At 39.0% G+C, this 68834-nt stretch overlaps 1 protein-coding gene across 4 annotated transcripts; it reads left to right on the top strand.

Annotated features, from left to right (window-relative positions):
* The first annotated feature begins 8411 nt into the window (after nucleotides 1–8411).
* LOC147624399 (elicitor-responsive protein 3-like) lies at nucleotides 8412–18060 on the top strand. Of its 4 annotated transcripts, none has more exons than XM_086819386.1 (8): nucleotides 8412–8443; nucleotides 8562–8657; nucleotides 14799–14903; nucleotides 15041–15167; nucleotides 16814–16885; nucleotides 17009–17051; nucleotides 17150–17483; nucleotides 17579–18060. In XM_086819386.1, the coding sequence occupies exons 2-8, from the start codon at nucleotides 8624–8626 to the stop codon at nucleotides 17596–17598; spliced, it is 735 nt and encodes a 244-aa protein (XP_086675512.1). In that variant the 5' UTR covers nucleotides 8412–8443; nucleotides 8562–8623; the 3' UTR covers nucleotides 17599–18060. The 4 variants fall into 4 exon arrangements, 3 of the variants coding, with proteins under 3 accessions (XP_086675512.1, XP_086675513.1, XP_086675510.1); XR_015269096.1 differs by lacking the exon at nucleotides 8412–8443 and having other exon boundaries at nucleotides 8450–8657; nucleotides 17579–17652; nucleotides 17749–18060; XM_086819387.1 differs by lacking the exon at nucleotides 8412–8443 and having other exon boundaries at nucleotides 8450–8657; nucleotides 17153–17483.
* Nucleotides 18061–68834: the final 50774 nt, after the last annotated feature.

Raw genomic sequence — 68834 nt, 5'->3', positions numbered from 1 at the left:
GAAATAAGTTCTAGTATGTCATCAAGTGAGGATAAAACAAGTTTTGATTTGTCACTCAGTGCATCTCGCAAACCAATCAAGAAACTAGAACCTTCCCAACCACCCCAACTTGAAAATTATGATCACATGCAATATGTGGAATGCAAAAAGCAAGCTTAGGAGAGCATGCTTAGCATTGTTGAGTGTCATACAAGATCATTAGTTGTGATTGAACCTCATAGTGTCAAACCTAAAAAAACAACAAGAATTTAAAAACTGGAGGAGTATCAATTCCCCTTTCAAGAAGAAGACACTCTCTCTACCGAACTAAACTCATCAAGCCAAGAAGAGTCATCAAATGAAGATTGCAAGATTACTGGAGTTGAAAAAGCTCGTAAGTAATTTGATGAATCTCTTACAGAATTTAAGTATTCTCTCAAATCCTCATGGGAAGAAGTGCTCTTCTCTCATGAGCTACAGGAAGGAGACGTAGTACTTATGTACGAGGTTGACTCTTACAAGAGGAAAAAACTAAAATATCAAGGGTTAGGGCCATTCAGAGTTGCAGAGCTCACCTCCTACGGTGCAACTTACATTGAGATCATTGATAGAATTAAGATGCAGGGCTACATAAGTGGTAGCAAACTTAAGAAATCCTATAGGCCCTTAACCCAAGACATGTTGGAATAGGCACACAAAAAGAATTAAGAAAAGGTGAAACAAGAAAAGGTCGAGATGAAGAAGCTAGAATTGAAGTCAACATGACCAAAGTTAAATTGGAAGCATGAATGGTTTTCGACCATGCGCACCACCTTTTCAAGGCAAGTAATAAAGCAGGTATGGATGCCCAAAAGCAACCCAAGTCAAACACTTAAGCTTACTAAATCAAACCACAAGGTCGAGACTAGGTGGAAATGGAGATAGAAGTTGGTAAACCATTGAAAATGTGACTGGGAAGCCATAAGAACCTTCCCAACTCGATGTCACCAAGAGATGCAAAGCATACAAGGGTAAAACAAGTGAATTACCCAATTCCCTATCCCAAAGGCAAAGCTATTGTAGCAAACCCACAAGACCACATGTTTGAGCATGACATATTCACACAAGAACCTACTACTATAGATTCTATGGGGATTGGTTGATTCAATGGATGGAGAAAGAGTTGTTGTGTTCCACAGACGAGTTGTAAATGCTACACACTAACACACCCCTTACACATCAAGAGATTCATCTTGATATGCTTGGGCCTATCCTATGGAGCATCAAGCTAGCAAATCATAAGGATCTTGCACAATAAACCCTAGAGGACTAACTCACACTAACACTCTAACGAGTACCAACACTCTCTCCGACAAGCTCAAATTCACCACTGTGATTTTACAGAATCATGACCGTGACTCTGTAGAATCACGTCATATCACTTCTTCCCATAATCATCCTAGAAGTATAAAATTAGTCCCAAAGTACTTCATGACCTAGTCTAAACCCTCTAATGGCCAGATCCTCACTGTCTTGTCACCACATGATTCTAGTAGAATCACAGCCCATGATTCTCCCACCTATAGAATCACGCCCCAAAAAAAGTTCTAAAACTCTTTTCTAATCTCTGGAAGTGTCTTGGAAATGAAAGAATCACATGCCTTTTAGATCTTTCCCTTGATGTGATTATATAGGAATCACAGTCATGATCACGGCCATGGATGATGGATCACACTGACCATTGTTGTGATCATGACACAAATCCTAAGACCAATTACTTAGTGCCATGTGTCACATGTATTAATCCTCCAACCGTGTTGTGATCCCTCCTAGCAATAAATAGACGATTTCTTTTCATCATTGCATTGTTTTTAAAATCTTTTTTCAGAATAACATAAGATTTGATATAGTAGTAAACCTTTCCAACATTTAGAATATTTGAGATTGGTAGATTGACTTAGGGTGCTCAGAATGGCATAAGGGTTGATATGATAAACCTTTTTAGCATATTTTTAAATGAGCTTGTGTTGGCCTGTCAAATTTTTTTTTTGGGAGCATTCATAGAAAATCTAAGGCTCACATGTAAATCTTTGTCCGAAGACCACTTGGACACATCATGTCAGCATATATGGTGAAGCATGATGGAAAATATTAGGCACCAAAGGGCCCCTTTTGTAAATCTGGACACTCTGTAGCCCGAGGCTTTGGATATAGGTTTTGAGCTCGGTGCAAGATTTTCAAATAGTCATCTTGAGTTTTGTAGCTCGGTTCAAGATGTTTAAGTAGTCAAAAGTCATATAGAAAAATAAAATTTTATTCTTGCCTAATTTGGGACAATTTTGGCCACCACCACAAAAAACGTTATTACATTTCAGGATAAATTTACAATAATTTTTAGTTAAAAAGTTCCAATTTGCAACCTTTGTTTAGGAGGGTACTTTGGCATGTTGAAACTGGTGAGTGTGCCATTGTTTTGTGTGGGCATAATATTTGGTATGCTCAAAGTATATACTATTAACAACATGCATGCATGGCTTTATTTGAAGGTGAACCCCCAAATTTCCAAGCATTTAAAATAAAAATATAGCTTGGATAATTTTGTTAAGAAATGCGGCGATAGCCTAACTTGCCACAGCCATCCACTACTCCAAATGGGGTGATTGAAGAGTAAAAACTTATCTACAAAAAATAAACTTTTCAATGATGCTAAAAATGTGAAATTATGGTCACTCAAATAAAAGTTATTACTCTTTAGGCAAAAGAATCAATGCATTATTGATAGAAGGCAAGTGTTGCTCGTGGAAACATCAAAAATAAAGTATCCATTCACTCTTGACACCTTCCTCATTTTTGTACTTTTATTCTTATTGAGGGAACTCGAACTCCTAAAAAGTAGCCTTGATTAGCTAATCAATTACCTATAAATCATCAAGCGACAACCCAGTTTCCAAGACTTCCTTTCCTTTATGGAGTGTCAGATCTTCATTTCACTTACAACTTGAAAAGGTGTCCTCTATCATTGCACTGCACTTTCCTTTTGTAACCCATTTTGAACACATTGCTTTGGTGATTGTTATGGCTCACCCAAATTTGAAACACATCCAACAAGAGATTACCTGGTGAACTGCAATTGTCGTGAGGATATTTCCAATGGCCAAGCTCGTAACCCTTGAGGTCTCAAAGCTCTACAACTCCTTGAGAAGCAATTCCACCGCACCTCCCACCGCCGCGAGCGTTGTCACACCGCCGCATTGCACTATGTGTACTCATCCCTCCTCTCACCTCACTTCACTCACACACACTCACTAGCATGGATTAGAGAGAGATTAGCACGAGCAACACTCTATTGCACAATGGGAGAGTTCTTTGTAGTATGAGAGATATTCACTTATATACATGGCCAGAAAGGCACATAAGAGGCATAATGCTATTACAATGACTACTCTCATAATATATCCATTAAGTACATCACTTGGGACTTTACCCTAACTTATACCACATGCTCTTGAAGCAAAAATCGCCATAAGTATTCTGTCGGACCATTACGGGCACCCGTCCAAGTTGTAGATTTGGACACCATTGCTTCATATCTTGAATGTATGACCTTGTGGTGTATCTACCTTGACTCCTTTATGCAAGATAATGGCAGTAGCTCTTGTTAACCCTAGGAATGGGTTAACCTTCCCCCCTTCCTAATGCCGATCGCGTCTTGTCGTGATCGTGTTGAAGACGTTTGTGTGGGGAGAATTGACAAGCTTGTTGGTGGCCTTTGATGTTGGGTGACATTCAATGGTCCTTGTTCCTCCATAAGGAATAACAAAGGCTAGTTAGTAAATGAAAAGGTTAGATATTAGCGGGAATTCCTAACGGGGTAGGGGTGGTGGGGGTTTTTGGCGAGTAATTGCATTTTTTATATTTTTGTGAGCATTTTTATTTATTATGGCAGGGTATATTTTTTCACTCACTTTGTTTTTGGCAATCATAAGTAGACTTACATGTTATTTGTGTTAATGCGGAATTGAAGAGATGTTAATTGTTTAAGTAGCATAACTAAAGCATCTTAGAACTTTAATGTTTTGTCCACTGGCACCTTTTGCAAGACCATTGTCTTTAGGGATGATTTTAGGTTGTCTTAATGACACCCAAGTGTCTATTGTCATGATGTTATGACTAGCTCGAGGGCTGATTAATGCACGTTTGTGCTTAACATCATTTTCCATAGGGAAATCTAACCATACCATGATAAAATCTTCAAGTGGAACCATGGATGTTCCCGTACCGATTCAGTTCAATTTCATTTTCCCATTCCCTTTCATCCTCTTCTTGGCTCACAACTTTTTCAAGAGTGTCCAATGTGTACAATGGTACACTGGGTCCTTTGACAACTTTAACTAAGGTCTGTTTGGAAACTTACAAATCCTTATAGCCATGTTCTATGTAGCTCTTGAGATTTTGGTATAACTTATGTTTAGTCTTTAAAGGTGCAATTTAGTCTTTAAAGGTGCAAGGACTGAAGCGATGCTAACTTCAACATGAGAGAAGAGCACTCCTCCAAATGAGGATTTGAGAGACTACTTTAATTTCATAAGAGATTTATCGAATTCCTCACGTGCTTTTTCAACTGCATCATTTATGCAATCTTCCACTGATGACTCTTCCTGGCTTGATGAGTTTATTTATGTAGAGAGTATGTCATCCTCTTGAAAGGGGAAGCGATACTTCTCCGATTTTTATATTCTAGTTACTTTTTTAGGTTTGATATTATGAGGTTCAATCACAACCAATGATCATGTATGACACTCAACAATGCTTAGCATGCTCTCCTGAGCTTGCTTTTTGCATTCCACATATGTCATGTGATCATAGTTTTCAATTTGGGGTGGTTGGGCGGGTTCTAGATTCTTGATTATATTGGGAGGTGCACTGAGTGACAACTCAGAACTTGTTTCGTCCTCAGTAAGTGACGTACTAGAACTTGTTTCATCTTTTGACTTTCCTTGCATCATTAGGTTTTTATTATGTTTGTCCATACGAAAAGAACGCACTTTCTTTCGGGCTTTTGAATCCTGTGTCGCACATGTGGGTTTTGTGGTTTCAAGGTTAGCCTTTGAGGTGGATACTTCTGCATCATGTGTAGCTTTTGGCTCTTTTGGGGTTAGGTCCTCCATAGGCTCCTTTCCCTTGTCCTTTATTTCAACCTTGGTTTCTAGAGTTTGTTGGCCCTTGTTTTTCTTAGGTTTAGAAGGTTTTGCTTCTTCTTTTGGTCTCTGTTTTGAAACATGCTCTTCTAACCATTTCCAAGTGTGTTCTTTTACACTCTTTTTGATTGTTTCTCGTGCCTTGGCTTGTAAGGGTGTAAGCACATTCAAGGATATCATGGAAAATTTCTCATCTTTCATACTCAAGATGTTAAGAGTTGTATTCTGTGAGACATGTTGCATTGAAGCAACTCGCCTGGGCAATCTTGGAATATGTGATCGATGCCACATCATTCACATATGGGTTGCAAAGTGTCAGTTACTGTGGGCACCGCTTCTTGAGCAATTTCAACCCTTTGAACTTTGTTTGGTTGGGGCATGGGAGATTGAGGTTTTGAGGTAATTGTAGGTGAATTAGGACATTGGGGTGGATCATGACCAAAGGCTTTGCAATATATGCAGTACAGAAAGATATGCCTATTGTACGCACATTGTGGTAGTGCGAGGCAAGGAACCAAATCCCAGAGGGATTGATGTGACATGGGATGTAAAACCCGATGACATGCTTATTGTTGGCATAGCAAATGGTATTGGGAGTTGCATTTGGGGCATGGATCTTAATGGCTCGAAGATTTCAGCCATTAGGTTTAGTCTGGGTGTGAGTCCACGTAATCACTCTATCGTTACCATATCTTAACGTTGCCAGTTGCTCCTTAATGAGCAAGCACACGTGTGGTGTTTTTTTTTTTTTTGCTTTTTAGGTTTTCTTATAGTAGCCAGTTATAGCCTCAAAAGGTGTGGCGCACTTCTCTCAAGGTTAAACTATAGCCTCAAAAAGTGTGGCGCACTTCTCTCAAGGTTAAACAAGTGTCCGTTTGCCTTGATTTGCTTAGGTGCTAAGCACAGGTGAATGACCTCTTAGAGATATTTTTTTCAAAAAAAGTGCGTGCCACTGGTGTCCCAGATGGAAGCTGAGGTCTCAAAAGCGCATGTGAACGCCCTCCTAGGATGAACTTTTCGGAAAAAACTGCATGCCAGTAGCATCCTAGATCAAACAGGTCTTAAAACCTATTTTCCATCACTGTCTCAAGATGATTTTTTTTTCGGAAAGATATTTCCTATTTCGCAATCCATTTTTGAATATGTTTAAAAAGGAATTTGAAAAAACTCTGTATGAGAGAGTTGTAGTATTTTTGGAGTACTACAACTTTGTTTCTCTAAAATTTTTGTGATTTTATCGTTTATACACTCAAAAAGTAGCCTGCATATGGTACATAATCTTTTTCACTCTATTTTAAATGCTTTAAGGTCCATTTTTTGCCTCGATTTTTGGGTCGAATTTTGAGGCTGCTGATCGGAGGCCAAAATGATGGATTTTGCTCTTGGACGCTCAAGACCAATTTCGAAGGGCTCAATGCCGGCTTTTTGATGACTCCCCCTTACACCCTTCATAAATGACTCCCCCTTCATAAATGACTCCCAAAATTTTTATGACACTCCCTTATACCCTTCATAAATGACTCCCAAAATGAACAAATTGACAACAACTGATTGGTATCTTTTCATTCAATGCTCATTAGCCCCTAATGAGTTATTTAAAAATATGATTAGGAATTAATAAAAGATTAACTCTTTCACTAATCTTTTTTTCATTTTGGACTAATTAAGGGCTCTAATTAACCACTAATCACTAATTAATTCACACCATTGAGCACATCATTAGATAGAGCATGAAATTGTTAAGCAGCTAATGTGTAAATTAATCCATAATTAGAGATTAATTAAACTCTTAATTTTAGTCTCTTCTCTTTATACAAAATTAAGCAAAAGAGAGAGAAATTTCACTAATTGATAATGAAATTGATGCAATTAGGTGTTTTGATGCATCTAGATGCTCTCAGAACACTCAAAAACACTAATTTCAACCTCTTATATGATTAATTTTGATCCCGAAAAACACATATATATACACACGCACACACATATACATACGAACGTACGTATATGTGTGTGTGTATGTATGTATGAATGCATATGTATGTGTGTGTGTGTGTGCATAATATATCTATCTTTATTTATATTATCTATTATGCACAAGTTTTTGGCAGCGAACATGTGACATTTGGAAGAGGGCCAAGTGTTGGGGTAGGGAAAAGAGAGAAGTGACGGGGGAGAGGAGGAGCTGTGTGGGGGCAAAGGAGGGGGAGAGAGAGAGAGGAAGAAAAAGAGAGAGAAGAGTGGAGGCCACATATTAGAGAAGGGGAGAGAGAGAGGAGTGTAGGAGTATGTTGAGAGAAGAAAATTTAAAAAATAATATAATACAAAACTATAAAGATGCATAATATGTAAGTATAAAACATATAGAATACAAATATATATAATAACAATATGTAAACATATAATAAGCAAGGATATTAAATAAATGTATATGTTAAATCTATACTAATATATTATAATATAATATTATATATATAATACATAAATTTAAATACAAAATTTAAACACACACACACACACACATATAGTAAATATATCATAATAATTATATATAAATCAATATACATATGGTAAATGTATATAGTATTATATTAATACTATTATATAAACACATTCACACACATATGTACAACCACACATACATGTAGAGGGTGTGTGTGTGTGTGTATGAGAGAGAGAGAGAGAGAGTTTCTATGTGTGTGAGAGAGTGTGTATGCGAGAGACGGGTGTGAGAAGAGAGAGAATGGATGTGTAAGTGTATGTGTGTGAGAGAGGGTTGTGTCTATGTACATGAATGAGACATAAAGAGAATACATGTGAGAGAGAGACACACATATATACGTCTATATGAGAGAGTCACACGTAGACACATAACACAAGCATACAGAAACACACATAAAAACACACCACACATAAAAACACACTCACTCACATACGCTTGCACATATATACATATGCATAGATGCATACACTTACGTGCTCTTACGTACTTATACACATATGTATACAAGAATTTTTTAAAAAAAAAACTGCAACAAAGTGAGTCACCTACTTGTCTTTACAATGTAAAACTCTGCTTTCTTACACATTATAAAAATGAGATAGCCAAAGAGTGACAAAAGAGTGACAAAGTGGATGGATAGTGTTGGGTGAATGATTGTCGAAAGGAGAGAGTAATTACTGGTGGAAAGTCATAATTGTGTAGAGCCATCAAGGTACAATTAAAGTACGGAACTGGTGGAGAGAGTACTTACTGGTGGAAAGTCATATAATTGTGCAGAGCCATTAAGGTACAATTGTCTCTTTTCGCGGAAGCCACGCTCCCCTTGTTGACCCACGTTCAGATAGCGCGTCCGGGAGAGTGTGCAATTGCCTTGTGGAAGAAATTAAATAGTCGTTTTCTGGCAGCATCATCGCATCAAAGCTCGGTTGCATTCTCTGCACGCCGAATCCCCTTGGTTTCCATCGCCATGTCGGTTCAAGATCACCTTCTCGAAATCACAGGTACGCCAAATCTATGGCCATTTCTCTCTGTCTTTTCTGCGTCTATCATTTTTAACCTAGCCTGCTCTTCCTTCTTCATGGCTTTTCTGTTTCTCAAGAAGGAGGATCTTCGAGTGCATCATTGTGTGTTGTAAGAGCGAGCCAGCGAGCGAGAGAGAGAGAGAGAGAGAGAGAGAGAGAGAGAGAGAGATACGATGATGATATTAACGTCTATAGAGGCCCAATATGGCCTATGGGACCAGATACAAAGGAGGGAGGGGGAAAAGGTCTTTGAAATCTCTGCTTTGGAGTCTGTGGATTATCCTCTAAATCTTCGGGATGTCTGCTTTTGTTCCCCCGCCCCCCCCTCCAGTGCTCTCCTATGCATGGAGCCTGCTACATTTTGCCCAAATCTATGTTGTCTGGGCCGCTTTGCCTCAACCTAATCCATCCTTTCTTCCCTAGAAAAGACATTTAAAAACAATGGAACTCGGTTGGCTTTCCTTATCATTAATGGAGTCTCTCCGTTTTTCACTAGAAAGCTCAGCAAAACATTGAAGCTTTTGGTACTACCAAGAGTTGTTAATGTTATCCTTGCATTCTAAGGAATCAAAGACCTTTAGTTGAAGATACACCTTTCCTATGTTAGATGCCCAGGGGCAAACAAGCCTTTGTTGATTTGTCGTGCCATATTACATGGAAAGTGCGCTTATTGTTTACGGAAAGATAGGTGCTGCATAGAGTGCAGAATTTTTGAATTGCTCGTCTTATATACCCTTTTGGCATGCGTGCTCACTTGGGGGCTGATATGATTATTTAACGTACTTGATTGGACTTTCAATGAATTTTTAGTTCTGTCTCCATGTTGGAAACTTAATCTTTGGCATTTCATGCTGAAGGATGCTTTGGATTTCTTCCACAAGCTGATCTCTACCCAAGTTGCTTAGTATCAAAATATTGCATTGTTTTTTGTACCATTTTGCAAGGAGCATGGTGGCTTTGAACATCCGATCACATGCATCACCTATGTGAGTGCCGCATGCACATGCTTCCTGCTTGCAGCCACCTCAAGAGCAAGATTCGAGGAAGAGTACTCAGTAGAGGCAGATTGGAGGAGTTTTGGGACAATAATGTTCCACAGGGTGGACAGAAAGGTGCCGAGGTTCATTGAATGCGGGCAGCTTTTAGATACATTGCATAGTTGGCCAAACAACCAACCCTACCAACTGACGAACCCCTTGCCTCTATAAAAGGACAGGACATAGACTATTTCAGGCAATTTCTCCAGTGTTGGCAAGAGCCCCTAGATAGAGGCAGCCCGAGGCAACTCTAGGCAAGAAGACAAACATTTGAAGAGTAGGGCCAAGCTGTGGATTCATGAAGACATCTTTTGGTGTGCATCATAGATAGGCAGGCATGATGAGGATCTTCTATGTTAAGATCCAAGAACCATTGTACATGTTCATGTTTTGTACTATTGTATGTACAATAAATTAGGGATACATCTGGTCTCTCTCCTGTGTGTCTGCTAAATCCTTTTGGATTAGTGTTAATCTAGTTTGCTTAGCATTAATTGTATGTTTAAGTCTTCCTCTTCCAGCACTCATGTGACATTAGTATCAGAGCGTGACGAGTGTCTAGATCTAGTTGAATCACACCAATGACCAATGTCCGTCTATACTCATGCGACATTGGTATTAGAGCGTCTAGGTTTCTCCTAGGCAAATTAGGGGTTGTAGGAGGTGCTAGCAAGCAATTAGGGTTTGCATTTTCACCTTTCCAATTTTTGCATATGTGTTAGTCACCATTTGCATGTGTGTTAAGTCCTTCAATGAGATTCATGCATTAGGGTTTGCGCTTTCAGCCAAGATTGCTTTTAGGGTTCGGTTTAGCTATTGCAAGAGACGTTTTGCGCTATAGCTATGTGCGCTATGGTTTTTGCATCTAGGTCTTGATAGATTAGAATGAGTCTTGTTGTAGCAATAGTTTTGCATATAATTAGGTCAAGCCTACGTAGGCAATTGCCAATGGGTTGTAGCCCAGCTACTAGCTACTGGGTCCTGAGTTCGAGCCCTCATTGGCGCTCCCCCACCGCGGCACGCAGTAAGCACCGCACTGAGTGGTCTTCTATACCGCCTTTGGGTGGGCACATATTTTTCTACTTTTGAAGGATCTACTATTGGGAAAAAAAGAGCCTTGGTTTGCAATCAGCCCAAGCCATGGCAGATGTCCTCAAGAAACCGAGCCCGATCTTGTTCAATTTGGCATCCTTGTTAAAGGTAACCTATGTGGAGTGGATGCATCTAGCTATGAAGGATGGAGTGTGGTTTGGTGATTCAAGGTGGACGTATTGGGAGAGGGAGAATTGGAGAGCTGAGCATTTGAAGCCCCTGAAGCCAAGTTGGGCCACACTTGGCAGCATGTCAGAGAGAGATCTAGGCATGAGGTGCCAAGTTGACATGTGGAAAGCCCTTGGACAAAGGCTCAAAGGTGAAGAGTTCACGAAGGGTTAAAACTCAACAAAAGGGAGTTTCCGAGGATGCTAGAGAGCTTCCGATCTTGAAGACTGTTCCTGCAAGTAAGGAGTATAGACCGGTGGAGGATCCCGAAGACGAGGCGTTGAGTCGCCTAGGGTTGGGGAGAAGCCCATGACAGAGTGTTGATCCAAGTGACGGAGATCTTCCAAGGGAGGAGCAGCTCTTGGGTGACGCTCACAGATGGGGAGATTCCAGTAGAGTTTTCATTGCTTGAGTTGCCAATGTCTGAAGCACACAGGGAGCAGGTAGATCTCCCTGAATCTCTGCGAATCCCAAGTGGAGGAGGATGGGGTCAGAGAGTTTGCGAGGAGGTGGGTCTCAGTGAATCTCAAGGGGAGGAGGATGAGGCCAGCCTATCAGTTCCCGAGGAGCTTCATATGAGTCTCTCTGAGTTTTATGAGTATTGGCTACATGTGATGTAGAAGATCCGGTAACTGAGCCAAAGAGCGTGGAGATCGAGTCGGTGGATATGGAGCAGAGCCTTTAGATGGACCAGAATAGAAGTAGAGCAAAAGTGCATAATGTGACCCAGTGCTCCAAGTTTTGCAAGAGGAGATGTCAGGTGCTTCACCCATGTGAGTGCCTTATATGCTTTCTACTTGTAGCCACCTCAAGGGCAAGATTCGAGGAAGAGTAAGGGCAGATTGGAGCGCTTTTAGGATAGTGACACACGTGTTCCACAGGGCAGAGAGAAAGGCGCCGAGGTTCATCAAATACGGATAGTTTTTAAATACATTGTATCTACTCATGCATAGTTAGCATAGTTGGCATATTTGGCCAACCAGCCGACCCTACCAACCCACGAGTCCCTTGTCACTGCAAAAGGTTAGGGCAGAGATAATTTTGGGCAGCTCTCATGAGTTGGCAAGAACCTTGGATAGAGGAGGCTTGAGGCAACCCTAGGCAAGAATGCAAGCATGTCCACAGAGAGCACATCCAAGCTGTTGAGTCAGCAAGACATCTTTTGGTATACATTGGTATAAGATGGCTATAAGAGGTTGTTCAGACACATAAACACACTAAGCCATCTAAGGGTTGTTTCACACACACATGAGGCTCCGAATACCCAATAGAGATGTGAAAGTCAAGAAGGGAGTTTGTTGAGAGTTCTCGAAGTGTGAGATCCAATGGGCATTTACACACTAACAAATAGGTAATTGTTTCAAGGGTAACAGGGCTGTTCTTTGAAGGAATGTGCAGCTTATTACTTTTGATACTAAGTGTTCTAGTGAAACTCGCGGCGGTGAGTGCCCGGGGAACTAGGGCCTTTGACACACTTGTTGATACCATCAATGCATATTAAAACATTTAAACATGGTCACAGCCTTAACATATATCCATCATCACTTTGCATAAAACATAAAGCTGGACAAAACATCCACAAATGCTGAAAATGGAGCTTGCACGTGTGACACCGCATAGAGGCCGGAATGGGCCGACCCCCCCCTTGGAGTATTTTATTACCCAAGGAGAATAATATCATGTACAAGCTTTGAGGGCCTTACTCTCCCCACGGGAGATGCCGGATTATCCCTATACAAATGCCATAACACAACCCAACACAAGGCTACCAAGCCAGAAAATAGGCTGTAGAAATGCCGAGCCAACAATATAATCCATACACCTCCGTGTGGGTACTGATTCTTCCCCAAAAACCACGGGTCTTTATGCAATAGAGCTGGTAAAGCAAGTACAACTCTCCATTCAGCCGGCACAGCAGGTACAAAGGCTGGTACAGCCGGTACAGTGGCTGGTACAGCCGGTACAGCAAGTATAGAAGCTGGTACAGCCGGTACAATGGGTGGTACAGTAAGTACAGAAGCTGGTACAGCCAGTACAAGGGCTGGTACAGTAGGTACAGTGGTTGGTACAGCCGGTACAATGGGTGGTACAGCAAGTACAGAAGCTTCAGTATTCGTTCGCGATGGAAGCCTCCAAAACAGTCCCCAACAGTCGGTATTCTTCATGGGCAGCCTTCAAGAGAGAGAGAAAGAGAGTAGCCATCATTAGGGCAGCCTGTAGCGGTGGTAGAGGCTAGTGTGCAGCAAGAGAGCCTCCATTAATGAAGAGAGAGGGCTCCAATTTATAGATTTGGGCCTCCCATGAGCTAAAATGGCAAGAGAAGGCTACAATGACAAGTGGAGAGCCACACAATAGCTGAAGTGACAAGTGTGAGGCCGCTTGTCTCACTTTGATCCATTTGTCTCACTTTGGTCCACTTTCTTGCCACATGTCCCAATCTAAGAGATGGGTCCTTCCATAAACTTTATCTCTAAAAATATCCCAACTGGTAGACATTCTGTCATAGGCACTTTGCCAACTCTTGGTATCTGCTCAATTCCAGATGTAATGACGCGAACAGAATTTCCATCGGAGTGGGCCAAAAATAGCAACTCTCCTAAATTTTAGGAGTGTGGTCCTTTGTATTCTAGGATAATCCCCCATTCCCAAAGCTTGTACTTTCCAAATATTTAAACATCCTAGAGTCCACCAAACTCCTTTCATACTGGGAAATGTCCAGGCTGGTGACATCTAGCCAGAGCACACTAGGGCTTTTTCCTGCAAGTATTGTCTAAACTTTCTTTGTGTAAGCATGCATTGAGATTCCTTAAACCAAATTTCAAGTCCTTGGAGGGCTTTATAAGTCTAAAGCAAGTTAAGGTTCCAAAAGGATGAACACAACAGTGAGAACTATACTGCATCTTTTCTTCAAGTAAGGGAGCAATCTGCTTATAAAGTGAAAACTATGCTGTGTCTCTTCTTCAGGTATGTAAGATTCTAAAGTGAAGCACAAAAAGCAAATCAAGGTGGGTTGTAGTTTTGTGGTAATTTTGTTACATAAGATGCTTGCTTTTTTATCAGAGATATTTTTTCAAGGCTAGAAAGCCCTAGAATGTTTGGATACAATCACTTGTAAAGTTTGGAAACTACAGTTGACATGAGAAGCTGTTACTATGTCACATACATTAGGCAGCAGGCCTCACATGCATGTGACATGATTGTTGAGCCATTTTACAGGAAAGATGAGGAGAATGATAACCCCTTATTGTAGAAAGGGGCGGGCCATGTGTGTACAGTCAGACAGGAATGCATTAGGATAGTGCAGAGAGGTGTGTGTGTTAGTGCTAGCCTTCATCATGGCTGAGTCTTCCCTTCGCTTCAAAAGAAGTGATAAGAAACTTAATATGGTGGTTTATTTATGGAGATTTTTCTATTAAAGTGGACCTATCATTATGAATGAATGAGGATATTATAGCACAGTCTATGCTATGCACGATGGAGTTCATGATTTGAAGCTTTGTGAGTAGATTCTCAAGGAGTTGAGATCACACTTTGTTTTTTTTTTTGAAAGTTTGGGAAAAAACTTGAGCTTTTCATTGGTATATGGCATATGCATTAGGATTACACAGGTGTGTATGCCTGTGATGGGAAAAATTAATGTGTGATACTTCTGCCACACTGCTTCTACTAGCGGCATGTATTTAATGACTTGCAGCATGGCATGTCATTTGTTTGCTATTTCTGGTTTTTGGTGAATTGCCTTATTGATATGTGCTGGCCTTTGAAAACACGATCTTGAATTTTCCTGTGTTGCGTTGCAAGTAACAAAGATCGATTTGGGCAGTTCTTGGATGTAGGAATCTGAAGGATACTGAGTGGATATCGAGGCAAGACCCTTATGTCATTCTTGAATATGCTGGCAATAAATATCGGACTAAGACAGATACAGGTACAAAGACTATGGTGGATTGACGATCTATATGTTACTGTTGGCAACAAAGCTGAAAGATCAAATCAGGTGTTAATCCAACCCCTTTTCAGTAGCTAAGACCATTGTCTGTTTGTGTTTTGAAATGTGCAATACAGATGGTGGACGGAACCCTACTTTTAATGAGAAATATATGCTTCCACTGATTGAAGGTCTCCGAGAAGTCAATGTTACTGTCTGGAACAGCAACACATTAAAGGCACATGATTTTATTGGCTCTGGAAAGTATGTCATAGCCCTTCTTTTAAAAATTGACTAGAGAAATTTTGGATGCTGTGCATGTGTACAAGTTTTTGAATATTGTTTTGATTGAGGTGTCACGATCTTTATTCAGGCTTAGCTCCATATTAATCTAGTTTAGAAACTGATGTGCACGTGTGCATAAATGTATTTGGACCAGTATGGATGTCTTACCAAAATGCCACAAAACTTAGAAAGGTTTCGTCATACTCCAGAGTAACATGCCCAAGTTTGTTTCTCCTGTGCTCATTGATACTTGCTGATGAGAATAGGGCTTATCAGACAGATAGGAATGACCCTCTGCCCTCTTCCCCCCTCTCTCCGGGCTCTTGGTTTTCCAGAGGCCATCATCACATTCATTTGAACTTTTCGGCACTGCCCAAATGCTGGTGGAATTGTTTCGGTATTGATCAAGGTCATGCATGAAATTGGTTTAGACAGCAATAAGAATCCTGAAAACTGAGAGATTCACCTTACAAGAAATACAGTTACTTGATCCCATTTGCTACCCAGGCCGCACCCTTGCAAAGTATTTGAGCAGCTTGAATGATCAGCATCCAGGTTCGGATATAAGATGGGTTATATTTAGACCAGATGGCTCATGATGGCTCATGACAGTTTTGTGAAGTTTTGGTGCACTGTCAAATAGGTGGCTTATATGTAAGGACTTGTGTTCTTATGCTGGGTAATGCATTGGGGCCAAGACAGCATAGTCACAGGAAACGACCGTTTCAGTCCCTAGAAACGTGTTTCTCTGTTTCAGGACCCCATCTGTTTCCATGGCCGTTTCTTGTTGCCCAAGTGATATCGTCACAGGAAATGGCCGTTTCCACCCCTAATAACTTGTTTCTCCGTTTCCATTCCTCATGTTTCTGTTGCTGTTTCTCGTTTCTGGTGACTATGCAAGACAGTTCCAGAAGGGGTTGGGAAGCCTCTTGAAATGAGGGTGGATTGACTGTTTCTGTGAATCCACTATTAAATGCTATCTTGTACTTCTGAGGAAAAGAGAGGGCAGTTAGTTTTTGCTTTGGCATGACTCAAGCTGGTAAGTGTGCCACAACTATCACCATTCAAAATTCCCTTCTAGGTGAGCAATCAGGTAACTAGAGTCTCTTAGTCTTCCATGGGCACAAACAAAGGAGGCATGATGGTTTCATACGGTGTATGTTAGATTACCCATGTGTTTATGCATTGATACCAGATAATAGCTGCATGCTTGGTTGCGGATTAGGTTCTTTCAATAGATGTGATTTGCCACCACAAGCGCATACTTATGCCCTCTATATACACTGTCTTAGGGTCTGGTTATCAAATAGTTGTATCATTCAAGGTCCGCCATTTTGTAGTTTTATGCTGAAAATTTACATACTCGGTTTTCTGAATCAGAATACTCCTACAGAAAATGTTGTCAGATTGCCTAAACGTTTCTGCATCGAGACCAACATAGTAGCTGTATGCTTGATTGTGGATTGCTTTTTTTCAATAGATGTGATTTGACGCTGCAAGCACATACACATGCCCTCTTTATACTTTGTTTTAGGGTCTGGTTGTTATCAAGTATTTGCATGGTTCAAGGTTCTCCATTTTGTAGTTCTAGGCTGAAAATTTACATACTTGGTTTCCTGAATCAGAATACTCCTCCAGAAAGTGTTGTCAGATGGTTATCATGACAATTCATGGCCTTTAACAAGTAGAAGTGGCAAGTAAGTGCTTAAGACCCAGTTCCTGCCTAAAGCTGACACTGGCTAGCTGGTTAAATCACATAACCTGGCATTTTATACTTGGAGCTAATGCTGTCTGGTTTAACTTGAATTTTTACATCACAGGAGAGCTGGCGAAGTCATAATCATCATGCATTATACGAGTCCAGTTGAGTCCCAAATCTCACTTTCAAGCTGAGAAATGACTGCTTCTGTTGGTATTGCATTTTATGTTCTCACCTGGTTTCTAATGTGTCTTTTGTCCAGAAGGAAAAGCAGAAGGTGGTGCCTTCTACCTCAGCATATCATGAACCTGTATATGCACCTTCCCCGATGTATCCGCCTTCACAACCATCAGGACATGCATGCTATCCCCCTGTTCATACACCCTACCCTCCAGCAGGACACACTCCATATGGTCCCTATGGTGCAGGTGGATATCCACCAGTTTCCTCATATGCAGCTCAGCCTCTACATGGAACTTACCCTCCGCAAGGTTATCCTCCGCAAGCATATCCTCTGCATGTGTATCCTCCTCAAGGGTATCCTTCACAGCAAGGTTATGGTGGCCCTCCCCCAGGAGCTTATCCACCTTACCAAGGTACTGAGCAGTCCTGCGTGAACATAGCTGTGTTCTGTTTTGTGGCTGATAATTTTTTGCGTTCCATTGTTGCTGAGCTCTTTGTATGTTTGCAGGTAGCAACTGGCCAAGATAGAAGTCGTGGCAATCTTCTTTCTTCGATAGACTCATTATCTAAATTCCAACACTGTAATTACAGTGCCGTGCACTAAGAAGTTTCCCTTAAAAAGTCTATCTTGTCAAGAGAGGGCTTCATGTTGCAGGTCTTTCTTATTCAGTAGGACTGCGTACACCATTTACCTAATGTGTCCAAACTTCAGAAGTTCACGCTTTGTTGTTAAAACCAAGCAGTCAAAGCAAATGGAAATTGCATATTGTTTTCTCAATCCATGCCTTAGATCCTGGTAACATGGTATCACAAGTAGCATGTAGTTTGTCTGGACAACTTTGACGAACAGGGGGTCAATGGGTTGAGGTGACCATTGTCCCTAAATCACAAAAGCCTGGACTATATTAATAGGTGAAAAGAGAGACAAAAAGGTGTATGGTTTTCTTTTGGTAGGATGTTGATAATAACATTGATTGCTTTATGTTATGATCAAGGACCCTTGACATGAAAGTGCTTTGTATGTGTGCTATTTAATAGTGGTTGAGCTGATTCATATAGTTTTTCATGTTATGGAGCACATGCCTTTGTGGCCATTTCCTCCTTCCACCACTTAGGCCAATGTCTCTACAGAGGACACCCTGGTGTACGGATGTTCTTCGCTAAGCTAGCTTCATTATGGTGTCTCCATTGGGTAAAAGAATTCTACATGTCCATGTCTTGCAGTGCCAATGGACAAGAACATGGCTTGCAGCTTTTTGGTTCAGAAACACAAGAATTTGCTTTGTAAAGGGTTACTCCGTGGCCTTATTTTGAGTTTATTGCAATTTAAATATGCACCCAAAATCTTTTTTTTTTTGGGGGGGTGTAGTAATTGTATCTTGGCTTCTACACAATGAAAATGCTCACCAAAATGGGAACTCTTGTTCCTTGCACAAGGGGAATAAGGGAAGGAGTGCAAGAGTCTTTATTGTTGGTTTGTGTCTTTTTCCATTCATGTCTCTCTTGTGGAGAAGCTAGGGTCCTCAACCTAACCTCCATTGGTATCGCTCATGAAGCTATGCAAATGGGAGGGAGAGGGAGAAGAGGACAAGCAAGCAATCTACACTCTAAGCACACACATGTTATCCACAAGTATGTAAGCATCAATAAGAAGAGGCAAGCAACATGTAAGCAACTAATCCAAGAGCTCAAGAAGACTTAAGCTCAATAGTGATTAATGGGATTATCCCTTTTCTCATTATTGAAAATGTCTTGTATACATGGTCTCATGTTTACAAGTGTGTGGCTGCCCATGGGGTCCAAAAGCTAGGTAAGCTAATATCTACGCTATGTGTACAAGTTCCATCTTAGTCGGCATTACATAAGGATCACCTATATCCCATACATGGTGTGGTTACGAACAATGGAATAATTTGCTCAACCAGTTTTCATTGTCATTCTTATTCTCACTAGATTTGAAGACATGCTATTTAGTTAATACATACATACTCGCCTTCATATTTCTTCCTTGCATGCTATTACCATCTCTATTAGCCTCCACTCAATTTCTTTCTATGTAACTCATTTTTTGGCTATTTTTTATACTATCACTCATTTTAAAGTCCTTTTTGATTTCTTTTCACCTAATATACTCACTCACAAATCTCTTCTCTACATACTACTATTATCTTTATGTTTTCACCTTTGCACCATGTCTTTATGTCTTCACTCTATTAGTTGTCTTTATGTTTGTACTCTCTTCTTGCCATTTCATGAATATTTCCTATTTTACTTTGTCTTGTCTTTATGTTTTTACTCTATGTTTTGCCATTCACCAATGTTTGTTATTTTACTCTATTATCACTTGTTTTTGAAGGCGTTTTTTAAAAAGTTTCTTTCCTAACATGCTTATAAAATTATTATCTACCTTTGGTACTATGATACCTCTCCGTGTCTTGATTCTTTCTCAAATATATAGAAAGAGTTTCCTATTTTTTCAATTTTCTTTTTCATCACATGTCTTCTATTTCACTGCTGTTTTTGTTTTTTGAATTTGCAAACATTTTAAAGGGTTTTTTTTGGAGTTGCTTATGCCCAATGCTCTTCTCTACCTGTGCTACTACTATTTCTCCATGTTTCCTCTCTATTACTTCCTAGATTTGAAAAAAAGAGTTATAAAGAAAGAAATAGAGTTAAGATTAAGAAAAGAGAGAGAGTAATAGTATGCAAGGCATAAATGTGGAAGGGAGTATGTAAGGATTAACTAAAAAACATGTCTTCAAATCTAGGAAAAAAGAAGGTAAGAGGAGATGGAAGAAGCCGGAAGATGGAGAAAAGAAAGTAGAAGGGCACGACTACAAAGAAAGAAGTTGCCGATATGCAAGCGCAATCCAACCCAAATCTCCAACAATGGTTACATGGACTCTTTAATATCTCTTTTCTATTTCTTTTACTTCTCCTCTCCCCTTTGCTTTCACTACTTGGCCAGACCTTGCCCTCGACATTAGGCTTGTCGAGGCCGTACCAAAGCCACATCCAGACCCACTCCGAAATCCCTTGACAGGAGCAGAGGGGTCAAGAGGTCAACCCCCCCTCACCTCGGCTAGACGGGACAGGTGCCCTGCTAGGCAGACCTGGTGACCTACCACCGGCCTCCCTAGTGATAGGCCCAACACTAGGACTCTAGCCATTGTTGCTAGCAGCCAACATGATGACCTCGTCGGTGGCACTAGCCCCTCTTCTTGTGGAGCAATAGGGTTTGAGTTCGATGGGGCTCTCACCCTCTCTAGTCATGCCCCTTTCCAGGGCACTTGGGCTCCGTCCACCATAAAGGATGCCTCTCCAGACTACAATTCGCACGGAGAGGCCACACAATTCTCAAGCTAGGCTCTTTTCAGTTCCCTTGTCGCTATTTTTGAGAAATCCTTGTTAGTTCACCATAGACTAGGTGTACGACCATGTTGGCAACTGAGTGGAATGGGCTTCCTGGTCGAAGTGTCCAAGTTGGGCTAGCCTACATTACAAAAAGTCCATGGTGGATTTGGATGGATTTTTACTGAGGAGTATTTGTCTAAGCGCTCGTGTTGGACTCGGGTAAATGTGTCGAGGAGTGTTTTCTCCCAATTGTTGTTTCCATATGCCCCCCCTTTTACCTGAAATGCCCTTTTGCATGTGGCATGTTTTCAATGAGAAACCTTCTCCTTTGTCTTAAGCATGTGACATGTTTCTGATGGAAAAATCTCCTCCTTTGTTTTCTTGTAGTGTCACGCATTTGCCTCCTTTGATGCGGTGTGGCACTAGCGTTAATACACCAGATTCTATCAAAACTCTACAGGCATGCTTGGGCAAGAACAATATTGAGATGGGTGATCTCTCGAAAAGTCTTAATGTTGCACCCACCCTTTTTCGGGACCATCCGCCCCTTTCACCCTTTTTGGGCGGGGACACTACTCCCCCCCGCCCAACCCTTCCCTCTCTTCGCAAATCATACCTGGGTTTGTGTTAGATATTTCGGAGTTAGTATGGAGTCTAGTCTAGTGTCTTTTATGGTGTGAACACCCCTTATTTAGGTCTAGGTCAATAGATAAGGCCTTGGTGCCTAGAAAAGCATGTTCTTGAGTCCTTCATTCTCACAATATGAGTACCATTCAAGTTGTGCAATCTCTCTCTTACACTTGAGCTCTCTCTTTTTCTCTCTCTCTCTGTCTTTTACACGCTACACTATGATGATGATACCTCCATAGTTTCATGTGTGATCTTATGGATGCCAACATGGTATTAGAGCTAAGGTAGTTCTCTTTTCAATAGCGGATTTCAGCCTTATATCATGTTGTGTTTTCTGCTGTTGGTCTTCCCTTGCATGCGTTCATGCTGTGACCGCTCATGATATGCGTTCTTTCCATATGCTAGCCAGTCACCTGTGATCAAGCATGTGCAGCCCAAGCTACGTTTTGCTGGTCATACATAATCTGCACATTGCTATCTATGTACGATCACCGTCATGTCTTCAATCGCCTAGAATCAGCGCCAACAGCAGCTTGCGTTTCTTTTGTTTCAACAAGGTGCAGCAAAAGGGAAAAGCAACACAGCTTCAACATTTTTTTTTTAATGCTTGTTCACAAGACGGCCACCTTGACTGGTCTGCTCGCTTGCCAACCCACACGGTCAGTAAAACAGCGCTCTCTGTGCCCTCCCACGCCTCCCATTGTGCTGCCTGTTGGCCTTCCTCGGAGTCTTTTGGAGGCTGCGTTTTCCTCCACAGGCAGCTTTGGCCGCGTTTCAGCAGCTCGTTTCCTGGCGTGCCCCCGGCTACCTCTTCTACAGCAGCCACCGATCATCAAGTCAAATATGCTACATCAATGGATGCCTGTGATTTTCACTCTGCAGCTCACAAGTTGAGCTCTCCCAGGTTCTCTGCCTTGCCTAAAACGACGGCCCAAGTCACTTTGGCTTGGAAACGATGTCTAAGTCACTTTGGCTTGGAAACGATGCCTAAAAAGGATCTTCATTAACATCCAGGGTTTTTTTACTAGACTTTTAGTTCCCATTATGTTTCATTATGTTTGAGTCAAGGGTTCTCTTCCCTGGTAGTCTCCCAAAATATGAGTTATTTATCTTTTGGATCCTTTTGGGTTAGGTAATGACTTATTTCTATAAAAGGCTCCTCTCCATCATACCTTTTTTTTTCCCTACTTTAGGCAAGGGGGGATTGTTTTGGTATGCTGATGTAGGTTATTTTTGTCACCTAAGGCCGAACTTGACCTCTTAGTTTTTCGCCAAGACCATGCTTGTTAAGCCTCTCAGCCACGCTTGTTTAGCCTTTGAGTCTTTTGTGGCATGCTCTGAGCCACGTTTACTGGCCTCTGAGTCTAAAGTGGGGGACACATCTTGTGTCTTTGCTTGAGTAGATGTACGAGACTATTAAAGGTAATGCATGAAATGTTGAGATGTCAAGCTTAACATGAGCTGACATTCAGGAGGTGTCTGCATGACCGTTCGACATTTACATCACTGGCGGGCCCGGTAGTTAGCACTAACATATCTTTGCCAGAGATTCTACAGTTAGACTACACGGACTAGCCCACACCTACCCACTCTACTTAGCATATTCCCATTATGGACCATTTGTATAATGTGTGTTGGTCACTTTATCTTCTTGGTAGACCTCTTTTGTTGTGTGAAGAAGAAGAAGAATTTTCAGCTTCTCATCTTGTGTGTTCTCTTCTAGGGTTTGTGTGAGTGTGTGTATGCGTGTGCTTGCAAGAGCTCAAGGTCTCTTCTCCCTTGCATCTTTTCATGGTATCAAAGCTTAGTTCATACTAAGGGCTGAGCGACCAGCAAGAGAAGCACATGAAGCCGTATGAGGGTAAGAGCTTCATCTACCCTTCCCCCTTTATGTTGGCTACTACATCCTTGTTTAGAGCTCTCCGGGAGACACCGGCAAACGAACTCCAATTGAGGAGCCTTCTTCGCGGGAGCAGAGCTACAGAGCAATTAATATTGTCCCTTGGTGTCCATTGGATAAAATTTTTCGATATACTGTCTCTTAGTGTCTATTGGATAAAATTTTTCGATATACTATCCCTTGGTGTCATTGGACAAAATTTTTTGAGCCGAAATTGCATTTCGAGCGCGTCTGGACCTCCGTTTTTCAATTCGCAGGCGTTCATGGGTACTGCGGATAAGTTTTGATTCTTTGCAGAACTCTGTTTTTGAAACTGCAAGAAGGGCCATTGGTTGTGAAGACACTATGTGTACTGCAAAGAGGTCTTAAAGTTGCCATTGGGTGTATGTATGCAAATTGAGGTCACTGGTTATGACAGTTTGGGTGTAGTATAGTACCTTTGCAGAGAATACAACAGTTTTTGTGCAGGTCAAACAAGAGTCCTATTTTTGGTAAATTTGTGTTGCAGATAAGATGTCAAATGATGGAATAAACCAGATTGTTACAAAGAACAACTTCCATGCTTGGAGGTTTAGATTGATAAATTTTCTGATGGAAAAAGGTTACTGGGACTACATTGAAGGTGAACATGAGGAGACACCAGAGATATTGGAGATTAATTCAACTGCTGTGTAGATGTAAAAGAATTCAAGGATTGGAATTAAGGAGCAAGGAAAGTCATGTATATTGACTTTCTTTCAGCATACATGACACTGTGATTGGGCATATACAGGATGCCAAGTCACCAAAGGAGGCATGGGACACCTTGGTGAAGCTGTATGAAACTAACAGCAAGGCACGGAAGATTCAGTTGAAGAATGAGCTTTATATTGTGGAGAAGAAAAATATGTCTATGAATGATTATGCCTTGAAGATCAAGGGCATTTTGGAATCCCTTGCATCAATTGGTGTTTTTGTTGGATGATGATGATAAGGTGGAAGTGTGTCTACTCTTTCTCAGGTCATTATACAAGGCATTCAAGGCGTCTATTCAGACTTGGGAGAACATTCCCAAATTCATAGATTTGGTGTTAATGTTGATCATTGAAGAGAAGAATTTAGGTGAAGATCAATAGTCTTCACAAAACAAAAATAGTTCAGAGCAGTAGGCCTTCTACACAAGTGCAGGTAGAGGACGAGATAAAGGTCGTGAACGTGGCCAAGGTGGTGGCCGACGAACAAGTAATCAGAATTATGGTCAGTAGCAGTAACAGTCCCAGGATTCGCAACAACAACACACAGGTTGAAGAGGCCAGTTTAGAGGTAGGGGGAGTCAATGAGGTCGTGGTAATTGGCAAAGACAACACAATGATACACAAGGCTATTTTTACTATGGTAAGCCTGGACATGTGCAGGCATATTGCTATAAGAAACAGAGTGACATGCGAAATGGAAAAATGTAGCAAAATAACTATGCATCCTCTAGTAGAAATAATGAGGATAATGAGAGGTTGTTTGTTATGCAACATGTAGTTAATGCTGTGTCTAGAAATGATGTAGGAGCATGTAAGGATGACATATGGTATGTTGATTCAGGTGCTTTGAACCACATGACAAGTCATGGTGAGTGGTTCAAGGAAATGAAAAGTCTTAAAAGACCAGGTTTTGTTGAAACAGGGAATGACACTGTTCATCCGATTGCCCATGTTAGAGATGTGCCATTGTCTATGCAGGATGGTAAGGTGAAGTACCTTGCAGATGTACTTCATGTTCCGAACATTACAAAGAATTTATTTTTAGTTGGCCAAATGATTGAGTAGGGTTTGCGGGTCCGTTTTAACCCTGATGGCTATTATGTAGAAGACTTCAAAGATAAGTGCAGGTTGGTTGCAAAAGGCAACAAAGTGGGTAGAATGTTTACATTGAATGTAAATATACCTAAAGTGAGTGCTGCAATGTTTGCAAATGGTTCAGGAGTTGTTGCAGATACATACATTTGGCATAAGAGAATTGGACATGTAAATGTGCAAAGAATGTGCAGACTAAAGAATTGTGACAGGGCTGCCTAATTTTAAGCTTGAAGGTATGTAGAAAGTATGTGAAGCATGTCAATTTGGAAAGTAAACAAAGCACGTATTTCCACATGACAGAAGTGTGAGTAGGAATGTACTAGATATTGTACATTCAGATGTATGGGTTCCTATGAAGACTATGTCCATGGGTGGCTGCAGGTACTTCGTAACATTCATTGATGATCACACAAGCAAAGTATGGGTGTATTTCATGAAGGAGAAGAGTGAAGTGTTCACTCATTTTCAGAATTTCAGAGTGATGGTGGCTGAAAAACAGATAGGAAAGCATGTGAAGTGCCTAAGGTCAGATGGAGGAGGAGAATACTTCTCCAATGAGTTTCTCTGAATCCTTGCAAAAGAATGGCATTAAGAGACAATTTACATGCAGATACACTCCACAACAAAATGGAATTGCTGAGCGAAAAAACATGCACATTGTAGAGATAGCACGAGCATTGATGGCAGAGAAGAATATACTGTATAGCTATTGGGTTGAGGCTGTGTCTATAACAATTTATATCATGAACAAGACTCCTACTGCAGCCATACATGATGTAACACCAGAGGAGAAGTTTACTAGCAAGAAACCTGATTTGTCTCACTTGAAAGTTTTTGGACGTATTGCATATGTGCATGTGCCACGTGAGTTGCATACTAAGCTAGATTCAAAGGCATAAAAATGTGTGTTTATTGGGAGGCATAAAAATGTGGACCATATGGTCTACACACAGATACTTGTTTACAACTCTTCTTGAAAGGAAGAGTAAATAACTTGATAAAATTTCTTCCAACTAAAAAGATGTGAAAACATCTGAGCTCACTAGGCTCTTTATCAAACATCTCTATAAACTATATGGCCTGCACAACTATCGTGGGGTAGAGATAGAAAGTTTGATAGTCATCTTTGAAGGAAAATCTTCAAAGGTTAAATATCACTCTAAGTAAGAGTGAGGTCAACCATTCATAAATTGATGGTGGTCAAACTGAAAACCCAACGAGGTTCGAGAGCATATGCTTGTGCATAGATGAATAATCTAGTGGACAGGAGTACCTCTCACCTTTGGAATCTATTTTTTGTTGTTCATGACTAGATTTGCTCCATTTACGTTATTTTATGGCCTCTAGTCTAGATCTCCTATGGCCGTAGAGCTATGCAAGGAGAAGAGTGAACAATTTGGTATCATATCATGGTAGCATAGTCTACAAATATTTAGTAGCATAACTTACAAATGGTAGCGTAATCTACAAACTTGAGTTCCCAGGAAAATCTCAAGTACACCTAACTTTTGTGCTAGTGGCATACAAAAACTAGGGCACATAGTTTGCCTTGAAGTTCTAGTTGAGAGATCGGAACATGAGGTTTAGTGTGTATCGATAGACACTTGTTAAGTGAATGTTTAGACTCCTTGTTTAAGGAATACTACTTGCCTACAGCTCGTAGACTCTCCACATATGCATTTCACAGGTTATGTAGCATATATATTAGACAATGTTAATAAAATGTGCTGAAGAAAACCTTGACACAAACACAAGCACACAAACACAAGCAAAAGGAGCAAACAAGCCACATGAAATTCCTATAGCTGGATTGATCAAGCTAACAAGACTTTTGGGTGAGCAGCATAAGCAGGTAAATCTCGATGAGCAAGATGATGTGAAAAGTAAAGGGGTGACTGAAGCATCAGTGAAAAGCTATAGTGCAGAGGTGAATCAACAAAAGGAGGTGAGTAGGTTAGTAGAGCTGGAAGATGGAAAAGGAATGAGAGTCGATCAGAACCTTGTAAGATAAAGAAAAATTACTAAGATTATTGATTTGTTCAAGAAAAAGTATGTTAAAAGAAGATCAAAACACAATGATGCAGCAAAGAAGTGGGAACAAAAGTCAGTATAAATTAATGTATGCTGCCCAGACCATGCAAAAGCTCGCATATCAGTTACAAATTAATGTATGCAGCCCAAACCATGCAGAAGCTCACAAAATCTGAGAGTATTCAAGAATTAGTGGATCCAACCAAGCTGCTTGACACAAAAATGCCTATTGCCATAAATTACAATGGAACAACATGCCTATTTGCATCAATTACAATGGAACAACATGCACTTACTGGTCAGTGAGGTTGATTTGATTATGTTCATCACACAAAAATGCCTACTGCCATCTACAAACAACAGAGAGCAACTTCACAAGGATGACATTGCAAACTTGGGAAGACTCACCCCCCAAGAGTTTCTAACTAGGGATAAAGCCCAGAGGAACTGGTTTTTGGTGTTACATTTAGAACACATAGATGATAGATCAACCCATGGAGCCATGCAAGATGATTTGCAGAGTTGCAATTGACGAACATCAACACATCCCAAACCTACACCTGATTAGTCTTTATATTTTTTTTCTCATAGTCTTCATCATTGAACAATTTGACAACTCCTAATTCACCTTATTTTGTTTTTAGTGCCTTAATTAAACATTACATCTTGCACCTATGCTATCTAGGGCTGTGTTAGTGAGGCCCTCATGTATTGTCTCCTTCCCCTTAAAACCTTTGTATCATACAACAGCCTTTGATCTTCCCATGCCTGTATTGTATCTCTACTCGGCTCATAAACTTCCATGGGATCTTCAAAGTCAATGATTGCTAATCGTGCCATAGCTATTTAAAGTTATGTTTTTCCTTTATTGAACTTAGTGTTAATCTGCTCCTCAATGTTAGTGTGTTACTACATAAAGAATCCTACATAAAGGATATGTCCATTCTCACTAATCTAAATGCTAAGGCTCCTCATTTGTGACCTTTTTGGGTGCATAATTGTTGAAGTACAATGAGAAGTGAGGAACAAGACTCAATTAGAGACATGCTAGAAGATGCAATGAGTAGATAATGACAAGCATGGTTCACATCATATGATCTAGACAAGCTTACGTATGAGAAGTGAGGAGCAAGACTCAATTAGAGACATGCTAGAAGTGGTAATGAGTAGTAGCGGAAGTAGCTTCCTCTTGCGCGGGGGGCAGGGTTTCCCACTCGGGGCCTCGCCTCAAATATCCGGACACGAGACCAATCTGGTGGTCATTCCGAAACCGAAACCGGGAAAATTTCCCTTGCTCGAAAATGGGGATTGATTACAGGGGGGAAGAAACTGGACATCTTGAGGGGATGGGGAGGAATCTTACCCTCAATTAGAGACATGCTAGAAGTGGTAATGAGTAGATAATAAGGGAGAATATTAACACAAGCATGGTTCAAATCATATGATGTAAACAACCTTACTTAATTAGAACATCAGCATCAATACCCAAGGAAACTAGAATTCCATTACTAATAATCAAATCACACATTATGAAGGAAAGCAATAAGCTACAAGATTGAGGGTAGATCTATCATCGAAGAAAACTTTATAGGTCAATAAGCTACAAGATTGAGGGTAGCTCTATCATCTAAGAAAACTCTATAGCTCAATATGCTAATATGCTAAGATCTAGACAAGCTTATTTAGTTAGAACATCACCATCAATACCCAAGGAAACTAGAATTCCATTACTAATAATTAGATCACACATTAAGAGGTAAAGCAATAAACAACAAGAGTGAGGGTAGATCTATTATCTAGGAAAACTTAATAGCTCAATATGTTAATATGATAATATGTTCCTTACACACAAGTGTGAAGAGGGATCCTTATATAAGAGATTTCTCACCCTCTTACATTAAGAGATAGAAGACGTATATTAAGCTTTGGATTGCCTAAGCATGGATGTCACTATCACTTGTCCTTCTTGACTAGTTTTGATATGTGTTTTCTGGATTTATTAATTTAAAGCTTGGAAGATAGGCTCATTCCCACATTGAGCCCACACTGAGGACCCTCAAGTACACATGTCAAAAGTCTCTTGATCCATATAAGACTTCTAGAATGATTCTTCTCTATTATGCATACTTCCACACTCTCCCTACATGCCTCCACAAGCTTGACATTGATGTCAGTATCACTTGTCCTTCTTGACTAGTTTTGATATGTGTTTTCTCGATTTATTAATTTAATGCTTGGAAGGTAGGCTCATCACCACCTTGAGCCACACTAAGGCCCCTCAAGTACAAATGTCAAAAGTCTCTTGATCCACATAAGACTTCTAGAAGGATTCTTTTCTATTATGCGTACTTCCCCACTCTCCTCCACATTCTCTCCACTGTTCTCTATTATGCATACTTACACACTTTCCTCCACATGCCTCCATAATCTTGACATATGTTATGTATCCTATTTTATTAGAATTACCATGCCATGTAGCATAAGGCCCACTCTTATTTTATGATGCATCACCAATTCTATATACATTGAGCACTATAATCCATATTAATGTATTTATAAATCTATCTAGTCTTAAATCCATAGTCTAATCATCAATTTTAACCCTTGGTCTAATCTTTAAAGATTAGAAGACTTAAATTCATAGTATAATCATCAATTTTAAATCCATAGTCTTAAATCCATATTCTAATTATCAATTATAATCCTTGGTCTAATATTTAAAGTCTTCTAATCTTTTTTTCTAAGATATGACTTAACATTAAGTTTTTTGCATTCTAACCCTAATCCCATTCTAGAGAGATAAGGTTTCCTAAAGGATCTTCTCTCTCCAAAACCATACCAATGTTTAATCATCACTTATTTCCTAATTTTTAATCCTAAGGATTTGTTAGTCAAATCTAAACCAAGGATTAGTTTTAAGGAAATCATATACTTTCAACTCATATTTTTAGAGAGATTAGATAATACCAAAGAAGTCTTCTCTCTCTAGAGTTCACCAATTATACTTAAGTTTCCTAGAGTCACTTCCTAAGGGTCTTTTCTTAGGAACCAAGCAGATTTGAGTTGGGTAAAATTACTCTAATATTTTTTTTAAAAATATCCTCTTGGTGGGTAAAGAATCTCATGGCACACACTTGATGTACAAGCACTTTTGATGGGTTCATATGCACATTGGAGCAAATAATCCATTCTTAACTTTTAATAAATTTTACTTTAAAAATTGATGAGATATTCCAACACTTTTCTATCAAGCAAGAGCTTGAAAATAATTTATTAAAAATTACCCTTATATGAAAGAAAGACCCTATGCACATGCACACTAGGTATACTTGATGAGAAAGTACTTGCACATTTAAAGCTAATTTAACATTAGCCTAAAAATTACTATTCTTCAATCTAAATCAAGTGTAGTTTATGTGAATACTGCTGTATTGAAAGATCCTAAGTTAATCAACATGGGTTTCCAGACTTTATAAACTATACCCACAATTCATTTGCAAGTTTATCCTAAGGCTACTATAATTCAATTTATTATAGCATGGAAAGGTATTGGTCCAGCTAAATTATAGAATTAGACTAAGGTTTTCTCCATTTAATCTAAGATTTACATGGTCAACCACTATTAAACAATTAATTTCTTTCCTCTTGTTATTTGCATGGATTTAAGTAAAAATTAATGGGAAAAATTCATTTCCTTCATTAAATTAAAAACATTGAGTTTTAAATAAAGAGATAATTTACACTCAATAATATTTAAATTTGAAGAAGGATAATTAGACTTACATGTGTGGATGCTTGATATTGATGTACAGAGGTACTGTAGGGTTGAGATGGAGTCCCTCACTTGCACTTGAAGTCCATGTGTTTTTCAACTTGGAAGATGGGAGAGTTTTTCTTGACATAACTTTTATCCCTTTAATGCCATTATCACAACAAAATAATCCACTTCTACCTATAACTTTACAACCTCACAATCGACATACCACTCTAGAATATGACCTGTTTATAACCTTGTTGACACCAACAACACATACTAAACCTTACTCTGGAAAGCGCAACACATACTAAATCTTACTCTGGAAAGCGTAAGGTTTACCCCTACAACCTTTAACATCAATAGACCCTCTATCCAAGAACACATATTAAACCTTACTCTCTGGAAAGGGTAAGGTTTACCCCTACAACCTTCAACACCAATAGACCCTCTATCCAAGAAAACAACTGCCATCAATAATAAAGACCTACCCTCTACATCGGAAGTATCTAATGGTCTTGAAGCCTTCGACCAACCTCACCAAAGGAGTCAAAGGCTTCCATCTCAAAAACCTCATCAAATCAAGGTCCCCTCTTGAAAACAAACCTCAATTATCACATTGAAGATGACAGAAAGGTCATCAATGTAGTAGGTGACAAAGGAAAATCCATCCAAGTACCTCACCATCAATAGCCCTTCTCCATGAAGACCCAAGCCTCATCATTTATGGTTCCTAAACCAACAATTGTCATTGCTTAATTGGTAAGAAAATGCCATAAATTGTACCAAACCTTGAGTTCCACACAAGAAGGTAAATCCACCACATAAGTCAATGTCAAGATACCTTCATGGTATTAAAAGGCGGGTAGAGAAGCCATTATTAGTAGCTCAAGGGTACCATAAGGGTCGAAATCTGATTTGGTTACTTCACCAACCAAGGTAACACTCACAATATAAATCTCAAAAGCGTGAAAGGCAAAGTACTCGTTGACCGCTTCCATAGTAGGAACCCAAAAGAGTAACAAAATCTTCTTTCACCTCATCAGCTCTATGGGTTCCCAAAAAATTATTGGCATAGAGATTCTATGAAGGTAATGAGAAAATATGTGGATCCTCAAGAAATCCACAATATCCCCTTCAATTACATAAAGGAAGTAACTTCAACAATGAAGGCACCAACCTCTTCATTGGTTGTAAGGTCCATCAAAACTGAGTGCTTACATGCCTACTCATTCCTTAATGGTTTTATGATAGTAATTCCGTTGTATGCCTACTCATTGCACAAGGGTATTATGATTTTAATTCCATCATAAACCTACGCATTGCACAAGGGTATTATGATTTTAATTCCATCACACGCCTACTCATTGCACAAGGATATTATGATGGCAATTCCATCATACACCTCCTCATTGCACAAGGATATTATGATGGCAATTCCATCATACACCTCCTCATTGCACAAGGGTATTATGATGGTAATTGTGCCCAAACCCATCAAGGAAAGAATAGCCTTGCCACCAACATCAATACCAAGTAGAAACACACCCACATCTTGCTTGGTTTGGTGACCAAAGCAAAACAAGAAGACCAAAAGAACCCTCTCCTAAAAATGGAGGAGCCTCAAGAACCTACTTACACTCTGAATATGTGAGACTCCTACCTTCTAATAATAGAGAATACTCACATTAGAAGACTAGTCTAAGGGTCGAGAGACTCATTCAGGGCCTCCATATGTCAATATCGCACCGCTTGTTGGGTAATCCAACTTCTTTCTCTGCGTAGTTGGATTGGAATAGACCTTACTATAAGGAATTGAGTATGACTACTCCAAGTAAATTTGTGATTTATAATTGTCACAAATAAGAGGCCTCAGTGGCTCCCCTAGGCTCAACAGGAAAGCTTTTTCCTTGACTATAAAGGGAATTATTTTACCTTAACTCTACTACAGAGTTCTATAGTCGAAAGTTGATTCCCAGATTTCCCCAAGTTCCTAATTTAGAAACAGAATTTGGTCTCTGGTTTGGAAAGAACCTGCAACTCGGGCCCATCCATTTTCCCATTTTCCCGAAGGTCCTAATTTATACATAGATTTGGTCTCTGGTTTGGAAAGCACCTGTAACTTGGGCCCATCCATTTGCCCATTTTCTAGTATTTTAATCCTTTATTAACTTTGACTAGATCCATAGACTTAGCCTAGCCCCATCCAATCCCATGGGTTAGCTTTGCACTCTCTGTTAGGCCTATGAAGCCTGTGTGAACTCACACCTCCATAATTAATTTTCTTTTTTATTACGTACCAATAAAACATAAAGTTCACATATGAACCCCATGGCATATAATTATTTTCAAAATGAAACAATTGAAAGATCAATACATAATTATGTAATCTAAAAATATGTATGAATACATCATCATACTATCACTATAGCAATCCATTAGCATCTCCACACACCACGACCATGATCCTCAAAGGTATGCATTAGTGAGCCCGAACACTCTCGGACCAGTATGCTGACCAGAGGAGCCCATAAGTCTCACATCCAAATATAACAATTGTGCCAAAATCTAGGGAGCCTCTTTTAATAGGAATACCACTCCCAAAAATAAGAACTCTATAACCAACCAGTCACATGAGCCACATAAAATTGACACATAGTTCCAATCCCAAACGACCACCCTACCCAATACAATCGAGCTACCCCTTGTCTGTCACACAATGATCATGTGAGGAGCATACCCACGTTTGCCAAGATGGGTCAAGCTCTCGAGGGATCGTCTTCGTGTGACGAGACTGGTGACATCTACATGGAAACCCATGCACATGTGATGTACCTTCACAGTAAAAAACATCTCAATGAATACAAGCAAAAATAAGTAAAACATGATCAAGCAACCATGCATCACTCGTATATCCAAAATTTTAGTAAACCATCGCATCGACAAGACTTTCATAATCCTCGAGTCGTAACTTTTATTTTATATCCTCCACCCAGAACATCTAGGTGAGATCTCTGTCGTTCCATGAGCAAATTCCCAATCTCTTGAGGTCGCTTAAACTTATCAGCAAGAATTTCCTTTTCCTCTTTGAACATGAATAGTATCTATTGGTCTTGATAAGGTTCATTATCTCGATGGATCCTTTGTTTCATTAGGAATAAAGTAATTTCCTTTGCTTCTTTGTCAATAAACCATAAGGGGGTCTAATCCTCTAATCTAGTCAATATTGTAGGATCATAAACGTTAAGGATTCTTGATATCTAGTCAATATACTAGGATCCTTAATGTTAAAGATTCCTATCAAGAGTCGTATCCACCTACACAATCAGAGTTTAATACTCTAAGTGTTATTTAAGTACTTACAAAGCCAATACTATATCATGTTCTTTCTACTGTGGTAAGGACCTTTAACCTATCTAGATGAGTTGAATGCTTGGGGTTTAGTTATTTCACTTTCTCTCTCCTATTGCGTTAAACTTATATCTTTAAGTGTAGGTTGTGTGAATAATTTTATATTAAAAATCCTAGTTAATAAGCATGGGTTCCAACCTTTATGAACTATGCCCATAATTCTTTTGCAAGTTTATCCTAAGGCTAAAGGAATTTAATTTATTATAGCATGGAAAGTTATTGGTCCAACTAAATTGACGGAATTGGACTAAAGTATAAATCCCTTGGTCCCTTTTCTCCATTTAATCTAAGATTTACATGGTCAACTAAGAAAAACCACTATAAAAAAATTTAATTTCTTTCTTATGGTTATTTGTAAGGGTTTAAGTAATGGAAGAAAATGTGTTTCCTTCATTAAATTAAAAACACTGAACTTAAATAAGAGAGGATAATTTATACTCAATAATATGTGTAGAGGCTTGATTGATGTAGAGGTACCGTAGGGTCAAGATGGACTCTCCCACTTGCACTTGAAGTTAATGAGTTTTTCAACTTGGGAGATGTACCCAAATATGCCCAAAGATGAAGTACTATGACAAATATGACACCATTGTTGTACTATGACAATGTAAAAGGGTATAGTACTACTACAAGAGGTATTAATGGTATTTTACTAGCATCTACACCCACATGAAGGAGGCATGGGAAAAATGAGAAGAAATGGGGTCCTTTTATAGCATGCACCCCCCTTTGCATGTCTTGATATTCCCCTTGATAAGTGGATGGTATGGCCTACCATGCACTCAAGTAATTGATGTTGACTCAAGAAAAATTGTTGCTGACCTCACAATTGGAGTTCACTCAAGGTAATTGTGTGGATATCCATACCATTATTAGCCGGAAACCTATTTCATGGTAATTGGCACATGTTGGACTCATTTTTGGGCTCTATTTTTCTCAATTACCTCATCTTAAATGTATTACCTAATATTTTTGAGATTGCATGTACATGTACACATAGGACCCCAAGGCCCTATCTAATTTTTCTCGGCTTAAAAATCTAGGTGCGCCTACTTACAATTAATTTTTATATGCTAAATAATTTACTTTTGCAAAGATTTGAAAAGAATTTACATTTTTATTACTATAAAACACAACATTTTCTCTCTCTCATTAATAGTGTATAGTGTAAGAGGGATCCTATAGAACAACAAGCTTGTGTATTAAGTCATCTCATAAGCTCTGCATCAACATTTGAAGAGCTATCAATCAAACTTCGGCTTCAACAATTACTCCTACCACAATAGAGTTAGATGAATGCTTAATGATATAATTCAAACTATTTGCCAACCCACTTTGGGAGTCACTACCAGAGGAAACCATTTTCTAGATCATCACATAGGATTGCAAATCACTTGAATGCATTATAAATCATTATGCAGGCTTGCAAATCACTTAAATGCACTGTAACCAAAAAAAAAGAGAAAAGAAAAGACAAGAAAAAAAAATTAAATTAATTAAATAAAAAGAAAAGAAAGAAATGAAATGAAAATAAAAAAACTATCCTTGATTGATCCCTACCAACCATACATCACTCACCTCGAAGAGAATTTTATAAGTTACATGGTTGTAATGGAATGCTATCTCTTTGACAGATATTTGGATGCAAAAACATTGATTGTTATTAACCAATCACACTAATGGGTAAGCTCATTGGGATCATTCTTCTTTCAATTGGCTAACTATTGTAGCAGTGGTTTAGCAAGTAAACACAAATACTCACCCACCACTGGTAGAATAATGAAAGTCTGTATGCACCACAAACTCTTCATCGACATCCTTCTAGGTACATCTATGGATGGGGGCCATGGTGGAGGAAAGCCTAGTCAATGGTACGATCCATCGTCTGGATTCCCCTTCGAAAGATGTAAGCATAATAGGTTATCCTTAATGGCACAACCCATTGAAACTTCACCAACAATGAACCCCTTTAGCAATAATATCTTCTTCATAAATTCCCACAACTATCTTAAGAAGGTGAATACCTTTTCTATTATCCTCACAAACAACAAGTCAAAAGAATTCCTTCATACCTCTCCAATGATTTTAATTTCAACAGCAGCTACATCCAAACTCTGCTTGACTCACTTTAATGAACTTCATTGTATATCTCCTAGTAAGGAAAAAAAATATAATTATAGATAAAAATAACATGAGATGAAGAATATAGGGATGGGTCCATCTCAAGGTTATGTCAAGCTCATACCTGGAAATTAACAACCAAGAAGCTAGATTTGCATCACTTTAGTGTATCAAATGAGAAATTTAGATTCACTCTCTTCTTTCTCCTCCATTGCTAACAAGCTTTAGAATCACCACTAACAATAGGTTATCCTTAGTGGCACCACCCATTCAAACTTCGCCACATAATATCACCATCATAAATTCCCACAACTATCTTAAGAAGGTGAATAACTTTTCTACAAAAAGTCAAAAGAATTCCTTTATGCCTCTCCAATGATTTTGACTTCAACAACTACATCCAAAGTTTTCTTGACTCAGTTTAGTGCATTTCATTATATATCTCGTTGTAAGAAACAAAATGTATTTATATATAAAAAGATAAAAAGAACATGGGATGAAGAATATAAGGAGGAGTCCACCTCAAGGTCATTTTAAGCTCATTTAACAAAGTCTAGCAAATAGGGAAAGTAACAACCAAGAAGCTACATTTGTATCGCTTCAATGTATCAAATGAGGAATTGAGATTCAATGTATCTTGTTTTAATGATTGTTTCAACCTTCCTCCGGACCCCCATCTCTTTCTCCTCCATTGATAAAACAAGCCTTGGAATCACCACTAACTTGAAATAAGTAGTGTAAACTTGCTTGGGATTGAGAGAGAGAGAGAGAGAGAGAGAGAGAGAGAGAGAGAGAGAGAGAGAGAGAGAGAGAGAGAGAGATGCAATCACCTGCCAAAAATCCCTACCTCATTTACTAACTTAGGAATCTACATGAAGCACTAGCATTCACATCATAGGCTAAAAATAGCCTATTATCAAAAAGCTATGTCAATGTAGATCTATAGCTTGAACACATGAAGCAACAAAGCAATGTGTTGATGACAAAAATCCAACAACAACTGGGACATATGCCCAAGATGGCATAACACCAAGAAAATTTGTCGAACCAAAGAAATTAGCCAAGTAAGCTAAGCATCTACATCAAGAAATCATGAATGGTCAAATCATCCTCCAAAGAGAAACCATCATACCATAATGATCCCCCATAAGTACTAGAGTAAGAGTATGCTCCTCTAGTAGAAAATCATCTAGAGCACCATCAAGCAATAACTCAAACATAACATCATAAAAGATATCATCATTAAAGGAATGATAAAAGCATAATCCAACACCATGAGAATTGCCTCCAAACTATGAAAATGAGCATCAAAATCAAGTGCTAGAGCATCAACATGCTCATCAACCTTGAAATCATCATGTGAGAATGAACCATCACCAACATCCAGAGCATTATGTCTATCCCCAATCAAGGTGATAGCATCAACAAGAACAAAATAAATCTGCTCCATCATCCCTATGCACTACCAAGCACAAGGAGGGCCTTCAAGAAATATATCTCCCAAATAATGTAATCACATAGAACCATAAATCTATAATATCCCCATGCCAATAGCATAAGAAAATCCATGATCTCCTACTTGAATATATAATCCATAAGCACATGCCTGAACATCCATCAATATGAGCATGGAAATATAAATAAATCCCATCATGTTGAGAATAAGAAACCATAGCATGGATAGGCAAAGCCCCGTCATGCATAAGAACATCGTGAACATCATCGTGAACCACAATGGCATCATCAAGAATAATATCATGAAAATTAGCAACATGTGAATCATCATAACATAAAAGAGCAGCATGACTAAGCTCATCATTCGATAGAAGTATCATCACCATGATGATCAAGAGAAACCAAGAATTGCATAATCACTATATCATCATGATGATGAAAAGAATCATCACACGTAAGCATCTCATCATCCATGCATAATGTACGATCCATAAGAATACCATTAACATGATTAGTATAAAGATTAATATCTTGAGAATTTGGGGAACCATCAAATAAGATCACATCACCATCGTGCATAGTAGGCTGCTTAAAGGATGGAACCTCCAAATCTGAATCACAAGTATCTGGAACATATGAAAGACCATCATCATGAACATATGTGATCTCAATGTCATCAATAGGCTAAAAAAAGAACACCTTGCATAGACCCACACAGAGAGAGAGAGAGAGAGAGAGAGAGAGAGAGAGAGAGAGAGAGAGAGAGAGAGAGAGAGAGAGAGAGAGAGAGAGACCCCATATCTGCATCAATGTTAGTCACAGCTACCTCCTCGAGATCATCAAGAATCTAGATGAGATCATCATCCAACCACATTACCACTAGAAATGGAATCAAGGATCATTACACCATCCATAGCATCACGAATGGAATCAAGGATCATTACACCATCCATAGCATCACGAATGGAAACCACATCACCATACATCAATGTATCATCACCATGTGCAACCCATCATATGTAAGTCCATCATCATCATGTATGCTATCCCCATAAAGAGATAATTTAGCACCATCACTCCGAAAATGTAATAAGAACCATGCATATCATTGTCACCATTATCTAGACTATCCACCAAACCCTAGGACCCATTTGATTTAAGGCTAGGGACATCTAAGGACTCTGGCACTTTTGGTCCTTCCATGCACCCTCAATCCCCACCAAATCCATCCCATCATTATGGCTATCCTGGTTACTCTCATCTACACTAAGTTTTTCCTAAACAACCAAAGGTTTCACCTACTCCCTCTCTTTTAGGAAAGAATATACAACACTAAGTTGTTTCTTTAATGCATCAAAATGCCACATGATACAAACATCATTCACATGCTTCCCTTCAAAAACCTTACCCTTTTATGCTCCTTACAATGTTGCACATTTTCTTCATTCCATGCACATGCTGCAAAGCCTCTCTTCATATCTTCCCATCACTCCCTTAGGCCAATCATATGGAGAACCACCAAGAACATCTGGAAAATAATGAAACTCCTCCTCAAATGCAAGAGGACAATGCTTCTCATTATCATGGCCCACTTCCTTGCATCCTTCACAATAAAAGAATGGATAATCCTTTTTTTGATGGCCATATCTCTCACACTGAGAACATTGGGGATTGGGAAAATGCATGGATTTGTGCCTGAACATGTCACAATAAGTAGATAGTGGGAAATCCTTTGAGTGATGCTCCTCATTACCACACTTACCACATGGTTTCACCATTATATGGGGAAAACATTAGACATGCACCCAATGAGCACATAGGATCTCCACCATATGCTTTCACCATATAATGGTTTCACCATTATATGGGGAAAACATTAGCGAATCTCATAACTAGACATGCACCCAATGAGCAAATAGGATCTCCACCATGGCTTAGCTTATCATATTAGCAAAGAGCTAAATTTGTATGGTTAATGGTTGCATAAGATAAATGCAATTTGGTTCTTATGAGAGTTGAATAACCATAGTTAGCATCAAAACCTCATTAGAGATGTTGACTGTGGAAATTGTCCAATCTGGAACTCCACCACCTTCCACAAGACAATGTAACTACTGGTCAAGAGACAACGGGAACAATCTGCCCTTCACTTCAGCCCCACAGAGCGTAGGGTCTTACGAATGCAGATCAATTAGCAACAACCATTAAAAAGTAATCATCCATAAGAAGGTAGCGTGAATCATTAGCAACAACCATTTCTCTAAAAGGATGCCTTCGTTACCCCAAGAGAGTAGGTTCATAAACCATGGTCGCTAACCCATCTGGAACTAAAATAGACAACATCTTCATTGGCCATTTTCTGCTAAGCCAGTACTTTCATGTTGGGAATTGATGAAGTAGGATCACTAAGGGTTGGCAAAGACTTGTCAACATAAAGATTGCACACCATTGCTCAGAAACCCACCATGGCTTGTATTACATAAAAGAGACAGATACATTGCTTACCTCATCGTTGTGTGAGAGAGATGATGGTCTTTATGATATAAAAGGGTGCATTACCAAATGCTACATTAAGACTAAGGTTCTATCACTACTATTAAAAATGTCCATGTTATTGTTCTAAACTAATGTAAGTGTGTGTGTCCACTAACAGTCTTTACATTAGATGGATGTAAAGAATTCATTTCTACATGGTGATTTACAAGAGGAGATCTACATGGTATAGCCACTAGGATATGAGGATCATTCACACCTAGAGTTTGTTTGCAGGTGTTTCAAGCCTTATAAGGCTTGAAACATGCACCTAAAGCATGGTCAAACAAGATAGGAAAGTATCTTATCACTATTGGATTTAATATATCTACATAAGATTCTTAAGTATATGTGAAAAAGGGTGACAGGGCATTGTTCTAGTAGTCATCTATGTTGATGACTTGATTGTCACAAGGGAAAATGATGTTGACATTCATGAGGTAAAGATGCTCCTTTTACTGAAGTTTGAAGGATTTGGGTGAGATGTAATACTTCCTGGGTATAGAGGTGATTAGATCACATGATGGGATTTGGCTTTTATAAAGGCTTTGGGGCTAATAGGTTGTAAGCTAGTATGCCATTGGAGCAGAACACAAAATTGGCTCTATAGATATATGTGATCTTTTGGAGGGCCTTGATATGTACATGCACATTTATTATAGTAGGAAGTTTGCTCTATATTACTATGACCAGACAAAATTTGAGCTATGTTGTTAGATTGGTGAGTCAATTTATGCAAGCCCCAAGGAAGCCACACTTAGATGTAGCTAGGAGGATACTCAAATACATAAACTCCATAATACTATGGACTTTTCTATGAGGCTAGAGTACGAGTACACGTACACAAATATATAGATGTAGATTGGGTTGGTAGTGTCTCATACAAAAGATCTAGTAGTGGTTTTATGTTTTCTTTTGGGAGTGTTGTTGTTAGCTACATAAACAAGCAGCAACTAATGGTTTCTTTATCAAGTAGATAGGTTGAGGACAGGGGTGCAGTTATGGCACCATGTGAGGTAGCTTGGTCAAATATGAGAGAGACCATGGATAGAAATGTTATCATTTATTGTGACAACGTGAACATCAATAACCTAGTGTATCACGCTAGGACAAAACACATTGAGGTACATTATCACTTTGTGAAGGAGAAGGTTCTAGCATGTGATGTGGATTGATATATGTCAGCACCATAGAGGATCACAAAACTGATATCTTCATAAAGGTATTCAGTATAGAAAGCTATAAAGCTTACTTGGAGTGCATGGTATGGAGTTGAGCTCAAGGGAGAGTGTGGACATATCAAGCGCAACTAGTAAGGATATAGGTGATGCTCTAGGATGATAGCCTTGTACTTATGCCACTAGCATGGTTGGTGAGATTATGGGTGGTATGTCGGTAGTGGTTTACAAGCTATGTGAAAGCCACTTTGGTTCACTAAAATTATGGCATAGATGTGGTGCTAACTTATGTAGTTGGGTTTACACTATGGAATGACCATTTGTATAGGAGAGTACTTTCCCTTATAATAGGGGAGTACTTTCCCTTATAGTGTGTACTCTTATCTTTATGTTATGGTTATAGAGAAGAGAAGAGAATAGAAGAAAATTCCATCTCTCTTATGTATCCTTGTCTACTCTTATGTTTGTGTGTTTTCTTGCATAGTTATAGAGAAGAGAAGAGTATTCAAAAAGAAAATTCAACCATCCATCTCTTGTGTGTGTGTTTTCTCCCTCGCATATTTTTATCAAAAACCAATCATCGAGTCATTGCTTCCTTACTCTTCCCTTGACTACTTCTCCTACTCATGTGGTTGGTCCCCCACCACACCAAGGTGCGAATCCCCTGGCAATAGTGCTCAATCATTGGTGAGACGATGCCAGCTTTCAAAGGGGTTATTATAGAGATGTTGAAAGACCATGTGTGTTGGTTCCTCAAAGTGCACGACTCTTATGGGCTCAATTGAGATGATGAGAGATTAGTCTTGTTTCCAACTACCTTGGAAGAAAGTGCATGCTAGGTGGTACATCCCATTCCCCACACCAACCACTTCCCAGATTGGGATTCCTTAAGGGTAGCAATTCTTGGTTACTAACTTTTGGCCATGGAACTGCTGCTATGACCTTATCAGCCAAGAGCTCAATCAACTTTCTATGAAGGTTGGTGAATTAATGGCCCATGTCATTACTCGAGCAAAGGTTCAGGTAGCAATTATTGGCTACTAACTTTTGGCCATGGAACTGCTATGACCTTATCAACCAAGAGCTCAATCAACTTTCTATGAAGGTTAGTGAGTCAATGGACCATCTCATTACTTGAGCAAAGGTTCAGGTAGCTTGACTACCCAAAGATCAAGGTAACTACATGCTCAGAGCCCTCCCTACATATAGATGGAGTGAAAGTTGAGAGGGACTTCCCTCCACAAGGCACCTTGTAGTACTTTCAAGGCCATGTTTACCCAATTGGATAATGCACTTAACTTATAGAGGGTAGAGAACAATAACTTATGGCCTCGCATTATCCCCAGTGTGTCTTGGACCTTAGCTCTACTCTCGTGGTCCCCCTAGCTCCAATAGTAGCTCTTCCACATCAGCCTCCTTAGATGAGATGGCTAAGCTCATGAAGGGGCTTGAAGATTATAAGAGATCTCAACAAGGGAATGCAGTCATGGTGGGTGACCCTTAGGAAGGAGATTATAGATCTAAAGATCAAAGATACCAAGGCCAGCCCAAGTGAGTGCATTCTAAGGCCATATCCCAAGTGGGTGTCCTTCCAGAAAGTATTTCTTGTTCTTCTCAAAAGGTGGCCCATGAGGACAAGGAATGTTATTACCTCAAGGGTCTTTGGCTAATGCACCAACAACTTTGCCAAGGAGCTACCCATCTAAATCCCTTTGCAGTAGAAGACTACATGGGGGCTCCAACCTCTCTTGCCTATAGAACTACTACAACCACACATTCCCCATATGCTTGGTGCTAGTGGCAAAAACTATGGTATCATCATTCTTGGCACACCACACCATGTAGTTATTAGCTCTAGGTTGGTGTAGCCACTTATGCCCAACCCCCTCATCTTACACCACAACAACACTCACATATGCCTATGCTCCACAACCAAGGGTATCTTAGGTGACATACACCCCAACCTCTCTAATGTAAATGCAATATACAAAGTAGTACATAACCCACCTATCAACCCTATCTTTTGACCGTATCAGTTCCTAAAATGGCCCATGTCTACCAGCTAGATCTAGTGGTTTATGTAGATTCTCCCCCTACAAATCTTGCTATTAGGTCCAAGCGACCCCAAAGAACCACCAACAACTGGCATCCCCAACCAACTCCACTAAGCCTATTGTTTGCTTTGGATGTGGCAAGAATGGACATAACTAGCTGCAATGTTCAATATCAAAAGGCTTCCCCCAATGCTTGTATTGTCAAGAGAGCAAAGATCACTACACCTTAGATTTCCCCATACCCATTCTTGACACCTCTATAGTCAACATAAGGGCCCCCCATAGTGGCAGAAGTCACCCAGAACTAAAGATATTTTAGAGCCCCCTCACCAGGCTCCACCCCTAGTAGTAGTTGTAGTTCTAAGGGTGGTGGAGAAAGCCTTTAAGCAAGTAGTGGAGAAGTTGAGCCAAACTCCCCCCATAGAAATTGATGTACATCATCCCTTGGGAGAAAGAGTTCCATATCTGAAGGTTCCTCTGCATCCATGTGAGAAGGGTTGAAATCAATATTGTTGGGGTTGGAGATCCCACTTTCTCAGTTGTGTTAGCTCATAGAAGTTGCTAAGCATATTCAAAGATTGGCTCAGAGGTTGATTGATCCTAGAAGCCTACAACATAAAAGCTCACCTAATAGTGGTAGGTGACCCAGGGATCAAGCTGGAGTTTTCTTCACGTCTTCAACAAAAGTAGCTAACCATCATTGTGAGACCTCACCTCTCTATCATATAGAGTCACATTAAGGGTAGAGCGACTCACTGGGGGCCCCATATCACAATATCATGATGCTTCGCTATTCCGTCAGCTCCCCTTTGTTTTACTAGAATAATCCTTACGTAAGGAAAGGTGAATTACTCCAAGTTTTTTCCCTTCATAAATATCACAAGCTGGTCACATCAAGTGGCTGACCACCTAGTTGGCTCCTGAAGAGCAACGACTAATACAATTGTACCCAATGAGACAAACCAATGCATAGCGTTGAGCTACCAGTCTGCTTATGCTTAGGGGAGTTAGTCGTGACTACGCACAGGTTAGGACCTAGATCCTTCATGATTCCCAATAGGAGTTAACGTCCAGACAGGCATGCAATTAACATAAGAAATAAAGAACTATGTAGTATAGAGTAGAGACAACCAACCAACCCATAAGAGATTCTTGAATTTAGCTTAGACTCTCAATAGTACAATACACTAGCAAAGACTCAGCTCATAAACTCCTAAACTCAACTATCCATTCATTCATCTCTCTCTCTCTCTCTCTCTCTCTCTCTCTCTCTCTCTGAATAATCCCCTTCACTCCTTACATCAGCTCAGGTGTACTACCCATTTGCAAGAACTCACTAACAAGTTGTTACCAAAAAAAGAAAGCTTAACCCATAATAGTTTGTCACAAAATGGGATGATTTGGGCGGCGGCAAGACAAGTTGGTTGGCCGCCAACACTTGGCAATCATGGCGGTGGGGACGTTGCATCAGCGCAGGAAGGTGAAGCCCAGAGTTCCTGTTGTTGCTCTAAAAATTTTAAAAAATTTCGAGATTCGGATTGTTTCCAACTCTAGATCATGTTGTTCAGACATTTACGGCCTGGTCCCGCCCTCCTCCTTCTGGTTCGGTCTGTGTAGTAGTGCCCCTAAAACGAACTGTATTTTTTGGTCTTGGCTATATTTGGGCTCATAAGCTCTTTTCTTGCTACTCACCCAAGCATGGCCAAGCCCTATTATTTCATCGGCTCTTCTGAATCACACATCAATGGTGGGTCGTGCATCCAGATACTTGATTTTAGCTCTCTTCATTGCATCCACCGCCTTGTCAACTACGAAGGCATGAGGCTTTGTTCAAAAATAGTTTTCTCCAATTCTCTTGGCCCCCTTCGGCTGCTTCAGCTCTGCTTCCACCCATAGGGTGGCCTTTCGGGCTGATTTGATCTTGAAAACCCCTTTGCTTTGTCTTCCAGTTGACTCCATTGGTGAGGGGCATTGGTAGTGTCGCTCTTTGAATGAGTTGTTGCCTCCTCACCCAGATCTGCGAGTCATAACATTCCCTCGCTTCCTTGCATGGCTTTGGATTGGGGGAAGGGCTTCAACCTTGTCCTGCTACCACTTTTGGTGAAGGGTTTTAGTCATGTCCTGCCACTTTAGGTGCTTTCAACTTATTCATGAACTTAGCTATATCATCCTAGTTGGAAGGCCTCCTGGAACCCGCATGCTGCTGTGTAGAGCTTATCACTATTGTTGCATGCATTTAAGAGCCATCTCTTTCCAAGCACTAAGGCTCTTCTGGCCCAACTCCTCCTGTAGTTTGCATTCTACATCCTCCCTATCCTTCTTCTCTCTTTTGGCCCAGCTTTGGAAGTCCTAAACCATCTTGTGTTTGGACTGTAGCTCCTTGGCGTGGGCCTTTTTCATGGTGTCCATTTGTTGGGGCTTTTTCTTGATGTCAGTTTTTACCGTTGTTAACAACTCATTGATACCCATCTTTCCTCCTTTGCCTCTAGTCACCCTTATCAGTGTGGCTGCCTCTTCCTCTTTCTTCACGGATTTTATGGGCTAGTCATCCTACATTTGTTGTTCCTTATATTATTCGATGAGTGCTTCTAGTTCCTCTACCTAGACACGTAGATCTACTTCATCGTTTGCTCTCTCCTCAAACTTCTTTATGGATGCCCATGCATATTCCTTTAGTCCATTTGTTGGGATTTTTTCTTGATGTCAGTGTTTACCGTTTGTTAATGCCGCATTCAGCTCATTGATACCCATCTTTCTTGCTTTGCCTCTAGTCACCCTTGTCAGTGTGGCTGCCTCTACCTCTTTCTTCAAGGATTTTATGGGCTAGTTGTCCTACATTTGTTGTTCCTTATATTATTTGATGAGTGCTTCTAGTTCCTCTACCTAGACACGTAGAGCTGCTTCATCATTTGCTTTCTCCTCAAACTTCTTTATGGATGCCCATGCATGTTCCTTTAGTTCATTCCCCGAGATAAGGTCCAGTGCAAAGCCGGTCCACAGTACGACGATCTCCTTTCCTTTTCTGTCTATTTCAGTTGTGCAGGCTTCTTTTCCTCTCCCTCTCCTTTGAGGATAGAGAATCCCCTTTTCCATGTCTCCACTTCCTGATGTAGTTGTTCATTCTCCTTATGTAGCTCTTCATTCCTGCTGGCACCACCTATCTTGCATGCTTCCCTTTTAACTCCATTAGAGGCTGGTGCCTTGAGCTCCTTTGTTGTTGCTGGTTTTTGGATGGAGCCGGATCCAGAGGCCCAGATCCTCTATTTGGATTTCTATCTCCTAACGAGTTGGAAGTTATCTATTTGCAAGAAGGTGTGGGTGCTTCCATTACTGACTTTAGCTTTTCCAAATAAACTCCCCACACCTCCTTAAGGTCTTCCATCACTTGACTCTCCCACTGCTCCATCTTTTTTCCATTTAGCTCATAAACTTATGGATACTCCTCTGCATCCAGTACTATTAGCCTTGCCTCTGCCTTTACTAATTCTACTTTATCTTTGTCAGCCCTGTTTTGGACATCCCTTATGATCTTCAAATGCTCCTCCTGAATTAGGTGACCTATGCTTTCGTTCTTGCTTGCCCTTCTATGGCCTCATTTAGATCATCTTGCATTAGGGAAAATTTGGACTCACTTTTGGGCCTTTTAAGCTCTTTGAGATTCTAGGGAATATTCCATAAGGGGACCAATGAGGGTGAGGCTTCCGTTATAGAACTTTTGAGGTTACTTTTTGGTGGGGAGGCCATAACTTGAGCATAAAAACTCCAAATTTATCGGAGGTTGGAGCGTTAGAATCCTCTCATCAAGATCTTTCCAATGATATGTTACATGATATAGTTTTGAGGTACTATGGATAGAGTTATCCATGATTCCCCTTTTCGTAATAGAATGATGACTTGGCATTTCTTAGAGGGCCCAAAAATGAGTCCACATTTTCCCTAATGCATTTGTAGGTCTTCTTGGTTCTTCCTAGCCATGTTTTCCTTCATCTCATCCACCTCCTTCTTCATCTCATCCACCTCCTTCTTCATTCCTTTGTTGTCCAATTGGATGTCCTTAAGTTGCCTTTGCATGTCATCCATCTAGACACCTTTTGCCCTCCTTCTACGTAGATCCTCTTGTAATGGTTCCTATTGGCTCATCGGGTCTTGCAAGGATTTTGTGATCTTAGTGCATGCGACATCCTTCTCCTTAATGATGGATTGCAACTTTGTCATCTTTTTGAGCCCATCATTCATGCACGATTCTAAGGTAATTCATGGCTCTTTGCACCCATTTCATCTCAGTTATTTCCAGAAAGCTGGACTAGCTTGGCACCATCTAGGCCGATATGGACACCAAGAGTTTTGGTTTTGTGGGAGGCTGCATCTCCAGTTTTTGTAGGGTTGTAGCAGATGTGCCCTCCTCCTGCTCCAGCCTTTGGGACAACAACATCGATTTGCACAATGTGCAGCCAGGTCCTCCTTCATTTGCCGGCCACTTGGCACTTCCACTCCTCCGCTGTCACCCTCCTTAGTAGAAGTCTTTCCCTTCTTGCTATCTTCTCACCAAATTCAAATAATCACTTCTTGCCATGTCCCGAGGTGGTGTTTTCCTTTGAGCTTTTAGATTTCCCTAGGGCGTTTTCCTTTGATCTTTCTTCTTTTTCCTTCTCTCTACCCTTAGTTAATCCTTTTCTCTTTGAACAACATGCATCAAGGTAAGGCCCATTTTTTATCTTTGTGTTGGTGTAAGATTCCTCCCCAGCCCCTCAAGATGTCCAGTATCTTCCCTTGTAATCAATTCCCTCTTCAGATTAATAAAGGATCTTGCTTCTACCTATTTTGGCTTAGAGAGAGAAAATATTCTAGAGATAGGTTATTCGGATTTTAGATATTTTTGGATAAAAAAATATATCTTCTTATTAAAATAAATTCCCCCAAAACAGAAGTTCAAAAAGATTTTCAGAAGGTGCATTAGAAATAAATTATAATATGTTCAAAAGGCCTTATCTTAAGGGTCCAAATTTTCTAAAGATTTTGCATTAAGGTTCTTAGGGACCAATCAGATTCATCCAAATGTATGGAGGAGATAAATTGAAGAAATAAAGAAAATCCCCCCCAAAAATGAGTAAATACTCACATAAGATGAAGAGTGGACTAAGGACCAAAGGAAATACTAAGAAAATGAATTTTTGACACCTCAGAGTGGGGATTCCCCCTCATGAAGGAGGCGCCTATTTCACATGTGTGGTGGAGTTTTAAATTCTCAAATATTGAGATATTTCATCTCTCCTCTCTCCTAATTCAAGTCTAGTTCCAAAAAGTAAGCTAAACTGACCCAAAAATGGTCAAAATTTGACCAAACTGATCTGGAAAATTCTAGAATCAGTTTGCTTGGTTAGAAGCTCACTTTTTCCTATACATAGAAGCCTCCCCCTTTGTAGAAGTTTAATAGTGTTTTATGCACTGTTACTCTACTCCTCCCCAAAGCCAAAAACAGTGAGAATTTATTGATAATTCATTAGTTTTTGACCTTTTCCTCTTCAAAAGAATTGGTGGCCACTCTTGTTGCAAACAAGAGTAGATCCCTCAAACCATCAAGCCAAAGGAAAGCTCACAGAAATTCAAGTAAGCTAGAAATCCTAATTTTTCTTTATTCCTTTTAATGGTTTTCTAAATTTGTTTTCTTTAAAATGAAAAAATGATGTTATGCCTTGTTGGAAAGGTTTCCCCCCTCTCTTCATTCTTAAATTCAGCCTTTCTTTATTCTAGATAAGTAATCAAATTGTTAGAATTAAACTTTTCATATTGTTTCTCTTTAAAAGTGGAATTTGATTAGTTTAGAATGCTTTAAACCATTTGGGATAATTTTTAAGTAACTTGAGGATAGAAAAAAATTGAAAAATGGTCAGCCATACAAAGGAGGTTATGGCAAAATTTTCTTAAATTTTGTGAAATAAGTTTTATCTTTTATTATTCAAAAAGAGTAATCCCCACCATTTGTGTATTCTAAAAGTGTTATTTTCATTCTAGGCATAGAAAAATGCATAGTAGAAATATTTTAATTATAAAAGTGTTATTTCCATTAAAATTTAAATTCTATGCATAGAAAGATGCGTATTGGTTATTTTTTTATTATAAAAGAGTGATTTTCATTAGATTTAAATTCTATACATAGAAAGATGCATATTGGTTATTTTTTTATTATAAAAGAGTGATTTTCATTAGATTTAAATTCTATGCATAGAAAGATGCATATTGGTTATTTTTTTATTATAAAAGCGTGATTTTCATTAGATTTAAATTTTATGCATAGAAAGATGCATATTGGAAATAAATTTTTATTATAAAAGTGTTACTTTCACCAATATTGATTCTTATGCATAAAAGAAATTTTTTAATTATAAAAGTGTTACTTTCACCAATATTGATTCTTATGCATAAAATGATGCATAAAAGAATGTTTTTAATTATAAAAGTGTTACTTTCACCAATATTGATTCTTATGCATAAAATGATGCATAAAATAATTTTTTTAATTATAAAAGTGTTACTTTTACCAATATTGATTCTTATGCATAAAAGAATTTTTTTAAATTATAAAAGTGTTACTTTCACCAATATTGATTTTTATGCATAAATAACTGCATAAAAGAATTTTTTTAATTATAAAAGTGTTACTTTCATCAAAATTAAATTTTTATGCATAAAAGGATTTTCTTTTATATAAAAGTGTTATTTCCATAGAAGTTGGATTTTATGCATAGATGGATGCATACAGAATTTTTATATCATAATAAGAGTTCTCTTTAATCCTATGTTTAAATCCCATGAATATTGGATAAGTAAATACTCTGTGAGAGAAAATTCTACTGTTTCATATTCTCTAGGATGAAAATGAGAAAATTCAGAAAAACTATCGAAGTCAGAATTTTAGATAAATGATTAATTTATTCCTCATAGGAATTCATGATTAGTTTTAAATTGAGTTAAGCAAAATACTCAATGAATGAAATTTAGTAAAGTAGTAATTGAAATATTACCCTTCGAGAAAGTTAGTTCAAGGAGAACCTTTCCAAACCACTCAAACCCTGAATCAGACTATGACCAAGACTTAATCTCCTTCGTCAGTTTCAAGAAAAGACGATGTGACCAGTTCAAGAAAAATTCACTTAAATCACCCACCGAATATGAAATCAAGTTAAGACCCTTGATTCTGATCTAAGAATCAAGGTTACAGAATTTAAAAAATTCTGTTGGAATTTTAGACCTGCGATCTAGAAGTATTGGGATACAGATTTAAGATATACCCATTGTATTCAAAAGAAAATCAAAACTGAAAACTTGCATAGAAACCCTGTTTTCTTAAAGGACTGTTTTACGCCAGAATACTGGAGGAGCATCTGGTATATGTGTTTTTCTAAGGGAAGTTCGGTTGCAACAGCTGGCAGGGAGTGTTCAAAGGACGGCTCACTCAGCAAAAACCTACCTAGATCTTAACTATCCTTGGCATGGTGAAAAATGGTGTGCTTCCGGTACGATGGACGAGGGCCGACGAAGCGGTCCCTGAGTGAAGTGCCAAGACACCTAAGGAGGATCGTCAGAGCGATGTTGTAAATTTACATAAGAGCAATAGAAATTACTTAAAATTTTAAAGTAAATATGGGAAATAATGTTTTAACTTGTTAATATTATGTTGAATGAACTTCAAAAATTGAAAACTCATAAATTGAATTTGAAATTTATAGATGGATACCCCGAATCTGTCTGGCATTCCTAAACTCTCCTAGGATCAGGATATGATAGCCTTTGCATTCGAGCACCTCATCAACTTTGCTCTACGACCTGAGTAAGCAGAGTGAGACTCGCACGTCATTTTGAGAGTCTTTACTTTCCTGATCCTATTGAGTGACATCGGTATATGTGGTTCTTTGGACGATGTATTAATGTCAGTACCAGTCAGCGTCAGAAGCTCAGGCAAAATATTTTCTTAGCCATGATTCTGATAAGGCTAGGGCTTGTTGTTGATGATATTCTGATTTACTCAAAGAATGCAGCTGACCATGAAGCTCATGTCAGAAAAGTCCTTGAGATTCTAAGGAAGCACCAACTCTTTGCAAAAAAGAGCAAATACACTTTCTCTATCGACCATGTTGAATACTTGGGCTTTCTGGTATCCAAAGATGGAATTTCTCTAGATTCCATAAAAGTCCAAGCAGTCATAGATTGACCTGAACCAAAGACAGTGAAAGAAGTCAGAGGATTCTTGGGATTGACTGGTTGGTATAGAATTTTTATACCAAAGTATGCTCTCATAGCTTCCCCCCTGACTAATCTTCTCAAGAAGAATATTCCGTTTCAATTGTCTGCCAGGTGCCAAAGTGCTTTTGATAAGCTAAAGACTGCCTTGGTAACCAATCCCGTTCTGAAGCTGTCGGATTTCTCTCTACCCTTTGAGGTAGTAAAATTGATGCCAGTGGTTTTGCCCTAGGAGGTGCACTCATGCAGGAAGGTCATGCAGTGGCCTATGAATCCCAAAACTCAGAACGCATGAGAGAAATTATGATGTCCATGACTTGGAACTACTTTCAGTAGTATATGCCCTGAAGTTGTGGAGACATTACCTACTGGGTCAAAGATTCACTTTGATGACAGATCATTAGAGCTTAAAGTGAATCTTCACTCAGAAGGATCTCAACATGCGCCAAAGAAGGTGGATGCAGACCCTGTAGGAATTTGATTTTGAAATCAAGTACCACCCAGGCAAAGAAAATGTGGTGTAGCAGATGCCCTCAGCAGAAAAGCCTCATTGCTTGCCATTACTGCAGTGTCAAATCCTTTGATTATGCAGGATAGATTCTTTGGCCCTATTGCTACCCTACTTATGCAGGAAAGCAAAACTCCACAAGAGTTGAACCGAGTTCAAGGGTACAACCTGGATGATGGAATTATGTATTATAATCGTGGGCTATGCATTCCCAATGATGAGGGAACTATGGGTCAAATTCTGAATGAAGCCCATGACAGCCTTATTCAGAGGACATCCAGGTTTCATCAAAAACTACATGTCTGTGAAGAAAAGCTTCTTTTGGCCTGGTCTAAAAAAGGATGTGCTTAATCATGTACGTCAATGTTTGACCTGTCAGAAAGTCAAGGCCGAGAGAGTAAAAATGCCTGGGAAGTTACATCCATTAGACATCCCCCAGATGAAGTGGGAATGTATCAGTATGGATTTTATTACTGGATTACCTGCAGTGCAATCAGGTTACAACTCCATCTTCGTGGTAGTTGATAGACTAAGCAAAGTTGCCCATCTGATTCCAGTAAAAGAAACCTACACTACAGTGGATGTGGTGAGAGTGTTCCTCAAGGAAATCTTCAGATTGCATGGCCTACCCAGAAGAATAGTAAGTGATCGAGACCCCAAATTCACGTCAAGATTCTAGACTGCATTTTTTGAAGTAGTAGAAACTTTCTTGGATCTCAGCACAACTTACCATTCCGAGACCGACGGTCAAACTGAAAGGGTGAACCAAGTAATCGAAGATATACTTCAAACATGCTGTGGTAGTAGGGAACCCAAGAAGTGGCTAAGCTATCTGCACCTGGTCGAGTTCGCCTACAATGCTTCTTATCATCGAAGTATTGGGATGAGCCCTTTCAAAGCTCTATATGGACAAGATTTCTTAACTCCATTAACTTGGTCTGACCCATTGATTAGGGTCGAGTTGTCCCTAGACAGATGCTTGACGACATGGAGCAGCAGATGCAGTCAATTCGCAAAGATATAAAAGCTGCCCAGGATAGATAGAAACAGTATGCAGATAAGAAGAGGACAGACAGAAAATTCGAAGAAGCAAATATGGTCTTCATTCAAGTACGCCCCAAAAGAAGTTCTCTCTCTCTCTTGGAAAGTACAAGAAGTTATCCCCTAGATATTGTGGACCATATCTGATTACAAAGAAAGTAGGTGCCATTCTACGAGGTTCTTCTACCTCCTCATCTCTCAAAGTACATAATGTATTTCATGTCAGTCTTCTTAAAAAGTATATACCAAGCCCGAATCATGTGCTTGATGATGAAATCTTAACTTCTTGAACCCAAGGGTAGATAGAACTCCAACCTGAAGAAATCCCTGATGTTCGAGAAAAGGTTTTGAGGAAAAGAATCCTGAGAGAATTATTGGTTAAATTGAAGTTCTATCCTTTTGAAGATGCCACTTAGGAGAAAGAAGCCGAACTGTTTGCGAGATTACCCCCAGTTTGCAAGATGAGGACATCTCACATTTTGCAAGTGGCAGAGAATGTAAGATTCCTCCCCAGCCCCTCAAGATGTCCAATATCTTCCCTTGTAATCAATCCCCTCTTCAGATTAATAAAAGATCTTGTTTCTACCTATTTTGGCTTAGAGAGAGAAAATGTTTTAGAGAGAGATTATTCAGATTTTAGATATTTTTAGATGGAAAAATATCTCTTCTTATTAAAATAAATTCCCCCGAAACAGAAGTTCAAAAAGATTTTCAAAAGGTGCATTAGAAATAAATTATAATCTGTTCAAAAGGCCTTATCCTAAGAGTCCAGATTTTTTAAAAATTTTAAATTAAGGTTTTGAGGGGCCAATCAGATTCATCCAAATGTATGGAGGAGATAAATTGAAGAAATAAAGAAAATCCCCTCCCCCAAAAATGAGTAAATACTCACATAAGATGAAGAGTGGACTAAGGACCAAAGGAAATACTAAAAAAATGAATTTTTGACACCTCAGAGTGGGGATTCCCCCTCATGAAGGAGGCGCCTATTTCACATGTGTGGTGTAGTTTTAAATTCTCAAATATTGAGATATTTCATCTCTCCTCTCTCCTAATTCAAGTCTAGTTCCAAAAAGTAAGCTAAACTGACCCAAAAATGGTCAAAAATTGACTAAACTAATCTGGAAAATTCTAGAATCGGTTTGCTTGGTTGGAAGCTCACTTTTTCCTATACATAGAAGCCTCCCCCTTTGTAGAAGCTTAATAGTGTTTTATGCACTGTTATTCTACTCCTTCCCAGAGCCAAAAAACAGTGAATTTATTGATAATTCATTAGTTTTTGACCTTTCCCTCTTCAAAAGAATTGGTGGCCACTCTTGTTGAAAACAAGAGTAGATCCCTCAAACCATCAAGCCAAAGGAAAGCTCACAGAAATTCAAGTAAGCTAGAAATCCTAATTTTTCTTTATTCCTTTTAATGGTTTTCTAAATTTGTTTTCTTTAAAATAAAAAAAATGATGTTATGCCTTGTTGGAAAGGTTTTCCCCCTCTCTTCATTCTTAAATTCAGCCTTTCTTTATCCTAGATAAGTAATCAAATTGTTAGAATTAAACTTTTCATATTGTTTCTCTTTTAAAAGTAGAATTTGATTAGTTTAGAATGCTTTAAACCATTTGGGATAAATTTTAAGTAACTTGAGGATAGAAAAAAATTGAAAAATGGTCAGCCATACAAAGGAGGTTATGGCAAAATTTTCTTAAATTTTGTGAAATAAGTTTTATCTTTTATTATTCAAAAAGAGTAATCCCCACCATTTGTGTATTCTAAAAGTGTTATTTTCATTCTAGGCATAGAAAAATGCATAGTAGAAATATTTTCATCACATAAAAGTGTTATTTCCATTAAAATTTAAATTCTATGCATAGAAAGATGCATATTGGTTATTTTTTTATTATAAAAGAGTGATTTTCATTAGATTTAAATTCTATGCATAGAAAGACGCATATTGGTTATTTTTTATTATAAAAGAGTGATTTTCATTAGATTTAAATTCTATGCATAGAAAGATGCATATTGGTTATTTTTTATTATTATAAAAGCGTGATTTTCATTAGATTCAAATTCTATGCATAGAAAGATGCATATTGGACATTTTTTTAAATATAAAAGTGTGATTTTTATTAGAATTAAATTCTATACATAGAAAGATGCATATTGAAAATAATTTTTTATTATAAAAATGTTACTTTCACCAATATTAATTCTTATGCATAAAATAATGTATAAAAGAAATTTTTTAATTATAAAAGTGTTACTTTCACCAATATTGATTCTTATGCATAAAATGATGCATAAAAGAATTTTTTAAATTATAAAAGTGTTACTTTCACCAATATTGATTCTTATGCATAAAATGATGCATAAAAGAATTTTTATTATTATAAAATTGTTACTTTCACCAATATTGATTTTTATGCATAAAATGATACATAAAAGATTTTTTTATTATAAAAGTGTTACTTTCATCAATATTGATTTTTATGCACAAAATGATGCATAAAAGAATTTTTTTAATTATAAAAGTGTTACTTTCACCAATATTGATTTTTATGCATAAAATTATGCATAAAAGAAATTTTTTATTATAAAAGTGTTACTTTCACCAATATTGATTTTTATGCATAAATTGATGCATAAAAGATTTTTTTAATTATAAAAGTGTTACTTTTTTCAAAATTGATTTTTTATGCAAAAAATAGATGCATAAAAGGATTTTCTTTTATATAAAAGTGTTATTTCCATAGAAGTTGGATTTTATGCATAGAATAGATAGATGCATACATAATTTTTATATCATAATAAGAGTTCTCTTTAATCCTATGTTTAAATCCCATGAATATTGGTAAATGAATAAGTAAATACTCTGTGAGAGAAAATTCTACTGTTTCATATTCTCTAGGATGGTAATGAGAAAATTCAGAAAAACTAGCGAAGTCGAAATTTTAGATAAATGATTAAGTTATTCCTCATAGGAATTCATGATTAGTTTTAAATTGAGTTAACCAAAATACTCAATGAATGAAATTCAGTAAAGTAGTAATTGAAATATTACCCTTTGAGAAAGTTAGTTCAGGGAAAACCTTTCCAAACTCAAACCCTGAATTAGACTATGACCAAGACTTAATCTCCTTCGTTTGTTTCAAGAAAAGACGATGTGACCAGTTCAGGAAAATTTCACTCAAATCACCCACCGAATCTGAAATCAAGTTAAGACCCTTGATTCTGATCTGAGGATCAAGGTTATAGAATTCAGGAAATTCTGTTGGAATTTTAGACCTGCGATCTAGAAGTATTGGGATACGGATTTAAGATATACCCATTGTATTCAAAAGAAAATCAAAACTAAAAACTTGCATAGAAACCCTGTTTTCTTAAAGGACTGTTTTACGCCAGAATGCTGGAGGGAGCATTTGGTATATGTGTTTTTTTAAGGGAAGTTCGGTTGCAACAATAGCTGGCGGGGAGTGTTCAAAGGACGGCTCACGCGGCAAAAACCTACCCAGGTCTTGACCAGCCTTGGTATGGTGAAAAATGGTGTGCTTCCGGTACGATGGGCGAGGTCCCTGAGTGAAGTGCCAGGACACCTAATAAGGATCCTAGAGGGTTCTGACCTGGCGATGCACGGGCTCGCGGTGCTTAGGACACCCATGCGTATGTCGTGGAAGATATATATGTATGATGATGAAAAAATATTATAATCTGTTACTGGATCTCGTTTGCTGACCAGCTGGTCTCGACACGGAGAGTCCAGAGTGATACCTGTTTTTGAGAAACAAGGAATTGGATGGAAATTTTGAGTTATGATATCTGTAACCAATAATTGTTTGTCAATGGATTGTTTTATAAGTTAAAGTTTAAAGAGGAGTGTGTGCGTATCTATATTCTAAAGCAAAAGTTAAGAAAGGCATTCAATTATGGGTGGGTGAGGACTTGTCTGGTTCTACTAATTCTAGTGGTTGGGCGGTGGCTAACCCATGGGCCGTATGGGGTTAGGCTAGAATCAGTAGAGTTTTAATACTAAAATTGATTAGGAATACACTTAGAACTCGAGTAGTTAAATAAAAGCCTGAAGACTTCTCTAATGAATAGATCAACGGCTATGCCTGATTCAATTAGGAAAAAAGCGTTGATTCCTTTAAGTTAAGTTTGTAATAGTTTCCCTTCTATCTAATTTAATCAGATGAAGGTTAGTTCAGTATCTTGACCTCGTTAGAAAATTTGTTAAGAAAATAAAAAATGGTGGAATCGTCCCCGTTTTCCGGGCATGGAAAATTTTCCCGATTTCGGTTTTCGGAATGACCACCAGCTTAGTCTCGTGCCCGGACATTCGAGAGCGAGGCCCCGAGTGGGAAACCCTACCCCGCGCATGAGGGAGCTGCTTTCGCTGCTAGCTACCGGGAATCCGGTGTGCGAAGGGGGCAGCGGGATCTCACAGTTGGGCCTAAGCTTCCCAATCTACTCCTTGAGGTTGTGCTGACAGAGCACTTCTTCCCATGCCATCCTTGTGCCGGCTTCTATAGCCTTCACCATGCCAAATGCCTTTTGGACATGCAGTAAGGTTTGTGGGTGAGGTTTATCACCTCATCTGTTTTTGCCTATCTTCATCAGCTATTCTGGTTATTTTATATTCTTTGGCTCTCCCCTCCAGCGGGCTTAATTTTGTAATTAGGTCATCATCCTTTGCAAGCTTGATCTCCACCTCACCTTCTTCCGGCAAACGGAGCCACATACAAGGGGTTAAATTCCCTTTTCTCTACTGAGGGTAGAGTGATGATGTTGGATCACTAGAGCTATTCCAATTGTTCACTTGCTCTGAAGTTATGCTGGAGCTCCTCCTAGGGCAGCTTTGCGAATTACTGCAGGTCCATTTTCTCTAGGCCAATTTGCATGTTTGTTTTCTTCCTTGTATAGAGTGGCCGACAGGTATTTGAATTTCACCATCTTGTCAGGCAAGCGATAGCTAGGGTTGGGTGAGAGAAGGCAAGGATCACAACAAAGCTTAGCAATGAGACGGTAGGTAGCACAGCAAAACAAAGAGCGAGGATTGCACAATCAAAACATGCAATTTTGGTGTTCAATTGAGAAATTGCAACACCTTCTAACCATTGTCGTGGGTGTATGCCTTCCCTTGTTGGTATAGCCATAATTGCCTAATATTTCCATGATTTTGCATAATTCTATTCAAAAAAAATTTATGAGTGCCTACTACATAAGCCATGAGCTCATTTATGACCGGCTTGTGGTGGGGCAAAGTTGTTGTGATGCCTTTCCCTTTCCATCCATGCATCCTTTTATAGGGCGACAACATCAATTTTCCCGCCACCTCCATGCAATTGCCTACCGGCTCCTCGCTTGTTGTACACACTAAAATCATATTTACACCGATAATTTCTATTTTTTTATTTTGTTCTTTTCCCTTTTTTGCTCTTTCTAGAATCTTATCCCACTTCCCATTCTTGATCTTGATTGTATTCGGGTCCTGCTCCTTGGACACTCTCTAGATCTAGACACACTTGTCCTACTCGGGTCCCTTCCTATGCGAGCATCCTTCCATGATAAGGCTTTAGCCTATATCCACTCACCAGTTTCTTTAACCTTTCTCCATCCAAGCTTGCCAATTTAAAGGTTTTCGTTTCCCATTTTCCTGACAATTGTGAATGGGCCTTTCCATCTCATCTTGAGCTTTCCCGGGTGAGGTCCCATTCTTGAAGAGAATAGTGTGATTGTATCTCCTTCCTCGAAGATTCTGAATTTTGTGTTCCTATCCACGTGATGCTTTGTTCTTTTCTGCACAATATCGGCTGTCCATGCACTATGTAGTCTCTTTTCATCCAGTTAAAGGAGTTGCTCGATTCTTTGCACTTCTGACTCTTTCGAAGAGAGTCTTTCTGCCATGGCCATCTTGAGGCTTTGTTCGAGGAACTCCATGGGAATTACTACTTCCGGTCTATACACCATGCTGAATGGCTTAAGTCCCATCGTATTCTTGTAAGCCGTTTTGAATGCCCACATAACACAAAATGTAGCTTTGTGTCCTAGTCTACTTGTTTTCATTTATTGTCTTGACTACGATTCCTTTCAGGATTTTGTTTGTGGATTCAGCCTGCTGACCATGAGCCCGTGGGTAGTAGACTATCAATTTCTTGTGCATAAATATGTGCTGCTCTATCAGCTTCTTGATCACTTCATTGAGGAAGTGGCTTCCTTGATTGCTAACTATCTTGATTGGGCATCCGAATCTTGTCATAATAGTTTCATACAGAAACTTTGCAATTGATGATGCCTTACAGTCTTTCAAGTGTTCGTGTAGTAATATATAGCTACCAATATATATTTGTTTCCCATTCTCTAAGCTGCTAGCTTAAATGGGCCTACAAAGTCCAGACCCCATTTTTGGAAGGGCTCGAGTGGCAGTATCAGGGTGTGAGGAATTCTATCTAAGTCATTTGGTTGCCCTAGTCTTTAGCACATGTCATACTCCTTTGCAAACTTGTGGGCATCTTTCAATGCTTTTGGCCACCATAGTCCTTCTTGAAGCACTTTTCTTCCTGTCATCTCTCCGAAATAGTGGCCTCTACTGAGCCCTTAATGTGTCTCTGCCATCACAACTTGTTATTCATGCTTAGGAATGCACCTTCTCAAAATCTGGTCTATGTCCATCTTGTACAGTTGTCCTACTTTCACCATAAATGACTTGGTCTAGAGAGTCTATTTTTTTCTCTGATCTCTAGACATGTACTTTGGAAAAGACAAGTCAAAGATGAACTTCAGCATCCCATCATACTAACTAGATCTCTCTCCATATATGATGAAGAGGTGAGCATATGGGGAATCATCCTCCACCCCATCTGGAGTTTCTCCTGATCCAATATGGACACGAAATCTTCCACTACATGTTTGTTTCCTAGGTGTGCTTGATGGTGAACTCACAATCTTGCAACAATAGCATCCATTTGGCTAACTTTCTTACCAGGTCGTCTGGTTTGTTTACCAGGTACAAGAGTGCCTTATGGTCCACATGAAATTCAAAAAACATTACCTAATAGATAACGCTTAAATTTTTTGATTGAGTAGATCATTCCCAATGATTCCTTTTCCGTTGTGGAATAATTCCTCTCTCGCTTTAACAACCTTCTTCTTACATAATACATCGATCGGAATCAGCCTTCATGTGACTCTTGCATCAAAGCACTTCCTATGGCAAAGTTAAAAGCATCCATGAACACATGGAACACCAGATCGAAATTTGGCCGTTGAAGAATTGGTGCCGATGATAAAATCCGTTTTAGGTTCTGAAATGCTTCTTGTCAGGCTCATGACCAGACATATTCTATATTGTTCATGGTCAGACTGTACATCGGTATTGCCACGTTTGTTACTACTAGGAACCTCATGAACCTGCTATGCCATTTGATCAATCCCAAAAATTTGGCTAGCTCCTTGGTATTCTTGGGCAGCTATAGTTTTACTATGATCCCAACTTTTGTCGAATCTACTCTGCGATCTACTCTGCCAGTCCTTCTGCATACACTATGTATCCACAGGGATCTGCTCGTGATAGCAAAGGTACACTTAACTGGATTGGGGCTCAATTTGACTATTTTGGACTTCTCCCCAGACACATCATCAGGTGCTTTATGTGGTCTTATTTTCTTCCAAACACACTGAAGTCATCCACAAAGACCCTCATGAAGGTGGTTAAATATTCATAGAATATTTCTTGCACCATCCTTTTGGAACCTAAAGGTCATCACATTAGAGGCAAAAGCCCTCCATTTCGTGTCGAAAATCCTAATATGGGGTTGATCATGGTGATTTAGCAATGAGATTAAGCATAACTAAGGTGGATTAAACCACACCAAAAACTCCATGACTAGAGAGAGAGAGAGAGAGAGAGAGAGAGAGAGAGAGAGAGAGAGAGAGAGAGAGTAGCACACTCAACACATCTCTATTTATTGCATATCTTAATAAACCATACAATTAGGCTTCTAATATAGATAGCCCTCATCTCACTTTACATGTGTGCATCCATGTGGCACTCTCTATTGCATATCTTAATAAACCATACAATTAGGCTTCTAATATAGATAGCCCTCATCTCACTTTACATGTGTGCATCCATGTGGCACTCTCTATTGCATATCTTAATAAACCATACAATTAGGCTTCTAATATAGATAGCCCTCATCTCACTTTACATGTGTGCATCCATGTGGCACTCTTTTCCACTCTTTTAGTCAACACTCACATACCATACTATCACACGTGGCATTCTTATCTTTCCACAATATCTTGCACCTCTAGGGTGCTTTTCCAACACACATAAACCGAGCTTACATATTTCAACACCCCCTCTTAAGCGAGGTGTTCTCACTCACCTATACCAAAAATTTTTTGCATTGCCCTCATGCAACACGTCTCTCAACACTCCCCGTCAATGATAAATTGGAGTGTTACATCGCATTGTGCTAGGACAGGAACATGCACACTATCCACTTTTGAGTCTCAACTCGGGTAGGACTATGCCCTCCACTTTGAACACCTATTTTTGCTCAAGATGGGAACCTAGTTCCATTTTTAGCACCATACATCCCTTTTGAGACCTTCACCTCGGGTAGGAGAACCCTCATGCACTAGGTGAATACAAATTCTCATTTTGAGCTTTTAACTGCTCGGGTACGATTACCCTCATAATCATGGGTGGAATAAAAATTACAAAGGCCAAAACCAAGAACGGACCCATGTGTGTGTAAACACTTTCATGCTTTTGAAGGTTTATAAATTCGGTGTGTGAATCAACCCTTATGGTTATTGAGGGTTATGTTAACATTGTTTTTTTTAATCCTTCAATTTGTTGATAACACAAAAAAACGGATCTTCAATTCGTTGCACCGCATCTAGCTGTAGGATATTCGATGCATTTGTAAAGTTGGCCACACACAGTGCCCGTCTTGAAGCTCTGCTATGCGCCGCATCTCCTTTACTATGGAGTCCGCTTGCCAGTCTTCTTTTTTTTGCAGATACAGACCCCACTTAAGTCTTCTCCTTCACTCTGCACTGCAACTCTATTGCCCTCAACTATGGATCACTGCTCCTTCACACTGTGCTACTCACATAATGTAAGATTCCTCCTTATCCTGAATAATGAATTGGCTTTACTTCAATCCCTTGTAATCATTCCATGTTTTTGAATACAAGAAAAGACTATTTTTCCTTGTTTTGCCTAGTGAGATAAAATTTTTTGGAGAATGGTAAATCAATATTGAGATATTTTTGGATATATAAATTCTACAAATATCAAAAATATGTTTCCCTAAAATAGAAAATCAAAATAAATTTTCCAATGTGCAATTGGAATTAATTAAAAATGATTTAAAAGACCTTAGCCTAAGGGTTAAGATTTTTTACAAATTTTGGATTATGGTCCAATTAAGGTTCCTATGGACCAATAAGATTAATCCAAGTGTTGGGATTAGATAAATCCAATGAATAAAAGAAAATACCCAAAAAATGAGTAAATTCCCACATAAGATGAAGAGTTGACTAAGTACAAGATTTATTAGTTAAAAATTAGAAAATATTACTTTAAAAAAAAGAGATATTTTGGAGTAATCGTTCGATTTTGACACCTTGGTAAGGAAAGGGGGAGCCTTTAAGGAGGTGCCTAATTCACATGTGTGGAGGAGTTTCAAACTCAAAAATAATAAGATATTTTTATCTCTCCTCTCTCCTAGATCAAACCAAATAAAAAAGGGAGCCAAACTGGTCCAAATCTTGTCCAAATTCAGCCAAACTGAAGCTGGAAAATTCTAGAACTCAGTTGGACTCAGTTGGTGGCCTCCCTCACCTATAAATAGACCCTCATTCTTTTGTATTCTCATTTGTGAACTAAACTATGCTGGTATTACTCTAAGATAAGCTTATTTTCTATTATCCTCTAAAAAATCCACTACAAATTGAAGAGATTGGAGCTTCTCTCTCTCTTCAACCTTCTTTGGAGTCTTCATCAACATACTAAACCAATTGATTGGTTGGGGGCCTCTCCATAGACTAAAGAATCAAGCAAATTAAGTGGTAAAGTGTGATTTATGGTGTTTTCTCTTAATCTCTAAATGTTTCTCACTTCTCAACCCCTCTCAAGCTTGAGAAGTATTCTATTGAATGACTCTTTAATACAATTGAAACTCTCTAATAAATTTTAGTGATAAATCTTATAAAGTTTTCATTTATGCTTAAATTAAAATATTTTTTAAGCATATCTCTTTCTCTCTCCCAAAGAATGGTCATTCCTAACTATGACCAATTCTATATGCAAATGATGCTTCTCATGAAGCAATTCTCAAATCTAAAAGTAATTTCTATGCTTGTCAAATTAGAGGCCAAAGAAGTGGCTTTTTAATGCTTTTATGTTATTTAAATTATGAAAAACTTAGGAATCAAGTCCATAATTGGATATTGATCCTAATGATAGTTATTCTATCATATTGTCTTACTAAAACTTTATGCTTTTAAAATTATTAAAAAATTATCAGTAATAGGAACGAAGCTATGGCAAATTTTTTAAAAAATTAACACATAAATCATTTTCATACATAATATGAAAAGAGGACTTCCTAACATATTCTAGGATTAATCATTCTAGATTAATTGAATAATTCTCATCATAACCATGAAAAATTTGATTTTAATGTTTATGCATAATTAGTTAATTAAAAAAAGAGAAAATTCTAGTAATTCATTTTTATGATAAAAGAGGAATTCCCATGATAATAGAAATCCATGTATTCCAATGAGGAAAGAGAAAAATTTGGAATACTTAAATAATAGATATTTTAATTAAAGAAGAAATTTAGTTAAATGATGAAAGAGGAATTTCCACCATAATTGGAATTAAACCATTTAAATGAGAAAAGTGAAATTTCTAGTGTAAAGAAATTAATGGAGATTTTTATTTAATTTTTAAGAGAAAATTTAGTTAAATTTATCTTTTTGCATAGATAAATTTAAATGATGAAACAAGAATCCCCACCATATTTGGAATTCAATCATTTGAATGAGAAAAGTGGAACTTCTAGTGTAAAGGAATTAATGGAGATTTTTATTTAATTTTTAAGAGGAATTTTAGATAGATTTAAATTATGATAAAAGAGGAATTCCCATGATATTTAGATTGCACTCATTAATGAGAAAAAGAGGGATTTCAAGTTTATTCAAAAAAATTAAATATTGGTATTTAGTCAAAAGAAGAATTTTTATGATATTTAAGAAAAGATGGGTTTGAATTAAATCTTAGTGTCAAAAGATGAATTTCCACCATAATTCTACCTAATGAATTAAGGTCGAGAAATTATGTGGCATAAAGAATATCTTTGGATATTTTAATTAGAAAAATCACTAAATTGATATTTACCCAAAATTAGATGTTTATCTAAAAAGGGAATCCTTGTTAAAACTAAACCGAATGAATTTGGTTAGACTACAAGAGGGACGGACAATAACCCTACTTGTCCATCTCTCGATCTGAAACTTAGTGACCAATTCCAGTTCCTAAACACAAAGAATAGACTACCGGAATTAAGCTAGTTTTTCATTTGACCCAACTCACCAAGAATCTAGTAGGACAAACACACAAAATGATGGGTAGATTACCCTCATGGGAGATCAAGGATCCTCATTATGAGATCAGGAATTATGGAGAAAGGGGTTTTGTGGAACCAATCTCAAACTGGGAATTTTACTTGCATTGGAACCTCTGTTTCTCATTCAAAGGACTGTTTTACGCCAGAATGCTGGAGTAAGCATTTGGCATATGTTTTACTAAGAGGAGGTTCGTTGGAACAGCTGGCGGGGAGTCATCGAGGGACGTCGCTCGCAGCAAAGCCTGCTGAGGTCTTGACCAGCCTCGGTATGGTTGAAATGGTGTGCTTCCGGTACGATGGGCGAGGATCAACGAAGCGGTCCATGAGTGAAGTGCTAGGACACCTAAGGAGGATCCTAGAGGGTTCTGACCAAGCGATGTATGGGCTCGCGGTTGCTAGGACACCCATGTATACATCGAGGAAGATTCAGATATGGACTAAAAGGAAAGCTTTTTGGGAACCAAATTTTAATACTGGATCTCGTTGGTTGGCCAGCTGGTCTTCAACGGCGGAGAGTCCAAAGGACACATTCTGTAATACAAAGGACTCGAAATTGTGGAAGATGATGATCAGTAATATTATGATTTCTATTGAAGGATTGTTTTAAAGCCAGTCAAATCTATTATAAATGGCAATTTCGTATTCGGTGTGTACGTGGTATGCCTACCTTAATTTTTGCATGAACCGCGCTGGCTGGGGGGCCTGGAAACTCTTTTCCTTGATACCCGAGAAAAACACAATCAAATATTTTTAAAGGAATCCCACCAATACAGTGGCTGGCTAACCCATGGGCCCGATGGGGTTAGGCTGGATCGGAGGATTCCTGTGAAACAACTAGATACGATTAGTTACGTTAATTAGAAATCCCACCAATACAGTGGCTGCCTAACCCCATGGGCCCGATGGGGTTAGGCTGGATCGGAGGATTCGTGTGAAACAACTAGATACGATTAGTTACGTTAATTAGAATAAATCTTGAGAAGACCTTGTTCTGGTGGGAGGGGATCAGCGGGGCGGCCACCGTGCCTCGTAAAAGAGGAAAAAAGCGGTGATTCCATGGACCAAGTGCAAGTCTCTTCTTGATTTGACTATATGACTTCAGGTTCGGTCAGATCAGTTTAACTAGTTAAGATTTTGACTCGTTAGAGTAATTCCCCCGTTAGAAGATTTTGACTCGTTAGAGTAATTCCCCCGTTAGAAGATTTTCCCATGGCGGAATCACCCGTGCCTTCCGGGCGAGGGGAGTCTTTCCGGGCCCGGTTTCAGAGGGACCGCCCGGGCTAGCCTCTCGTGCGGACATTCACAGGCGAGGCCCCAAGTGTGGATCCCCGCCCTGAGCGAGAGGCCAACGCTGCTTCCACCGCCAGTAGGGTACAGTGAAGGGGGCATGGATCTCACAGCTAGTATCAAAGCTTTGTTGAAAGCTAATAAGAATAAACGAATTCTTATTAGAAATTGATAATAAAAACTCAAAAAAAGTATTTTCATATTGTATTTTCATTCCGTAAGCTTCATTAATGAAGAATTTTTAATCAAAGAAATTATTTTTATAGATGGAAGTTCCACACTTATCTGGAATTCTTGACCTCACCCAATCACAAGACATGACTGCATTCGCCTTTGAGCATCTCATCTCTTCTGCTACAACTCGAACGAGCCGAGTCAAACTCGCATGCCATTTTGAGGAAGCACAAGTGGTTTGCAGGGCAATATGTCCACGCCTCTTGCAACCAGCGTGCAATGCTGAGGCAGAACCTCTCATTGGCCACATGATTTTGATGAAGCTGAAAGTGATACATGGTGTCATTTTATATCACTCCAGGCCTCGAAATTTCAGACTTTCATGCCAAATCTACAGACTCCTTAGTCGCTTTATTCCTAAGGAGAAGATAGTAGCTCCCTTAGCAGTAAGGGAACGTTTGTATCAGGGCATAGCTATAGCCCAGTACCGTCGTCTTATGCATCTCCTGAGGAGATTTTGATTTCTGGAGCCGAGCTGCTCTATGTACGTATTGCAACTTTTATATAAATAAAGAAATGTTTTCTCGAGAAAAATTCCCTGTTGTATAAGTGATTGTTTATGGACGAACTGATAAAGAAAAATCTGTTACCGGACATATGTCATAGATCTCCAAATAAGATCATTTATCTTGTTTAAGAAATTGTTTTTCAAACCTCTTAAGTCTTAGGATCTCATGGATGATATCAAAATAAAAATTTAATAATATATCATTTTTGGCATAATCCATGAGACGAGGAAACCGTGGCCGTAGCTAGACCCTCTCTCTGAAGATGAAGAGCTTGACCCCAACATTCGCAAGGCTCTTCATAGAACTCAGCTAGGACCCTTCAAAGGTGAAGGGGAGAACCTAGGCGAGGCTGTGGAGAAATGAGTGGAAGCTATGGAAGAATATTTTGACGTCATAGGCTACAATGAGAGAAGCAAAATGGCTCTTGCCAGGCTAAAAATTGTGGAAACAGCCAGGGTGGCATGGAGAAACCATTGTGACACCAACCATCTAGATAGAAATACTCAGTCTTGGAACGACCTTAAAACCTATTTGAGGAAGAGATTTTGTCCCTCCGGGTTTTTAGAAACCAAAATGAATGAATTTTTAGAACTAAAACAGGGGAGCAAAACCATCGAAGAATATCACTAGGCATTCTCTCTTCTACTCAAGTACTCACCACCCCTAGATGAAGAGCAACTCATAGCCAGGTTCATTCGGGGAATGAACGAACCCTTAGACACATTGGTCAAAAATGCCAAGCCAGTATCCATGGCAGAAGCTGCGAGAATGGCGAAGGACTTCGCCAAAGCCTTCATCATGAAAGTCCTGCCAAAGCCAGCAGCTCCCTCATCCTTCAAGAGATTTCAGACACCGGGAAGATCTTCCAACCTTCCGCCTCCAAAGAGACACCAAGGTCCCAACCAGAATCTGGAGACGGGAAGCTTTAGGAATGAAGGAAGACCTTTCCCTCGAAGTACTTTCTCAGGAACTCCGGCTCTCTCAAGAATGCAAAGGGAAGAGCTTCGAAGTGAGAACAGGTGCTTCGGATGTGAGGGATTTGGGAACCAGCTCAAGGATTGCCTATCTCCTTCTATGGGCCAAGGAAGCCAGGGTCCCAGAATTCAAAGACATACTCCTTCATATCAGTCCAATCAGGGTCCCCTGCGCCAAAATCAGGGTAACCCCGGAAGAGTGCTAGCTCAACCTGCAGCCTCCATGCAAAGCAGTCTCCGAACTCCCTCCCAGAATTGGAACAATCAAAGAGAGAGAGTTCCACCTCAGACTGCAGCAGCCAGAGCTGTCACTATAGCTGAAGAAGTGGAGAAAGAAAAGGGACAAATCTATGCAGCAATAGAGCATCAGGGGAATAACCGTCAATTTTCAGTCCTCCAGACTCCAGTAGAGTACCAGGGTAAGCAATTCAAGCTTTTGATTGATTCAAGCAGTACTCATTCTTTTATTTCCCCAGGATGTCTGCGTAAATTAGTCCTAAGTCCTAAATCATTCTTTTATTTCCCCAGGATGTCTGCGTAAATTAGTCCTAAATTAGTCCTAAATCAAAAATCAGGGAAACCTATGCAAGTGGAATTGGCCAGTGGAAAGATTCTTTTCACACACCTTGAGACTGACCTTATTCACTTTAGCCTAGATGCGAACGTAATAGAGTGCCAGTTCAGAGTCCTACCCTTGGGAATCTATGATGGAATCCTTGGAATGGATTGGCTCCAAAAGAATCAGGCTGACATTCATTATCACAAAGGAACCATCTCTTTCCTTGACCTTCATGGGAATAAAGTTCAAGAAATTGGAATTTCCGGATCCCCCCAGTGCTACAATTAGTCAAGGCTTCAAAATTATTAAAAGGGCTCAGAAAGAGGCAAGCTGTATATGTCGTTAAAATGAATCCAGTAGACATGAAATGCAATGCTAAAGAACCAGAGTGGTTAAGTGAGTATGCAGATGTGTTTCCTGAAGAGCTGACTGAGATGTCTCCATCTCGTGAAGTAGATCATGAGATCAAATTAACCCTCGGAGCTCAACCAGTAGCCCAGCGTGCATACAAAATGCCAGTCCCTGAA

Source organism: Cibotium barometz, chromosome 25 (assembly GCF_041138505.1).
Source record: "Cibotium barometz isolate CiBa-2024 chromosome 25, ASM4113850v1, whole genome shotgun sequence".
In the NCBI taxonomy this organism is placed as follows: Eukaryota; Viridiplantae; Streptophyta; class Polypodiopsida; order Cyatheales; family Cibotiaceae; genus Cibotium; species Cibotium barometz.
This window is presented reverse-complemented; position numbering and strand designations above follow the sequence as displayed.

Excerpts from the sequence above, each read along its gene's own strand:
- LOC147624399 (XM_086819386.1), top strand. The coding sequence starts at position 8,624 with ATGTCGGTTCAAGATCACCTTCTCGAAATCACAG. Across the intron at positions 17,052-17,149 it reads TCATGCATTATACGAGTCCA|AAGGAAAAGCAGAAGGTGGT; the intron begins GTTGAGTCCCAA and ends TCTTTTGTCCAG. Across the intron at positions 17,484-17,578 it reads AGCTTATCCACCTTACCAAG|GTAGCAACTGGCCAAGATAG; the intron begins GTACTGAGCAGT and ends GTATGTTTGCAG.